Source organism: Coregonus lavaretus, assembly GCF_964263955.1.
Source record: "Coregonus lavaretus genome assembly, chromosome: 2".
Classification (NCBI taxonomy): domain Eukaryota; kingdom Metazoa; phylum Chordata; class Actinopteri; order Salmoniformes; family Salmonidae; genus Coregonus; species Coregonus lavaretus.
The window spans coordinates 43961933-44034021 of record NC_139989.1 but is presented as its reverse complement, the minus strand read 5'-3'; the positions used below and the strand labels follow the sequence as shown (position 1 = coordinate 44034021).

General features: G+C 45.8%; 3 protein-coding genes across 4 annotated transcripts in view; 2 read left to right on the top strand and 1 right to left on the bottom strand.

The window, feature by feature from the left end:
* Positions 1-40509: 40509 nt before the first annotated feature.
* Positions 40510-41392, top strand: LOC311146121 (gamma-crystallin M3-like; the record flags this gene model as incomplete). Its single annotated transcript, XM_084182595.1, has 3 exons — positions 40510-40536; positions 40723-40962; positions 41117-41392. The coding sequence occupies 3 exons, from the start codon at positions 40510-40512 to the stop codon at positions 41390-41392; spliced, it is 543 nt and encodes a 180-aa protein (XP_084038721.1).
* An 857-nt stretch (positions 41393-42249) lies between these two features.
* Positions 42250-46659, bottom strand: LOC311145974 (E3 SUMO-protein ligase ZBED1-like). The gene is made up of 3 exons (XM_084182381.1): positions 46570-46659; positions 45451-45795; positions 42250-45332 (listed from the first exon to the last, which is right to left on the bottom strand). The coding sequence occupies exons 2-3, from the start codon at positions 45785-45787 to the stop codon at positions 43720-43722; spliced, it is 1950 nt and encodes a 649-aa protein (XP_084038507.1). The 5' UTR covers positions 45788-45795; positions 46570-46659; the 3' UTR covers positions 42250-43719.
* An 18703-nt stretch (positions 46660-65362) lies between these two features.
* The window catches only part of LOC311145927 (serine/threonine-protein kinase WNK4-like), a gene marked incomplete at its 5' end in the record, with an annotated part of 87487 nt that continues 80760 nt past the window's right edge, over positions 65363-72089 (top strand). Inside the window, one exon of one of the 2 annotated variants that reach the window (XM_084182317.1) lies at positions 65363-66091. In XM_084182317.1, the coding sequence (XP_084038443.1) occupies positions 65363-66091 (729 nt within the window). The remainder of the gene's footprint in view (positions 66092-72089) is intronic. The other variant, XM_084182318.1, reaches the window with a different exon arrangement.

Sequence of the window (72089 nt, the reverse complement as noted above, 5' to 3'; positions counted from 1 at the left end):
TAATCTATGCATCTGTTGGTCACAGATACCTATAGAAAAAATGGGCCTCACAATTGGCCTCAGGATCTCGTCACGGTATCTCTGTGCATTAAAATTGCCACATTTTAGTGTGGCCTTTTATTGTCCCCAGCACAAGGTGCAACTTCATGGTGTAATGATCATGCTGTTTAATCAGCTTCTTGATATGCCACACCTGTCAGGTGGATGGATTATCTTGCCAAATGAGAAATGCTCACTAACAGGGATGTAAACATATTTGTGCACAACATTTGAGAAAAATAAGCTTTTTGTGCGTATGAAATTGTTTATTTCAGCTCATGAAACATGGGACCAACACTTTACATGTTGTGTTTATATTTTTGTTCAGTGTAGTTGGTTCACAGTTGGTTTTGGTATTTTAACCTGCGTATCATGATCGCATCTGGTGGGGATAGAAAAAATCTGCACGCGCGCCGGTGTAGCCATGGTGTAAGTAAGACTCTCTCTCCCTGACTTAATGACCCTGACCTTAGAGAGAGGGAGAAGCCTTTTAGAGTAGCCTACCAGCCAGGAAGATCTCAACAAAAGAAGATCACCTGGCAGAGCATTGCACTAATAGCTGCTGCAGAGTGAGCCATTAAGAACAAGGAACAAAGGACAGGGAGAGCTCAGTTGCAGTAGAAGGCACATCTAGCTATTTTCTTTCAATGGTCTGAGGTTTGTTTTAGGAAGTGGAAAAGCAGATAAGAGTTCATATTAGTGTGGCAAGAATAACATGAATGACGCAAGTTAGTTTTAAGTATTTGTGCAACTTCATTTTGATTGCATGGCTGCCTGTATCACATCCACAGTGTAAACTGACTTGTTCATGGAGGTGGCCAATCCCTTTTCCACTCCCACATCTATAATGACCTGAGCTTCTGGCTGATGGAGAGGAGAGCTTTGGCAGAGTAGGCTGTGGAGCTCCTGCGTTGGAGGTGCTTCAGTGTCTCTGTGTTCCGCTGCAACCCAGGGCGAAACGCAGCCTACTCCCCCTCCCTCCATCGTGCACTCTTCTCCTCCTCCTCCTCTATCGCTTCTCTCTTCCTCTACCTCTCTTCCCACTCCCACGCTGAGCATTGGATGCTGGACCAGAGGGGCGGAGGGGTATTTTTAGCCAGCACCGTGTGCTGAAACAGTGGAGAGCCCTGTGCCCTAGCAAGGACAAAATCCACCATCCGGAAGAGGGAGAGAGAGAGATTCAAAAGAAAAGGATATTTCTGTAGCCCCTGAGGAAAGGGGCTTTAAAGAGGGGAGCCGGTGTCACGTCGAGACACCGATGAAGATGAAGATACATTTATCGTTAACATTCTGTCCAGGATGCTGTTTAACTGCAATGTTCTAAGAGGAAAATGTAGGCCTACTCCAATTTATATTTATGCCTCCAAAATGGCACACATAAATTGCATCATCTGCCTATGCCTTGATTCTAATGTTTAAACCATTCTGAGAAGAGCCATGAAGTCTGAAATATCTTATGCTAACATGTCTATAAATAAATGGCCTATGAGAGCGCAGACCTGCGCATCAGCAAGAGTGAAAACTGCAATATCAGTCTCCAGCAACCCATTTTCTATATTTGAGTGCATGTCTGTTCAAACACTCATATTTATTTGGACAGTGAAGCTAAAACTTTGAATTTGGCTCTATACTCCATTTCGGATTTGAGATCAAATGTTTCATATGAGGGGACAGTACAGAATGTCACCTTTTATTTTAGAGTATTTTCATACATATCTGTTTTACCATTTATAAATGAAAGCACTGGATGCATCCAGTCCCCCCATTTGAAGGTGTCATAAGTATTTTGACAAATTCACTTATATGTGTATTAAAGTAGTCAAAGGTTTAGTATTTGGGCCCAACATGCAATGTCTACATCAAGCTTGTGACTCTACAAACTTGGATTTATTTGATGTATGTTCATTTTGGAGTCACTTTTTTTGTGAACAGAATATGTTTCTGAACACTTAATGTGGATGCTATAATCATGAATGAATCCTGAATAATGATGAGTGAGAAAGTTAGAGGCACAAACATGATACCCCCAAGACATGCTAACCTCTCACCATTACCAATAACAGGGGAGGTTAGCATTTTTTTTGTTGGGGGGGGGGGGTGATATTTCTAAAAACAGATATACATGAAAATACCCTCACATAAAAGGTGACATTCTGTACTGTAGCCTCATATGAAACATTTGATCTCAAATCCAAAATGCTGGAGTACAGAGCCACATTAAACGTTTTAGCTACACTGTCCAAATAAATACGTAGGGGAGTGTATGTGTTAAGGTAAACAGCCTTCATTGATTGAGCTTATAGCTGAAACGAGGCGTGCCACCAATGTGTGTCAGTGCGCTAATCTCTGCATACAAGAGGAGAGTAGGGATGATAGGATCACGCCCCTAAGCCTTCTTAGCCGGTGCCCAACGCTAGTGGCTGAGGGAACAAAGCAACAGTAATACTAATCTAATACTAGCCTATGTTCCAAAACAGGACAAAACCATTTTTATATATCAAATGGAAATAGGCCTAGATATTACGTATGGCCAGAGAATATCATCAGGGCCCTCTTTGTGTCTGCCTGGTTGGAAGGCTCCATCCATCTGCCTTCATAACAGAGAATTTGTCCTCCTGTCTCATTTCATATTTTGACTAGAAGTCAAACCAAGCTCTAAAATCCCTTGGGTATAATGCTGAACAATGCCTCACTCGTGCTCAGAGAACAATGGCCAAGAAAATGGAGGGATGTAGCCTAAAGCGAGTAACAACCAAACGAAAAAGCCCTGGCCTCACGTTAGCCTGTCGATTCCCCTGACCAGAACCCAAGCCAGAGCTTCTTAACAGCCACTGTTTTGAGAGAGAGACACTGTTTTGTCGTACCAGTAATACACATGATGCACAGCTACGAAAAAGACTAGGCCTAATTCACACAACAACAAAAAAAACACATAACAAAAACAAATGTACCCCCATAACGCACATAAGCCTAAGAGTGTTCGCACTGTATAAGAAAATGTTGTGCCTACAACAGAAAGCCATCAAAGATTCCTAGTGACAGCTTGCAGTAGCGCCCTCCATTTCTGTTATAGCTATGATAAATGCATACTCTCAAAATTAATTTATCGTCATATCAAAGAGGTCCAATGCGGTCTGGCAAGACAGATAAACGCTAATACGTCTTCGTATCAGAGATTGGTCAGCTGTTTGACTACGGTGTTGATGAAGTGAGCACGCTGCAGAATCAGCAAATTCACAGAGGTTTGAAACAGCCAGCACCATAAAGCAGAGATTAAATAAATAGGGAGATAAATTACAGTACAGGCTGCAGCGGCTCAATGCTAGTGCCTTCCAGGTGTCTTCTGGCTGTTTCCCAAGTGATTCCAGTCCAGGCAGAAGGAACAGCCCATGACCGGCGGTGTCCGGCGACGAGTCTCATCGCCTATCCTCTGTCTACCTCTCCTTCTCCTCTCTAATCTTCATTTAATCCCCATCGCTCTGTTTGGAGGTGGTTTTAAACCGGACTGACTGCCTCTCTCCATCACTGTCAGGCCACAAGGAGGAGGAGGAGGGGAGGATGGTGAGGCAATGAGAGGAGGGTAGAGGAGGTAAAGAGAGACAGGGAGCGGCAGGGAGAAGGTTGTTTTATAAACAGATTCCAGGAAACAGACATGGCTAGGAACATTAGAATTTCTCTCACTGTGGACTGCGGGGGCATGGTTTGGCCCATGTTATTAATTTACTTATCAGGCAGTGCTTCCTGCACTTATGTAGACAATACACAGTCCTACATTCACACACACCCACACAAAATCCACTGTATGACTCATCCTACAGGTCTGCGCATGGTATCTATAGGGCTTAAGCGCCTGAGAGGGCTTTGCCTTCCAAGACACCCTTTAGAAACTGCAAATACAGACCTGAAAAACCACAGACAAATGTTCCCATCTAAACTGCTTTCAGTCTGCTTTATGTGAGTAATTCTATTATTCCAAACTTTGTGGACAAATTTAATAGTGAGGGTGACAATGATAGAAAATAGGCCTAGTTGATTGAAACTCCCATTGAAAGTAAACATAATGAACAGTAATCAAGACGACAGTGAGCAAGAAGAGTGATGAATGTGATAAAGCCCTCTGATTAACGTTGCAGTGAGCTCTGTAAGTATATCACAGCAAATGTAGCAGAAACAACGAAGGAAGGATGTGCTCCAATATATTTCCCACTGTAATCTCTAGGGTCTGATCACAGCCAATAAAGAAAGAGCATTATGCATGATGTCATATACCACATCCTTATTATGCATGTCAAGACACTTGGGGCAACCCAGTTTCAGATGCCTCAAAAGAGTATTGTTCTTGCTTCATCCAAAACAATAACATGCAGCCTGTTTCAGCTGAATTGACCATACCTCATTAACATAATAGTTTCACGTCTTGGGAAAATATCCCTTCCAACTGTAGTTCTGATGCTGCTGACCTACATCTTAAGCTCAGCCTCAGGCCTCCATGACTAGGATCTGATAAACACCAGCAGGATATTCTTTGGCGGTATCTTTCATCACAACAGTAGTGGCCATATTGATCCAGAAGAGAAGGTAATGCACCAGTGGCGCTCTGCAGCCCAGAGCTACAAAACCTGGTGATTCAGAGCTGATTGGGCCGACCAGTTGATTGAGAAATTATCAAAAACCACCCTAGAGTTGAATGAAGGTTGATTGCGAGATGATTAAAAGGGTGATTCAGGGCTGATTCCTAAAGCCATTGCCATCATCCCGCCAGGCTGAGAGACAAGAATCAGAGCTGATGAGGCAAGTTGAAGAAGAGGAGCTCTCATCGTGGTCGTGCACTACACTGCTGCTGTAGCTCTTTCTGGATTGGGCCGAACCTGCTAGCGTTTCAGATCTGCCAGGCAGCAGCCTCCATCCATCCGAGCTGCAGTACCAGTTGACATCCCTGACTGTGATAACCGATACGGCCGCAGCTGCAGAGGAACTCTTCTCTCCAGATGTGAGCCTCCCTCAGACTAACAGTGATGTCATGATGATCCACTATCTAGCTTCCTTACGTCCCATTGAAATGGCAGGCCTATCTCTACATTCTATACCAGGGGTCGGCGACAGGCGGCCGTGGACCAAACTGTCCTGTGAATGATTTTTTTTGGCCCAACAAAAGGTTTAGTAAAAAAATATATATAAATCGCAACGTAATCAAGGTAAGAAATGATTGTTATTTTCAAATACAAACCTCTTTTTGGACTTAGTTGTGGTCAATTTGCAGTGTACAAATTATTATAATTATGTTCCGACCATCCACGCCAACAAAAACCGGCCCGTGGTTTAATCTAGTTGCATACCCCTGGTCTATACTGTAGTTCCACAGCCTGTAGGCCCATCTCTACAGTCTATACTGTAGTTCCACAGCCTGTAGGCCCATCTCTACAGTCTATACTGTAGTTCCACAGCCTGTAGGCCCATCTCTACAGTCTATACTGTAGTTCCACAGCCTGTAGGCCCATCTCTACAGTCTATACTGTAGTTCCACAGCCTGTAGGCCCATCTCTACAGTCTATACTGTAGTTCCACAGCCTGTAGGCCTATCTCTACAGTCTATACTGTAGTACTGTTTATATTCATATGATGGTAGTATGGTACATGATGTTTACTTGAAAATCTGTTTGATTTCTTTCCAAGTAGGCTATAGGCTATTGCAGGGAATAAATTATATAAATTACTGATAAAGCAGCAGCTCTTACGTAAACCGTATAAGGACAACATAGGTCTCTTTGTACAGTGCACCAGAAGCCGGTTTTAGGAACAGGTAGAGTAAACAGAGGGCATAGCCTCCATCTGTATATTCTCCTACTGTAGGAGGGCCACACCTTAAAGCAGAAACAGGTGACACACACAGAATGCGTCTTCTTATATAAACACCTGGTGAATACGTTAAGATAGTGTTCCGCCTATGGGGCTGGCTGTGGTCAGACCTGCCTGCATTCTATGGAGGAGTCGTCTCCACTGTTTAAAGAACTATGTAGTGTAGGCCAATTGCAACTCAACCCATTAACCTCAATTACAGCACTAAGCTCTCCATCTCCAGCACCATGTTTTTGGGACTGTTTTCTTTTTACCCCCTCTCTCTAGCTTGCTCCTTTTTGTTGCATCTTCCTCCTTCCCTCTTAACCCCTCTCCCATTATTTTCAGTCCATATTCACCAGTCTTCTCTCTGTCCCTCTCTGTTCTGTCTCTCTGTCTGGGAATTGTATGTTGGCCCCCTCCCTGTCCCTGCCCTTTCTCTGCTACAATCTCATTAATGATACAGCAGAGTGCAGGAATCCACCGGCCCCACAGCGGGAGGTCACTGCTCCACTTCACCAGTAGGAGATACAGAACTGGCTGGCTTTCCTTCGTTCATATAGACACACAGTGGAGACGCTACGTACGTTAGCTATAGCGGTTATATAGCCTAGATTAAAATCATCACTCTTCTGTAATCTAGTGTTAGGCATAGATGGCATGAAGAGAGAAATGCAGCAATGAAAAACAAAGGCTTCTGAAAGAGCCCAGATCCTCCCTCTACTCTGTGCTTTCTCCGAGTCAGTCTGTGCTGTGAATTTCAGTATCCAGCGGAAGCGACAGAATGGGGACGTGGTGGAGCTCACCCCCCCTATAAACCTGCATAATAAACAGGCCCGTGCTGATCACATGGACTCATTGGGGGTAGTTCAAAGTCAATGATCACTGGAGGCTTATGGAAGGCTTGGTGGGAGTGAGCTGATGAGAAACGTATGGAAGGCTGTGTGCTCAGAGGACAGAGGCTGATGCTTTTACCTCTGTAATGAGGGGAGGGAATGAGGCGCAGTGGTCACTGCGGATTGCCAGTGTATATGGACACAATCTGAGGTAGCGATAGCCTAACGCATAACAAAAGGCCTTCTCATTTACATTTACATTTACGTCATTTAGCAGAAGCTCTTATCCAGAGCGACTTACAGATTGGTGCATTCACCTTATAGTCAGTGGGATAACCACTTTACAATATGTTTCTTTTCTTTTTTTTGGGGGGGGGGGGGGTAAGGGGGAGGGTAGAAGGATTACTTTATCCTATCCCAGGTATTCCTTAAAGAGGTGGGGTTTCAAGTGTCTCCGGGAAGGTGGTGAGTGACTCCGCTGTCCTAGCGTCGTGAGGGAGCTTGTTCCACCATTGGGGTGCCAGAGCAGCGAACAGTTTTGACTGGGCTGAGCGGGAACTGTGCTTCCACAGAGGTAGTGGGGCCAGCAGGCCAGATGTGGATGAACGCAATGCCCTCGTTTGGGTGTAGGGACTGATCAGAGCCTGAAGGTACGGAGGTGCCGTTCCCCTCACAGCTCCGTAGGCAAGCACCATGGTCTTGTAGCAGATGCGAGCTTCAACTGGAAGCCAGTGGAGTGTGCGGAGGAGCGGGGTGACGTGAGAGAACTTGGGAAGGTTGAACACCAGACGGGCTGCGGCGTTCTGGATGAGTTGTAGGGGTTTAATGGCACAGGCAGGGAGCCCAGCCAACAGCGAGTTGCAGTAATCCATGTGGGAGATGACAAGTGCCTGGATTAGGACCTGTTTGCTTCTCCTAGCACCATGCACAAATGGTCACATTATATAGATGTGGGAGAAAAGATAGGAGGCAAAAATCATCCGTTTTATGCAGGGGAATGGGCTAAAAGTGGTGACCGCTTTCGCAAGGACGCCGTATAATGCAATTAGGTTCTATGCCAATGTGAGGCATTAAACCTTAAAAACGGGATGGCTCAGTGGCGCATCCACTCACTGAATCAGATTTGAAGACGTTTTATCTCTATCCAGTCTTCAGTACTATGATATGGTTTTCCTCCATGGAACAGACAAGAATCCCATGTGTGCACTGTGTCTAGTATAGTGCAGCGTATTCCGTAATATAGAGATGTATTGTCCAGCCCTGCTCTTTACGACTCAATCCTGCAGGGGACCACTAAAGATGATACCGGGACGGTGCTACCAAAAACTGTAACAGCTGTCTGTTTGGGGATCATGTCAGTCTCTGATTATCTGCAAAGGAAACAGATGTCTGGTGGTAAAATGCTCATCCTATATAACTACTGCTGTACACACCTTTTCTACTCATATACTGTCTATACACACCATTATATAGATATACACTGAGTGTACAAAACATTAGGAACACCTTCCTAATATTGAGTTGCACCCCCTTTTGCCCTCAGAACAGCCTCAATTCGTCAGGGCATGGACTCAACAAGGTGTCGAAAGCGTTCCACACTGGCCATGTTGACTAATGTTTCCCACAGTTGTGTGAAGTTGGCTGGATGTCCATTGGGTGGTGGACCATTCTTGATACGCACAGGAAACTGTTGAGTGTGAAAAACCCAGCAGCGTTGCAGTTTTTGACACATTCAAACCGGTGTGCCTGGCACCTACTACCATACCCCGTTCAAAGGCACTTCAATATTTTGTCTTGCCCATTCAATGGGACATATACACAATCCATGTCTCAATTGTCTCAAGGCCTCCAAATCCTTCTTTAACCTGTCTCCTCCTCTTAATCTGGAGTAAGTGTATGGGTGGTCCTCTGTAGCTCAGCTGGTAGAGCACGGCGCTTGTAACGCCAAGGTAGTGGGTTCGATCCCCGGGACCACCCATACACAAAAATGTATGCACGCACGACTGTAAGTCGCTTTGGATAAAAGCGTCTGCTAAATGGCATATTATTATTATTATTATTATTAATCTACACTGATTGAAGTGGATTTAACAGGTGACATCAATAAGGGATCATTGCTTTCACCTGGTCAGTCTGTCATGGAAATACTATATTTCTATTCCGGACAGTTTTTTGAGACGGTGTGTATTGTTTTGTATTGTTAGGTATTACTGCACTGCTGGAGCTAGAAACATAAGCATTTCGCTGCACCTGCAAAATATGTGTACGCGACCACAGAAATTCAGGGTCTGCTCTATAAAACTGGAGGGGAAAATAGATCATGGCCATCTTGAGGAGTTTTTATTTTATTTTGTTACTTCAGAAGGTTGAAGGGGATGTAAAGTCAGGTGAAGGTTGAAAAGCTCAGATTTCGAAGACCGCAAACACCAACAAACATGGGCTAAATGCTTGCAGTTTAGGCCTATCCATCAGAGAGAATTAGAGAGGTGCAGATGAAATAATCATTACATGAGCTCATAATTACCCATTTGGAGAACATATTTACAAATTGAGATATTAGAGAGGTTGAAACTTACACCCAGAAGAGAAATATACTATTGGATTAGATGCTTCTCTAGAACAGCATTCAAAACTGATTGTGTTCTCATACTGAGTATGACCAAATCTTCACAGATAGGTGTAGCGTCCAGATGCACCACAGATAGCCTTCCACATAAATACACTTGCATTGTGAAAGATTGTTCTTGAATGGTCCGTCTTGATTGGTTATACCAGGAAGCTGAGCGTTTGAGTAGCTTCTTCAAAAAAAAAAAAAACATACAAAAGCACACACATAAGTTGTACGCACACACAGCCTTACCTGGTGCATGATGGTCTGAAATCAATAACAGATTATCTATAAATCAGCTTTTCAAATGGAAGTAATTCAGAGCCATGGAGAGGCTGTCTTTTCAAGTGCAGGGGGAAAGGAAGGCACTCAAGTGTTTCAGTTCAAAAGTAGGCTAGGCCAATATACATCTAGACGCAAATTCTATGCACTCTAGTAAAACATTTAAAAAATATAAAGAATCCAACATAGCCTATCTGGTCAAGCGACATATTTTAATATGGCAATACCAACCACCATGCAAAGCACAATCTGTTACCCCCTCGGGCAAAGGGGTCAGAGGTGACAGCAATATGTCTGGTAAAAAAAAAAAATGGAGGGTACTGTCCAATGTAACAATTTAGAAAGACTGATGAGGACAATTTAAGACCGAGAGACAACTGTCCCTTTTGTTCTTCCTTCAGACTCCTTTGTATTGAGTTCAGAGGGTGGATCTGCAGGATCATTTCTATAGAAACAGTGGCTGCAATTGAGCTAAGAAACAGTACCCTCAGTCTTTCTGTACTCAAAAGCAGGAGGCCATATTAGCTAGAGACATGTTTCTGGTGTGAGAAAAAATGCAAGACTTGAGCTAGGATATCATTCTCTGATGAAATAAAGAATTCAGAGAGGAAGTAGTCATGTTGATACAGAGCTTCAAGTTCCTCAGTGTCCACATCACTAAGGATCTATCATGGTCCAAACACACCAACACAGTCATGAAGAGGGCACGACAACACCTCTTAACCCTCAGGAGGCTGAAAAGATTTGGCATGGGCCCTTAGATCTTCAAAAAGTTATACAGCTGCACCGTTGAGAGCATCTTGACTGGCTGCATCACCGCTTGGTATGGCAACTGATCGGCATCCAACCGCAAGGCGCTACAGGGGGTAGTTCGTACGGCCCAGTACATCACTGGGGCCGAGCTCCATCTAATCCTGGACCTTTATACCAGGCGCTGTCAGAGGAAGGCCCTAAAAATTGTCACAGTCTGTTCTCTCTGCTACCGCAGGGCAAGTGGTACCGGAGCGCCAAATCTGGGACCAAAATGCTCCTCAACCACTTCTACCCCAAAGCCTACATGTACATGTACAGTATTTCAATTGACCGATTTCCTTATATGAACTGTAACTCAGTAAAATCATTGAAATTGTTGAATGTTGCAATTATATTTTTGTTCAGTATATGAATGAGGTCTCTGAAGACGAGGTGGCACCATGGCATGGATGGCGGGAACGAGGTGACGGCCTCTGAGAGAGGGGAATAGAAGAGGGAGGAATGGGGTCAAAACAGCCATCAGATCTGATCAGAAGGCCCTGGTGGCACGCTCCATTGGAGACGACATGGACTGGGAGCCAGTCTGTACTGCAGTGGAGTCCTGGAAGTCTGAGCTAGAGACTGAATAAACCTGGGGGTGAGGTTGCCAGAAAGGATCTGTAAGATACTCCTCTCCAGTCTACCTCCAGTGCTAGGTGCAACATATGCCAGATGACACTACAGTTTATTTTTGTTCTAATCCTGAGCTTGAGCGTCGGCTTCATTTTAACATGCAAAAAAGACAAGAGGAGAATCATTATGGCTTCGTTAATGAGGAGACTTGGATGAAATGGGTCTCAAAAAGTAGAATATAATCAAATGGATCATTTGTGAAACTGAAAGAAGTGAATGTTTGAGCTGGGTGAGCTGATGTAAATTAGGCTAATTCCATGATGAAGCCGGCAGTCTTGTCACCTTGACATGTTTGAATCACACTGGCCTCCTGATGATGAGCGGTGACAAGGTCTGCTTCCTGGAGTGACTGCAGTCATCCCTCACTGATAACATTTATGAGAATGTACTAATCTATTCCATTAGGCAAACGCTGAGGTCCAGTGAAAACGGCTGCATTCACAGCTGTTTTTCCCCTCTGCATAGCAGGTGACACATTGCTTGCTGTAGTGTAGACAGTATTGTTCAGTGGTCCATTTAAATTAAACTGCTGTGCAACAGAAAAATAAATAGTGGGATGTATTTCTTTAACTCTTGCTAAAAACAAATTGTACTGCACCAGAGAATTGGTTGTCTGACGCTAGCTGAATTATTTTTCCCCATCGTTGAGCTGAGCTCTTATGGTGCAAGTCAACACTTCTCCAAATCAAGTTGTTTTGATATTGCTTACTGAGGAAGGAGAGGATACAATAGAACCATTTATATGTCAACATGCAAGGTAAGTCAGCATTCTCTTGAAGTCCACAACATGACCCCCAAGTAAAATGTGTGCATACAATGGGATTATCAATTAGCAGGGTTGATGATTGATGAGAAATGCCATCTTGACTGTGTGGCAACACAAAAATCTTTGGTGATTGAAATAACAAACCGAGTTTGGTTGACTAGGCCCGTTTCTATCATATTATTATAAGGGAGGGGTATTGGTCTGTGCTTTAGTAACCCCAAATAATCCAAACCTTCTCTCTCACTCAGGATGGCGAATCTGGATTCGATATCAGGAAACAACACGGCATTGTAAACAAAAATATTGTCTGTTGGTATCTTGGGACCAGATCAACGTTGGCCGACATAGAAGAAACAACAAACGGAAGACATGCACACACATAGTACACACACACACACACATAGTACACACACACAAAAAGACACACACATAGTACACACACACAAAAAGAGACACACACATAGTACACACACATACCACCGAGCCAAAGCAAACAAAGCATTACCGACCCTGATGTGTGGTCTCACCAGGAACTTTTAGCCTCCTCGTTAGTCTCCTTTATATTATTAGCACTAGTTGAGTGGCACTGACAATTAAATCAAGCCCACAGGAATGAATGCTGCATAGCCCTAGATGAGAGAGTAAAAAAAAGTGCCAGATGCCAAAAACCTCCCCCCTCCTCACCCCCTTCCACTCTGTCTATGGGGCCAGCTGAATTGTATCCTGTAGGAAGTGAAATTGGGCATGTTGGCTCCCTCTGGGCATGGAGATAAGAGCCAGGCGACGGCAGAGAGAGCCCACCTGTAGGAGGTTGTGGGTAATTGAGAGTCAGGGGGTCAGGCTGTCTCACAAGTTGGCCTGGATTCAACCACAAAAAACTGTCACTTGCAACAACTTTTCTGCTTTTTGAACTTGAAGGACCTCTTTAGTTTATGTTGATGGTTACAGTTGGTTACAATCCATTTATTGTGATTCCACACAAAAAAATTTAAGGAGAGATGTCAATTGTCTTTCCATAGTTTGGATGCATAGGCACCCAATTCTGTAAATACATGCTGTAATAATTCACATAAATGGGAAAACATCTGAGAAAGACTGTCCTATAACAGCATTCAGCCAAACATATTGAAAGCCCATTTCGGAAGAGTAGGACAAGCCAAACCTGCTGCTCGAACATACAGTCAGTCATACTGCGCTGAGCACAGCAATATGCCATCTCCAAATGTGACTCAAGAGGAAAATCTACTTGCATGTCAGATTCTCAACCATTTTATCGCTGCAGCAAACACCAAAAGGTGAAACAGCTGTGACCATTGATAATCTCATCCCGATCAAGGCAAAGAGAGAAAGGTGTGTTTGTGTGTGTTTGTGCGTGAGTCTGACAGGCAGCCAGTAAGATAAACGTGAGGTGGGAGGCTGGGGGGCAAAGGGATGAATTGAGATGGTGTTAATGAATACAGCTTCACTTCATGGCATGGCCTTTAATGACCCTGCAGTAAAGGCATGGCAGCGGATCAGGTTTTCCTCTAAGCACTGGGGGTGTGGCAGTTATGGGGATTTACTACATGGGAGCGTCACAGCAGTACGCCAGGCACGCAGCACAGACTTTCATTTACATATCGGACTGCAGACAGACAACACTGTGTTTAATAATCAAGGTTCCCGAAACGAAGAGTAGCAGCCGTGACAAATCCATAACCTTGCCCCCCTATATAACGTTGTGCAAAGAAGCCATGTATCAATCAAATACTCTACTAGACTATATGATTGGGCTGCATCTGAGGTATTAAAATAAAAAAATTATTACATTGTTTCATAACATTCTACTGGAAAATGGCTTCAGACAAACTCCTTGAAAGCAGGCTTTAGCTGGAGGGGCAACAGTTGATCCTTACAGTATACATTTTTAAAAGGATGCATTAAATTGCATGTAACAGCTGGCACAACTGTCTTAGTTGTTGTTGACTTTATTTTCCCATCATAGCGGTACATCTTGGTAGCAGCCAGGTGTTAGTAGTAGTGCACTCTTGGCAGGAGAGAGGTGCTTCCTGAGACTGCATTCTCTTCAGACATTTAAGGAAAACCCATTTAACCTCAGTCAGAAGAGCTTATTAGAGCAATAAGCTTAGAATTATTATTATTTTTTTCTGTATATTCAACATAACTAAGGCAACTTTGTAAACGTGTAAGTATACAAGTAGGCCTATGGCATCAAGACTAGCAACTTGGAGAAATTACACTGCTCAGGACTGCTGAAAGTAGGCTACTTGCCAAAGACACATTTATTCTACATCAGATCTAATTGGCTTCCCTCAGCTGCCTGTAAATTCAAAGTTTTCCCCTAAATCTTTTCACTCATTGCATGTGAAAAGGTAGAATTAATAAAAGTAAGTCAATGTCATAAAATCTTTAACTTGGTCTAGTGGGGTCCCACTTCACTGTTGTTTTGCTAATGCCCTGCCATACTCATTGATCATAAAGATCCAACCAGCCACTCCAGCCGGTAAATCAATTGGCTGAACTTAATTATGATTTTGTTATTTCCTCAACAGACACCCCAATCTGGTACGATTTCATCATTGCTGCTGTCTGCTGCGACAGCTGGGGCTATTTCTGTGAAGTACCTTGCTAAAGCCCCCAACCCTAGATCGCACAACCATTTCCCTAATCATTTTCCACAGCTGCCCTGCGGCGCGTAAATAAAAGTTAAAGAAATTGCTACATGTCAGTCATAAAAATCTCACCCTGGAGGCACTGGCCAACTGTGATTATTTAATCTGGGTTGTGTTTTACTTAAACTAGCCAGTAAGCCGTCGGACAGTATTTGATTCATGGCCCAACAATGTTTATAAGTAGGAGAATTGGGGCTTTAGATGTTTAGCGGGATGGTTCACCCAAAATACAAATTCACCTCATCTTATTGATTTTAGGCTACCTCATTTCATGGCTTCACCTTGAGGCAATTTGAGCATGCTGTTTGGAAACTGCCAACAGGGGTCCTACATCTCCCATGGATTAGCAAAATAAGTCTACAAACCCAAATATTGGGTCCCTGTGTCAGTGTCCATAGACTACTCTACTGTAGGCAGCCTATCCATAACATGAGGAATTTATCATTTGAGTGAACGGTCACTTCAAGAAAGATGAGTGAATGAGGAAAAGTTTTGGGAATAAAGAGGTCGCAGAGAGGCGTTCAAGTGAATAATTGATCACTGAACGTCAAAGAATGATTGTACAGTAGCATTCTCAGGTGCTAGGTCTATGCACACGGTCAATCCATCAAGAATGTGCGCAGGTGAATTCACTGTTGAGCGCCCATTCAACCTGTCAATCATTTGAACCTCTCAGTCACCTGCAAGCATAGACATTAAAACCAGTAGATAGTGACAGCACTGACATCATCCGCGTATTGCTATGCAAAACTCCCGATGGCGCATTAAGTATTTGAATTTGAAGTGCGCCATATTGCTGAATTGGTCTGAATGGCACAAAAAAAAACCTGCTAAGGATCATGGTGAAAGTGGCCATAACTAGCAAAGGATCATGGTCGATGTAGTCGTTTTCATCCTGCCTGAGCGAGTCAACCCAACGCTGCTGGGTGCACGTGCAAAGAGAGTGCACGAGGGCGCCTGCCAGTCCATGATAGTTCTGTGTCAGCACATGGTCCTGTGTGACAACAAATGTAGTGGTCATGTAATATCTCGATTTGTAGCGAACTTTAAAATAATTCACCGTGGGGATCGAACTTGATCATAATAAACTAATTTTTGCGCCCAAAACAGCCATAATAAAAAAATTATGTTTGGCTGTTCTGACGATCGTAATTTACATAGGGTTTCTAGGGCAGACCATGGCCCGGTTTTCCAATAGCGATGGAACTTAGGCTTACGAGTGTTAACGATGCATCATAACAATAACGTCCGAAGATGTCACACCAATGCTAAAACACCACACAGTGCACTCGTTACAAAGTGAAACTTAACTGTGTCGTTACAGTAGTTGTGCCGTGCTGAAAATGATTCCAGAATATAGGCTAAAGAGCTCATTGTAGCTCTTAAAATGATTTATGGCTATTCAGTCATCTTTTTTACACAATAGAGTTTTCCCATCAAGAGAAGAAATGTTCTGTAGCCTATTATGTATTTAAGTGTTTGTATTATATGTTTGCCATGAGTTATGTATTCTATATGTTTTCTCATGCTATTTTGTATGCAATGTTTGATCATGTAAATTCTTCATTACTTGTGTAAACTGTGAGCAAGAATAAATAAAGCCAAAGTGGCTCGTTCCCTCATTCGCTATAGAAAATATCAACGTGACCTGCAAATTGGATATGATGACAATGGTTTTCCTAATTGCTCAACAAATCATTGTAGCCTAATGGCAGGCAGGAATTGATCTTCAAGTAGGCCTACAGATATTCTACAATTAAACAATTTAAATAATGAACCATGAAGTAGCAAGTTAAGCGACGTTGCCATAGACCTGATATGTTGACCTTTAGATTATTGGTTAGGCTACAGTGAAATGCGTGAGCTTTTAGATAATAGTAGCCTAATAGATATGGACATTGAAGCAGCTCAGAAGTAGCTTAACGGCTTAATATTAGGTAGGTCTATCGATCGCACATACATGAAAGTCATGATATCAATATTTAGCCTAATAATCGAGCAAATTTTTTTAATGTCCTTGCTTCGCTTGTTTATAACATAGCAAACTTTATAGCCTATTTATATTTACATTTACATTTTAGTCATTTAGCAGACGCTCTTAACCAGAGCAACTTACAGTTAGTGAGTGCATACATTATTTTATTTCTCATACTGGCCCCCCGTGGGAATCGAACCCACAACCCTGGTGTTGCAAACTCCATGCTCTACCAACTGAGCTACATCCCTGCCGGCCATTCCCTCCCCTACCCTGAACGACGCTGGGCCAATTGTGCGCCGCCCCATGGGTCTCCCGGTCGCGGCCGGCTACGACAGAGCCTGGATTCGAACCAGGATCTCTAGTGGCACAGCTATATATTAAACTATAAAGTTTGCGGCGGTCACAAAGAGACAGATAAACATCTTAATTCTATGTTTAGCTGAGATTTTCTGTGTGTAAAGTGACGCCGGAGGGCAAACGGTGATCTAACGACGCACTTAGCTTTTCTATGAGATGCTTTTACAAAGGTTCTAAAGATGAACTTAGCCTTCAGATGCTTTTGGGAAACCGGGCTCAGGGCTTTTGGCACCGCTAGGTTGCTACACAGTAGCTGAACAGCAGAGCTCGTGACTTCACGCTCCAGAACAGACACTGGGGGCCTGCCTGCAAGATGATTGACCCATTGGCCTTGAAAAAATCCAACTAAAAGTACAGGGCTCAGTTTCCAATACTGACGACGGATCCGCTCCTAGAGAGATTTACCACCTACGGCTGCACATACTGAGGCGGCTTATTCTAATGCTTACCCAATACAAATGCACAAAATCACCCATTTAGCACATCATTGCGCACGTTACACTACACATCATTAAATATATTGAGACAAATTACAGACAGCCTACAAGTAAAAAAATTGAACTCAATGTATTGAACATTAAATATTTCAATATGTGACCGACCGCCTCGATCTTATGAAGGAAAAATAGAAATTGTGTTTTTTTACATTGGATAAAAGTAGAGACTCAGAGCTACAAAATGGTATATCATACACTGCAGTTGAGGAACAATGGGAAAGTAATAATCCTAACCCATAAAGAAAAAAAAAAGAAAAAAGAAAAATATATATAATAATAATAATCCTAATTAATCTAAGATAACTCAAGAAATCTGTCCCTAATTTTGACATTTTTGCAGAGGAGATCTTAGTCGCGCAATTTTACATCTAACTAAGATGTTTGGTGCAGTATTTCTCAAAATGTGCATGAAAATGAGTCGTCTCTCGTTGAATGACAACAAAGACTATTGAAGAATCCCTACTGTTGACCAATCACAGACAAAGGGGTGTAAACTTCGGCTTCGAACTTCGGCTTGCCTCCAGAGAAAATGGTGTGCCCGAACAGCCCAACATTTTTTCGCCGAAGTCCAAAACGAATCAAAAACGTCACAAAATGTTGTCATAATATATGCACTAACTCTTCCACACTATTTTGGCTGGGAAGCATGCGGATGCCTTTAGCCCCACCCATCTCTGTAAGGATTAACATGTGAGGCCATGTGCTAAACAGAGTGAGTAGGGTAGTGTAGTAAACAACCAAAGATTTCAAGACTAAAAGTTGTAATAAGGAAAAACTCCAGGGAGAAATACACTTTATCTAGTCCTTGGCCTACATCCTAATCTGACTTTGGTGCAGGTCATGTTGTTCTTTACATTACCATCTCTGGTAAACACACACTATATCATATAAAATCTAAATGTTATTTGTCACGTGTAACAGTGTTGCTTCCGTCCCTCTCCTTGCCTCTATCTGGGCTTGAACCAGGAACTCTCAGCACACATCGACAACAGTCACCCTCGAAGCACCATTACCTGTCGCTCCACAAAAGCCGCGGCCCTTGCAGAGCAAGGGAAACAACTACTTCAAGGTCTCAGAGCGAATGACATCACGTATTGAAACGCCACTAGCGCGCACCGCTAACTAGCTAGCCATTTCACACTGGTTACACTCACTCACATTTGACCTCCTCCTTTTCCGCAGCAACCAGTGATCAGGGTCACAGCACCAATGTAACAGTGTTGCTTCCGTCCCTCTCCTCGCCCCTACGCGGCCCTTGCAGAGCAAGGGAAACAACTACTTCAAGGTCTCAGAGCGAGTGACATCACTGCTTGAAACGCTGCTAGCGCGCACCGCTAACTGGCTAGCCAATGGTTACTTGCATATTTGCATAGTAGCAATATCAAAAATATAAAGTGTCCTGATAAAAATATTGTATAAATATTAGATGACCCAGACACACTTGTCTAAATTAATGGGTAATGTGAAAGAAATGCTTTAACCATCCCCCCAGCCACATCTAGCTAAGTGAATGGGTCACTATTGTCTAGATATGTACACATGTTCATGAAATACAATAGATGGCCGTAATCAACCCCAGACACACCTGGCTAACTTGATGGGTCATGTAATCATCTGGCGAAGTGGTGTCTTTTGTTTAGACATGTAGCTAGCTAAACAATGAGCCACAAACCCACACATAGCTACAGTACAAACGGATTGTCATAGCTAGCCACTATGCATGAAATGCTGTAGTATGAATCTGCAGGTAGCTAAAGCTAACCAACTAGGTTCAGTGTTAGGCTATAACTAGCAACGCAAATGGCAATAGCGCCTGCTAAATTCAGGGCAGCAATGTTGTTGAGAGCAGTAGCAACACTTTTGCAGTTCTCCATGGCTAATGTTATATCTTTCAAAAAACCTGTGGTAGCAAGGATTATCTACACATACTGAGCAGCTCATGTTATAGACAGAAGTGCGCTACATGGCAGACCAAGCCGAACTCATCTCTCGTCATGTCCAGCCCATCCATTATCTCAGCCAATCATGGCAAGCGGGAAGGTTCCTGTCGTTTTCAGTGGCTAAACCAACTAGGCTCGTAATTTAAATATTTTATTCGTATTTACAGATGGCATACAAGTTTGTTATTAAGGCACATGAAAGTTCACATGTTCCAGAAGGCATTTCTGCACAATTGTTTTTTTTTTTATAAATAAATAAAGATTATGTTCAAATGCCTCTCCTGTGAAGTAGTGACTTGAGACATATGCCTAGCTTCTTGAAACGGGCACATATGATTGAAATAAGCCTATAGCCTACTGTACTTATATTATATTTTAATGCAGTCATCTCGGTTTTCATTTGAAGCATATTTTTATACGTCGCTTGTTTGTATAAATTGCAAAGACATTGGCAACTTTGTATTTGTAGTCAACTTTGTTCTAAAGTTATCAGTGGTTACAGACGGATAAACCATGTGATTCTACATTTAGCAGAGATCTGTGTATAAAGTGACGCGGGAGAGCAAAACACATTAATGATGCACTTAGCTGTTCTACAAGTGGTCTGAAGCAGGCGTTAGATTACGAGCGTTTTCAAGTGCAATGTTAATAAAGATGGTTTTGGGAAACCGCTCAGAGATTTTACTATGCTCCTAAAAAGGTTCTAACGTTGAATTTAGCCTTAAAGGGACATTTCTAAATTTCTCAACTTCATATTCATCATCTCCAGCACCACCCCATCAACAAAACATAGAAACGCGCCATTTTCACATATGTTGATGTTGAAGTGGTGCTGGAGATGATGAATATGCTTGACATTTTTTTAAATGTCTCTTTAAGATGCTTTTGGGAAACCAGGCCCAGTTCTGTCACCACTGGAAATGTAAGAAAAACACACAACCCATCATGTAGTAATGCATTCACAACCCCCATGCATTTTAAAGTAAACACTGGTGCTAGAAAATTGAATGCACAAAGATGAACATGTACACATTTGGTTTACAAAGCCATTCAGCAAATGTCATGGTATAATTCACGAAGGGTATAATGACTCTTAATACACATCTTCTATATTTAGCTAACGTTAGCCAGGGGGTAGCTGTCATTCTAAATTCAAAGATATCCAACAAGCCAGTTTGAGGTGTATGGCGAGGGGCAATTCGTCAATAAAAAAACACACAAAAGGGGGTTATTTGTGTAACTGAATGGCCACATTGTTCACTGTGTGGCTTTAGGTTGTCCAGCTAAATATAACTATAGTAAAAACCATGTTCGAAAATAACAAGGTTGGCAAATAGTGAATGCTAACTATGTTAGTTTGCTAGCTACCTGCAATACAATAGATGCTTGGAACACTTCAATGCAGATATATCGCAAGCGCTAGCTAGCTAAAACAGTGCTGCACAGCAGACACTGAACGCTAAAGAACATCACATTATTTGACCAAGACTATTCAGCCAGCTCATTCGAATTCCGTGTTACAAATGTAACGTTACCTTGTAATTGTCATTCGCTGCTCACGTACCTTGATTTTTTTCACCTTCTCCACTGTCAAATAAGCCGAGGCAAGAACGTCCCACTGACAATTAAACCCGTGTCAGTTCGTAGGTAAACGTCAGCGCAATGGCTAGCTAACGTTTCAGCGAGGTTTCCAGCAAGCACAACACAGCCTTCGCGAGCGTGCGTAAAGATTCGACGTGTTCGATCATTCCCTCTTCTCCGTCCTCCTCCCACTGAGGTACCTCCTCCTCCAGGTTTTGAGGGAGGAAAAAATCCCGGAATTGCGCTTAATTTGCCTCCAATAATAACCACCCAGTGAAGAAGAACGAGACACTATTCATTTCGCGACCGTATGAGAAAGACCAAACATAGCTACAAAGACGTTTGTAGTATGAGGCGCGGAGGGCTGCTGAATTATTCATGAGGGTGCTCAGATTCTGCGTTCAAGTACAAGTGGGAAGATGGTATTTACGAGAAGGGTGCAATTGTAGCCCGCAATTCGGGGCGTTCCTGCATGTGAGCATTCCTGAATCTGTAGGAACTCCTCTCTATACTTTTATTGGTCCATTTTTTAGTTAGGACAGACGGTAGGCGGGGGTGCTCCAATACAGTAGGTGGCGTTAATGCACAATAACGTTGGATGCCAGCTGCCGATAAATCCCACAGAAGAAGGGGCAGGGGGAAACAACGGTAGCTAGCTAGCCGTCCACCAGTGGTAGACATTTACATTTACATTTTAGTCATTTAGCAGACGCTCTTATCCAGAGCGACTTACAGTTAGTGAGTGCATACATTATCTTTTTATTTTTCATACTGGCCCCCCATGGGAATCGAACCCACAACCCTGGTGTTGCAAACACCATGCTCTACCAACTGAGCTACATCCCTGCCGGCCATTCCCTCCCCTACCCTGGACGACGCTGGGCCAATTGTGCGCCGCCCCATGGGTCTCCTGGTCGCGGCTGGCTACGACAGAGCCTGGATTCAAACCAGGATCTCTAGTGGCACAGCTAGCACTGCGATGCAGTGCCTTAGACCACTGTGCCACTCGGGAGGTCAGTGTCCTTTGCCCCCGCCTGTCGAGCACTGTTTTCCCGCAGTTCTGTTAACGACAGTGAGGGCAGGTGTTCGGCAGGCAGATGCGAAGGACACCGTGTGCTAGCTTAGCCAGGTTGTCCTAAGGAGGACTCCGGGGGGTGTTCATGAAGGAACCAATGGGATGCTCGAGGGGGGCGTTCCTGCAGATGCAGGAATGCCCACATGCAGGAACGGCCCAAATTGCGGGCTGCAGTTGCACACTATTGGTATTTACCAAATACTGACTGGGAAAAATCCACTTGAACAACCCTCCAACTCTATCATCCCTGAGCTCCGACTTCTCCCACATGCTGACCTCTCACGTCACCTACTAAGAAAATTAGGCTACCTCGATAACAGCATTTTCGGCAGTTAAATGCAACAACAAAATATTATTTATAAAAAGCAATCTATTAATATGGTTTTTGAACATTATAATTTATTTGCAAGCATGATACTTTTAGTTTATGCTTGACACAGCTTGTTGGCCATTAGCCAATCAACGTTTCTCAATGAGTTCAAAGCATGTGCATGCATCCAACTAGTATTTCTGACTTCACAACTGGTAATTTCCACTTTCCCACTTGGTTATGAATGCAGCACTGTCCAAGCAGCCTACTGTAAAATACAAGGTCATGTCAATCAAATGTACATTATTTATGGAATAACTCTGTAGTAACAACTTTGTAGGTACATAGGACCTGCTATGTAATCGCAATAGAGGTTATTTACACAAGTGGAGGGAGGTCTGGTGGGTTACTATGGAATCATGGTGTACATCGCCAGTGTCTCGAATCTCGGAATGGGTCATGCTGGCTTCGTCTGACACACACACACTGCTGCAATCTCAGAGTTTTGTTTTGTCTAGGAAAGCTAACTCTTGATAAATACAGGCATTAATTTAACTTCTGGTTCATCCTTGCTTTGACTTGTCATGGGGAGTTTTCTCATAGCGAAGATGATGATATCTGTCTGAGATCCACATACCTTGCCTACTCCTGCTTTAGATGTGTGTAATCTCTGTGAATCTTAGTGTGGGAAATACTATAATACTCACATATCGCAATACACATACTGTAGAGATGGAACACTACAAATGTACAATCTAACAAATGAACATCCTCTCACCCATTGGTAGTCACAAGTTGGAACATACAGTTTTATAATGATGAATAAGCTAACTATTTCCTTTTTCTTTTGATTCAACTACCTCTTACCTATTATATATTACCAGAATGAATGTGATAAGAGAATGAGGGTAGAGAAATTATTCTTGCTCTGCTGCCAAGTGTAGCCTACAGATCTAAAAGACAGAAATCAAATGATTTACATTTTGGAAAGAATGTAAACATCTGGATCAGTCCTAGGGGCTGATCAAACAACAGCGGTTTCTGAAGGCCTGCACCCGGAGGTAAGGTGAAGAGAGACAGGCAGATGAGGCTGGGATGCATTTCTGTGCTATCTTCTCATCATAATGTATGATTCCCTTATCACAAACCAGACATAGGAATGCCATTTCTCTTGGTCTCTGGATTATGTTTGAGAGATGCCTATCGTTCATGGAAATATATCTGGGGTTGGACATTAATTTCCCTAACAATGGCCTATTCCCTCTCAGTGGACTCAAACAGACAACAAAAGACAGTTCTGTTCTAGAATAGTTTTATTCTATTTTTGTAAGTCCTCCAAGGACCACACACATGCCATGCTGCCCCAAAAATAGACACTATAGCTTACTGAAGCCATTTTTGCAAACCCACTGAGCCAGTTCTTCAGCACACAAATGAACCGTCGACAATACCGTGGCCTACCTACATACTTACTCTTTATGTAAATCAAGTGAATCACGTGACAACATGTCTGGTCAAAGTATCCACACACGTCCTTTTATCTGTGGTTTACATGCGTACACAGACTAACAAAGAAAGACACATTCCTTTTGAAATGCAGTGTTGAATTGAGTCAAAAGACTGTGCCAGGCCAAAGTAATGGACAAAGTAAGAAAAAAAGCCTAACGCTAAATAGATTAGATTCCCAGTTGTTCAGTGACAATGCTCAATTGAATAAAACAGCGGTGATTGATAAGTCTTCCGGATGGGTTTGCTGGCTGAGGCTTTGAGGAGGCATACAATGCAATGGCCTGAAAGAATGGATGGGATTTTAATGCTTTACCACAGTGTTTCCAAACCATTTCCTTCTTAAGACTGATGACCAGTTCCTCTTTGCGAAAGTCCCAAACCGGCTCTTAGCACCTTCAAATTGTGTTTATGATTACCAAGTGGTGCTGTTTGTTAGCTGCCTACATTTCTATACACCCAAAACACTGTATTGAATGAGTCAAATTCTGTTTATTACGATGTCAATGCATCATTTGCATCTCTGCTCTATAACCTGGAGTATAGCCAAGTACAGAGAGAGGTTATAGAAAAGTTGAACGCATTCAATGTGATTGTAATGTGATAATGGAGCCAGGCAGGCAGATAACTACAATAAATAAATAAAAACACCCATAACATGGTAGTGACTTAAATAGAGAGAACAGGGAATGAACTGTGCTTACTTAAATATTATTTGTTGGATATGTTAAACATTGTGTATTTCCCTGTAGATTTGAATAGATTGTTCTCCATTTTATTGTATAAGGTCCACAATTCAACCTTTCTTGATTTGAAATTGATACTGGATTTCCCAGAGTCCAACTCCGCTCAGCAGACAATGGCTGCCAGCATGCAGTAGGCAGCCGTTCCATCAACGTCAGTCGGTTGACATTGACATACCGTTTTAAGTTGCTTCTCTTAATAAAAGTAATACCAGAGAAGGTCACGATGTTATGTGGGCAGCTTGTCTCTCCCTTTTCTGTTTCCCTTCCTCCTTGTTTTGTCCCCTCTTTTTCTGTTGTATGTGTGTTTGTCCCCTTTATGTGGGTGTGTCTGGAGTGGAGCAGGGGGCGTGCTCAGGATCTGCCTCTCCTGTGCAGCTGCGGGTTGTTTCCAGTGATTCCTGCCTACGCAGCTGCATCCTATTCTCTCATCAACCTGCACTACTTATTCCTGGGCATGGCTCTCCACCGGCGCCAGATCGTTGTTCTTACCAGAGCGGTAACTTGGCTCACCAGTAAAGTTATTTTGTCTTTGTCTTCAGCCTGGCTCTCCACTCTCCTTAACCTGTCGTTTGTTTTGTCTTCAGTTCGGACATACCTCCCAACCTGCCTGCCTTCCTGCCTGTCGGTCTGCCTGCCTGCCTGCCTGCCTGCCTCAGCCTCTCCTTCCTCCGGAGCCGACTAGCCCACTCTGTTCCTTTACTTCAGTTGTTTTTGGACTAAGACAATTTGAACTTTTATTAAAATATTTTTGTTTCTTCCACTCCCTTTGTCGTGTTGGTTTCTCTGAGTGCTGGGTTGAACCATAGCCATAACAGAACGATCTGGCCATGGACCCAACAGAGAAACAGCACGGGGCAAACAAAGACAGCTTCCAACAAGCTATCCAGGCTCAAGGAACGTTGCTAGGACAGCATGACCAGTTGATTCGGACTCTTGTGGAAGATAATCATCAACTGCTGAACCAGGTGACTCAGTTAACTACACACGTCTCTAAATTGTCTGTTATCAGTTCTCCATCTCTCTCTGACCCCCAGTTTGATGCACCCCAAGTTGTTTCCTCGGACACTAGGCAGGCTTCGTTCCGTCGGGAACCCCCTGTCACGTCGCCTGAACCGTTCAATGGTGAATTGGACAAGTGCCGGGGATTTTTGCTTCAGTGTGACTTGATTTTTCGGCAGAGACCACTGTCGTTTTCTACTGATTCATCTAAGGTACATTATGTTCTGGGGCTGTTAAGAGGGAAAGCTCTGGTTTGGGCTGAGGCTGTGTGCTCAGATCAAACTTTGACTGGATTGACTTTTGCTGATTTCTCTGCTAAATTGAAGACTGTTTTTGACCATCCTGACCATGTGGGTAATTCCTCCAAGATACTTTTTAATTTGAGGCAGGGTTCTAACAGTGTGGCAGAGTACTCTATTGAGTTCTGGACGTTGGCAGCGGACTCCAAGTGGAACAATGTGGCACTTCAAGGAGCATTTCTAAACGGTTTGAATGAAGCCATTAAGGATGAACTGGCTGCTCGTGATGAGCCACATGATTTACATTCTCTCGTTTCCCTGTCCATCAAGCTAGACAATCGGTTGCGGGAGAGGCGTCGGGAGAGAGGCGATCGGCCACATCTAGGAGGACGAGTTCCCCAGCCTTCAACCACTCGAGTCTCGCCTCTCCGGAGTCGGCAGCTTCTTGTTCCTGATTCCATCCCGAGCACAGAGGAGGAACCTATGCAAGTGGGTCGAGCTCGACTACCTCCAGCTGAGCGGCAACGGCGCCTCCAGGCGGGTGAGTGCCTGTACTGTGGAGACGCCACACACATTCTGGCTACATGCCCTAAGCGGCCAAAAGACAAGGCTCGCTCGTAACGGTGGGTCTACTTGCGAGCCCAGAGTTAGATCCTGAACCCATCATTCCCCGATTACAAGTACCTGTAACCTTACGTTTCCAGAGTCATTCCCTGCCACTCTCAGCTCTCATAGACTCAGGTGCAGAAGATAACTTTATTAGCCACCAGTTCGTTACACAAGCTCGTATCCCCATGGAGCCACTACCTACCCCCATCCGGGTCACAGCCCTTGATGGGCGCCTCCTCGCGGAGATAACTCATCAAACCACCCCCGTTTCCCTAGTGATTTCTGGCAATCATTGTGAAAGCATTCAGCTAAGAGTTATGTCTGGCTCAGCTACCTCCCTAATCCTTGGCTTCCCCTGGTTGGCTCTTCACAACCCACAAATTGATTGGACACGTCACACCATTCTCAGTTGGAGCACTAACTGCCATTCCGAGTGCCTGAGGTCAGCGGTTCCCCCCACTAAGTGTAACCCAACTCCTCCCTCAGCTCCTCTTGATCTGTCATCTGTCCCCAAAGAATACCATGACTTAGCGGAGGTTTTCAGTAAGGACAAGGCTCTGTCTCTACCACCACATAGGCCTTATGATTGCCCTATTGAACTGCTTCCTGGTGCTCCCTTGCCCTCTAGTCGGTTATACAATCTGTCCCGACCGGAAAGAGAGGCAATGGAGCAGTACATTGGTGATTCTCTGGTCTCGGGCATAATCCGTCCCTCGTCGTCTCCTTTGGGTGCAGGTTTCTTTTTCGTGGAAAAGAAGGACAAGTCGTTACGCCCCTGTATCGATTTCAGGGGTTTAAACAACATAACTGTTAAAAACAAGTATCCCCTTCCACTCATCAACTCAGCTTTTGAACCTCTGCATGGCGCCACAGTGTTTTCCAAGCTCGACCTCAGGAATGCTTATCACCTTGTCCGAATCCGAAAGGGAGATGAGTGGAAAACCGCTTTCAACACTCCACTGGGACATTTTGAGTATTTGGTCATGCCCTTTGGGCTTTCAAATGCCCCTGCGGTTTTCCAAGCCATGGTGAACGATGTTCTTAGGGATTTTTTGAACCGTTTTGTCTTTGTATACCTGGATGATATTCTTGTTTTTTCCAAGTCACCCGAGGAGCATGAGTCACACGTCCGTCAAGTCCTTCAACGGCTCTTGGAGAACAAGCTGTACGTCAAAGCAGAGAAGTGTGAGTTCCACAAACAGTCTACATCGTTCCTTGGATTCATAATTGAGAGCGGGCAGGTGAAGGCGGACCCCGAGAAGATCCGGGCAGTGACGGAATGGCCCACACCCACCACCCGTAAGCAACTTCAACGATTTTTGGGCTTTGCTAACTTCTACCGTAGATTCATTAAGGGTTTTAGTAGAGTGGTGGCACCCCTTACAAGACTCACATCTCCTAAAGTCCCTTTTCGGTGGTCCCCTGAGGCGGAGCAGGCGGTAGGGGTTTTGAAGGAACTGTTTTCCACCTCCCCCGTGTTGATACACCCCAATACCTCTCTGCAGTTTGTTGTGGAGGTGGACGCGTCGGACTCAGGTGTGGGAGCAGTCCTCTCCCAGCGCTCCCCCACTGACCAAAGGCTTCACCCCTGTGCTTTTTTCTCCAAGAAATTGTCACCCACAGAACGGAATTACGACGTTGGAAACCGGGAACTGCTGGCGGTCAAGCTTGCACTGGAAGAATGGCGGCACTGGCTGGATGGAGCTGAATTGCCGTTTGTGGTCTGGACTGACCACAAAAACTTGGCTTACATCCAAGCCACTAAGAGACTCAACTCACGCCAAGCCAGATGGGCCCTGTTTTTTAGTAGGTTTAACTTTATTCTTACATACAGACCGGGGTCAAGAAATGTTAAACCAGATGCTTTGTCCCGCCAGTTTGCTGACCCTTCGGAGACCAGCGAGCCTGAGGCAGTCCTGCCTTCCTCATGCGTCGTGGCGGCTGTTCAGTGGGAGATCGAGTCTCTTGTGAAGACTGCACTTGCCACGGACCCGGGACCGGGTGATGGACCTCCCAACCTACTCTTTGTTCCCGAGACGGTCCGGTCTCAGGTGTTGCAGTGGATTCACACCTCCCGTTTTGCTGGTCACCCTGGGATGAGACGCACGTTGACGCTGCTTAGGAGACATTTTTGGTGGCCTTCAATGGAAACTGACGTTCGGGCATTTGTGGCAGCCTGTTCAACCTGTGCTCGGGGCAAAGCCTCCCATCAGTCCCCTTCGGGGCTGCTGCTACCCCTCCCAGTTCCCAGCCGTCCCTGGTCCCACATTGCCATGGATTTTGTCACCGGCCTACCCAAGTCTGAAGGTAATGATACTATACTTACCATTGTGGACAGATTCTCTAAATCTGTCCACTATATAGCATTACCAAAATTACCGTCTGCCAGTGAGACAGCGGACCTCCTAGTCCAACATGTATTCCGTCCCCATGGAATACCTGTGGACATCGTATCTGATAGAGGCCCACAGTTTACTTCCCGTGTTTGGAAGGGTTTCTGTTCTGCTTTGGGTGCTTCCGTTAGTCTGTCCTCAGGGTTTCATCCCCAGACCAACGGTCAAACAGAAAGAGCCAATCAAAACCTCGAAGCAACCCTTCGTTGTGTGGCTGCTCAACATCCATCATCCTGGGCTAAACATCTGCCCTGGATAGAGTACGCCCACAACTCCCTCACCGCCTCTGCCACCGGTCTTTCACCCTTCGAGGTTACCATGGGTTATCAACCCCCTCTGTTTCCTGCTCAGGAGAAGGAATTGGCTGTTCCTTCGGTTCAGGAGAACCTCCGCCGCTGCCAGAGAGTGTGGAGCGACGCTCGGGAAGCATTGCTTCGGACCACCGACAGGAACAAGACAACAGCGGATAGGAGCAGGACTCCCGCACCTGTGTTTCATCCTGGTCAAGAGGTTTGGCTGTCATCTAAGAACGTACCTCTTCGTACCAAATCACGCAAGCTGTCTCCTCGGTACCTGGGTCCGTTTGTGGTGGAATCCATCATTAACCCCGCTGCGGTTCGTTTGAAGTTGCCTTCAGCCATGAAGATACACCCTACCTTCCACGTCTCCCAACTGAAACCTGTGTCCTCCAGCCTTTTGTGTCCGCCGGCTGATCCACCTCCACCTGTTCGCCTCATTGACGACCATCCGGCCTACACCGTCAGTAGGCTCCTGGACTCTCGGAGGCGGGGTAGGGGTCTCCAATACCTAGTCGATTGGGAAGGTTATGGACCAGAGGAGAGGTCTTGGGTCCCTAAGCGTTTTGTGTTGGATCCTCAGCTGATCACGGACTTCCATCACGACAACCCTGACAGGCCTGGTGGGTCGCCAGGTGGCGACCATTGAGGGGGGGGTACTGTTATGTGGGCAGCTTGTCTCTCCCTTTTCTGTTTCCCTTCCTCCTTGTTTTGTCCCCTCTTTTTCTGTTGTATGTGTGTTTGTCCCCTTTATGTGGGTGTGTCTGGAGTGGAGCAGGGGGCGTGCTCAGGATCTGCCTCTCCTGTGCAGCTGCGGGTTGTTTCCAGTGATTCCTGCCTACGCAGCTGCATCCTATTCTCTCATCAACCTGCACTACTTATTCCTGGGCATGGCTCTCCACCGGCGCCAGATCGTTGTTCTTACCAGAGCGGTAACTTGGCTCACCAGTAAAGTTATTTTGTCTTTGTCTTCAGCCTGGCTCTCCACTCTCCTTAACCTGTCGTTTGTTTTGTCTTCAGTTCGGACATACCTCCCAACCTGCCTGCCTTCCTGCCTGTCGGTCTGCCTGCCTGCCTGCCTGCCTGCCTCAGCCTCTCCTTCCTCCGGAGCCGACTAGCCCACTCTGTTCCTTTACTTCAGTTGTTTTTGGACTAAGACAATTTGAACTTTTATTAAAATATTTTTGTTTCTTCCACTCCCTTTGTCGTGTTGGTTTCTCTGAGTGCTGGGTTGAACCATAGCCATAACACACGAGCCCCATATATCTAGTTAAGGGCAGCCCTAACAAAGTGTCACTTCCCACCTGCGTGGGATGAAAAGCAAACCCTGATGAAAAATTGAATGGGCTGTTTAAGTAATCCTCCCACATCAATACAACCTGAGGCCAAATTGAATTACATGTAAATCTCCTCACCCTCACACATATACACAACACATGCACACGCACACGCACGCACGCACGCACGCAGGCACGCAGGCACGCACGCACGCACACGCACACACACACACACACACACACACACACACTGTAGGCCTCTCCATTCCTCTGAGACACATCTGCACCAAACACAATGATGAAGCTGTTTACGTTTGTTGGTTCCTTTGATCACAGGATAGATTACACATGCTCCAGACCCCCAGTCCCATTACACACACGTTATTAAGGTCTATGATTTTTTTCTGCATTTCAATTTTGAGCGCCATTAGGTCCCACAGGTGGGTATCGGGGACTGCTGCAATAATCTAAATTGGATTTCCTTTCCGCAAGGCTGCACGTTTCATCCCCTTCTCCGAGTCAGATCTCCCTGGCTGTCTGACTATCTATTAATCTAGCCCGCCCAGTTCATTTATTTTACCCTGGTCCCTGGAGAGGAGGCCCTGCCAGCCCTCCCTGGATGGATTCAACAAAGCAACATGGCAGAGCAGGTTGCTGCTGTTTACTTCCTGTCCCTGTTGAACATCTCCTGAGTCCATGAGTAAACAGGACAGTAGCTTAGTAATAGTCTCAGAATATAAACAAACCTTAAGGCTCACTCAAGCACAGTTGGATTTATTATTTGTCAATGATTTGTCATGTGTCTAACATCATCTGTCATGTTTCTATCATTCTATGTCAGATTTGAGGGCTATGAAAATACATCTTAAAACAATGATATAAACATTCCCATAAACTATTGATCTTATGCCAATATCTAGTTAGGGGATTTAAGGCATGTCTATCAGATGAGTAGAGGAACAAGAGGTATCATAGCTTCTTGGAGTTAGTTAGTAAATGCTTATGATTACTTTTGCTCCCTGTATTGAGGCTGTGTGCACTTAATCAGGAAAAATAAATCAGGTCAATTCAATCAGGTTGACTCTTCATGACAACATTGCCCTTCATGTTGAACTGAGTAGGTTATACAACAGTTTCGGATGTTGCTTATCCTGTTTTCATTCTCTTTCTTCCTTGGAAGAACCAAACTCAGGGGTGGTTGAGATGCCATTGGTGGAGCCCCCCTTTGTGGGTGCTGGAGAAAGAAGGCTTATTTTGAGCTCCAGGCAGCATCCTTCCTATTGGTCCATGACAGCTAAGCACCATTAGAGACCGAGCACATGCCAATTAATCCTGCTAATTGTTTTATCCCACTCTGGTATATCTGTTTTGGAGGAATTTGGGCCAGCCATCAGTGTCAAATCAAAAGTTTTGATTGAAATGGGTATAACTGCTAAATTATCTCTCTTCAGCAGGAACTGTCTTGTTATTTCTTTAAATCTTGACATTCAATTCATCTTCATTGGTATGATATGCACTATGTAGCCTGTGTATGCATGTGACTTTGCTGTTGTGAAGGTCATTGTGAATGCAGTTATTGACTATATGATTTATTTACCACTATATTATTTATTTATTTACTACGGTTGTCAAGGTAGATGTAGGTGGGTGTGGTGGTGGAATCAGGCGCAGGACGCAGTACGTTAGTCCAAAAGACTTTAGTAGAGCACAACAAAATAATCACGAATAAATGCCCTGAGGCAAAACTCCGCACGTAGGCGAATAACAACGGGCGCACAAACAGGTGCGCAAAACACTCCAAACAATTGGAGAAAATGCTCAACCGAGCAAACAGTGGAAAATACAGCCTACCGGCACGACAGTCAAACAATCACACACAACACTAGACAAAACACAACGAGAACTTATAGGAAACTAATTACACTAAACGATAACAGGTGTAACAACAATCAGACAAAAGCAAACGAACATAGAAACATGCAACGGTGGCAGCTAGTATTCCGGAGACGACGAACGCCGAAGCCTGCCCGAGCAAGGAAGAGAGGCAGCCTCGGCCGAAACCGTGACAGTACCCCCCCCTTGACGCGCGGCTCCAGACGTGCGCCGACTCCGGCCTCGGGGACGACCAGGAGGACGCGGAGCAGGGCGCGTCGGGTGCCCACGATGGAATTCCGTCAGGAGAGACGGGTCTAAAATGTCTCTCCTCGGCACCCAGCACCGTTCCTCCGGGCCGTACCCCTCCCACTCCACTAGATACTGGAGACCCCCCATCCGACGTCTCGAATCCAAGATGGACCGCACGGAGTACGCCGGTGCCCCCTCGATGTCCAATGGGGGCGGAGGAGTCTCCAAGATCTCACTTTCTTGGAGTGGTCCAGCTACCACCGGCCTGAGAAGAGACACATGGAACGAGGGGTTAATACTTTTATACTCAACAGGCAGTTGTAATTTGTAACACACCTCGTTCAATCTTCTCAGGACTTTAAATGGCCCTACAAACCGCCGACCCAGTTTCCGGCAGGGCAGGCGGAGGGGCAGGTTTCTGGTAGAGAGCCAGACTCGATCACCAGGTGCGTACACCGGTCCCTCACTGCGGTGGAGATCGGCGCTCGCCTTATGACGACGGAGGGCCCGCTGCAGGTGGACGTGTGCAGCGTTCCATGTCTCCTCCGAGCGCCGCACCCACTCATCCACCGCAGGAGCCTCGATCTGGCTCTGCTGCCAAGGTGCCAGAACCGGCTGGTAACCTAACACACATTGGAAAGGGGTTAGGTTAGTGGAGGAATGGCGTAGGGAATTCTGGGCCATTTCGGCCCAGGGAACGTACCTTGCCCACTCCTCCGGCCGGTCCTGGCAGTATGTTCTGAGAAACCTACCCACATCCTGGTTTACACGTTCCACCTGCCCATTACTCTCCGGGTGGTAACCCGAGGTGAGGCTCACCGAGACCCCCAACCGCTCCATAAACGCTCTCCAGACTCTGGAGGTAAATTGGGGACCTCGATCAGACACGATATCCTCGGGTACCCCGTAGTGCCGGAACACATGGGTGAATAGTGCTTCGGCAGTTTGCAGGGCAGTAGGAAGGCCCGGCATAGGGAGCAAACGACAGGCCTTAGAAAACCGGTCCACAACGACCAGTATAGTGGTATTCCCCTGTGAAGGAGGAAGGTCAGTGAGGAAATCCACAGAGAGGTGAGACCATGGTCGTTGTGGAACGGGCAGGGGTAGTAACTTACCCCTAGGCAGATGTCTAGGCGCCTTACACTGGGCGCACACCGAGCAGGAGGAAACATAAACCCTCACATCCCTTGCCAACGTGGGCCACCAGTACTTGGCACTAAGACAGTGCACTGTCCGGCCGATACCAGGGTGTCCAGAGGAGGGTGACGTGTGAGCCCAATAGATCAATCGATCCCGAACCTCGAGCGGAACGTACTTCCGACCCTCTGGGCATTGAGGTGGACTAGGGTCGGTGCGTAACGCCCGCTCGAGTTCAGCATCGACCTCCCACACTACCGGTGCCACCAGACACGACTCCGGCAGTATGGGCGTGGGCTCCACGGACCTCTCCTCCGTGTCATACCGCCGAGACAGTGCATCTGCCTTACCGTTCTGTGACCCAGGGATGTACGTGATCTTAAATGTGAACCGGGTCAAAAACATATTCCACCTCGCCTGACGAGGGTTTAGTCTCCTCGCTGCCCGGATGTACTCCAGGTTACGGTGGTCCGTCAAAATGAGGAAAGGGTGTTGAGCCCCCTCAAGCCAGTGCCTCCACACCTTTAGGGCCTGTACCACGGCTAACAGCTCCCTGTCCCCCACGTCATAGTTTCGCTCCGCCGCACTGAGCTTCTTGGAATAAAAGGCACAGGGGCGGAGCTTAGGTGGCGCGCCGGACCGTTGTGACAGCACGGCTCCTATACCGGCCTCTGACGCGTCCACCTCTACCTGAAATGGCAAAGAGGGATCCGGATGCGCCAGCACCGGAGCCGAGGTAAACAGGTCCTTCAGCCTCCCAAACGCCCTGTCCGCCTCGGCTGACCACTGCAGACGCACCGGACCCCCCTTCAAAAGAGACGTTATGGGAGCTGCCACCTGTCCAAAACCCCGGATAAACCTCCTGTAATAATTCGCAAACCCCAAAAACTGCTGCACCTCCTTCACAGTAGTTGGCGTTTGCCAATTACGCACGGCTGACACCCGGTCTACCTCCATCTTCACCCCTGACGCAGACAACTGATAACCCAAAAAGGAGACCGACTCCTGGAAGAACAGACACTTCTCTGCCTTGACATACAGGTCGTGCTCCAACAGTCTCCGCAACACTCGGCGCACCAGGGCCACATGCTCGACTCGGGTAGGCGAGTACACGAGAATGTCATCGATGTACACGACCACCCCCTGCCCCTGCATGTCCCTGAAGATCTCATCCACGAATGATTGGAAAACTGAAGGAGCGTTCATCAACCCGTATGGCATGACAAGATACTCGTAATGGCCCGAGGTGGTACTAAAGGCTGTCTTCCATTCATCGCCCTCCCTAATGCGCACCAAGTTGTACGCGCTCCTGAGATCTAATTTAGTGAAGAAACGCGCCCCGTGCAATGACTCCGTCATGGTCGCAATCAGCGGGAGTGGATAACTGTACTTCACCGTGATCTGATTGAGACCACGGTAATCAATGCACGGGCGTAATCCTCCATCCTTTTTCTTCACAAAAAAGAAACTCGAGGACGCGGGGGAAGTGGAAGGCCGTATGTATCCTTGTCTCAGAGATTCGTCTATGTACGTCTCCATAGCTCTCTTCTCCTCCTGAGACAGAGGATACACATGGCTCCGTGGGAGCGCAGCTCCTGCCTGGAGGTCTATCGCACAATCTCCCTGCCTATGGGGAGGCAACTGCGTCGCCCTCGACTTACTGAACACAATAGCCAAATCCCCATACTCAGGGGGAACGTGCAATGCGGGCACCTGGTTTGGACTCTCCACCGAGGTAGCCCCTACGGAAACGCCTAAACATCGACCCACACACTGGGCAGACCACTCCATCAGAGCCCTCTCCTGCCACGAAATAGATGGGTTATGGGTACTCAACCAGGGCATGCCCAGCACCACCGGATACGCAGGCGAGTCTATCAGAAACAGCTGGAACATCTCCTGATGACCCCCCTGCGCACACATCCTAAGTGGCGCAGTGACCTCCCTGATCAAGCCCGCACCCAACGGACGGCTATCTAGGGCATGAACGGGGAAGGGAACGTCAACGGGTAGAAGGGGAATCCCTAAGGCTAAACAAAACTTCTTATCAACAAAATTCCCAGCCGCGCCTGAATCTACCAGCGCCTTATGCTGGGAATGAGGTGCTACCTGTGGAAAACGCACAGGTATACAGAAGTGTGCAACAGAGAGCTCTGGGTGAGTGGGGCGCCTACTCACCTGGAAGGGCTCCCCACTGCGGGACCTGTCGTCCTCTCCCCTAGGAGGCCATCCCCAGCACCTAGCCGCGGTGTGTCCTCCCCGACCACAGTTGGTGCAGGAGATGGACCCCCTCGTAAGCCGACCCCTCCTCTCTCTAGCGCCAGCGCCCCCGAGCTCCATGGGGCACGGCTCGGAGACGCTGGAGGGTGCAATGGACGGACCCCCCTCGGGACGTCCGCGGGTAGCTAGCAGGTTATCCAGCCTGATGGACATGTCGAACAACTGGTCGAACGAGAGGCTGGTGTCCCTACAGGCCAGCTCCCTACGGACGTCCTCGCGTAGACTACATCTGTAGTGATCGATGAGAGCCCGCTCATTCCACCCTGCATCCGCCGCTAGAGTACGGAATTCCAAGGCGAACTCCTGGGCACTCCTCTTCCCCTGCCGGAGGCAGACCAGACGCTCTCCCGCCGCTTTCCCCTCCGGGGGATGGTCAAACACCGCCCTGAAGCGGCGGGAGAACTCGTCGTAGGTGATGGTGTTAGCGTCGATTCTCCTCCACTCCGCGTTGGCCCATTCCAACGCCTTCCCGGAAAGGCAGGAGATCAGGGCGGACACGCTCTCGTGTCCCGAGGGCGCCGGGTGCACGGTGGCCAGGTAAAGCTCCACCTGGAGAAGGAATCCCTGACACCCGGCCGCGGTCCCATCGTAGGCCCTCGGGAGCGAGAGTCGAACTCCTCTGGGTTCCGGTGTGGGAATGGGCTGACTAGCCGATGGTGCGGGCAGGGAGGATGGCGGTGGAGGAGTCCCTCGAGTCTCCCAGCCTCGGATGGTGGTGATCACCTCCTGCAGTGCGGACCCCATCCGCTGGATCTGGTCATCTTGTTCGCGGACCCTGTCCTCCAACGTCGCCTGTGCTTGCTGCGGCTCCTGCTGACTCCATCGAGAATGGTGTGTGATTCTGTCAAGGTAGATGTAGGTGGGTGTGGTGGTGGAATCAGGCGCAGGACGCAGTACGTTAGTCCAAAAGACTTTAGTAGAGCACAACAAAATAATCACGAATAAATGCCCTGAGGCAAAACTCCGCACGTAGGCGAATAACAACGGGCGCACAAACAGGTGCGCAAAACACTCCAAACAATTGGAGAAAATGCTCAACCGAGCAAACAGTGGAAAATACAGCCTACCGGCACGACAGTCAAACAATCACACACAACACTAGACAAAACACAACGAGAACTTATAGGAAACTAATTACACTAAACGATAACAGGTGTAACAACAATCAGACAAAAGCAAACGAACATAGAAACATGCAACGGTGGCAGCTAGTATTCCGGAGACGACGAACGCCGAAGCCTGCCCGAGCAAGGAAGAGAGGCAGCCTCGGCCGAAACCGTGACAACGGTTTTCATCATGACAACCTTGTGTCATTTCACAGTGTGAGTGGAGAGGAGGCTAGATTTCTCCACAAATCGTCCAATAAAGCAAGCAAAAATTATTTAATTTGAAGAGTGTCAGGTGAGGTCATACTGTACGCTGGTCCATAAGTCTCTGACAGTCACTTTGTGTCTTCTCAACTTGATCAGTGTAACTTTTGTTGCTGTCTTGCTACTGTGACACAAGAATAAAGAGGGGCAAGGTGTCTTTGACATGGCATTCTCTCTGAATGATATGCAATAGTGACGGTGTGTGTGCTCAGTGTGTGTGTGATTCTGTGTGTTGGAGAGGTGATCATCACCACCAACTGTAAAAAAAAACACGGCACTCTCCGCATGGCAATGGAGCAGCATAGCAACCGGTTGCTAGGGACTGGGGCTAAGGCGAGCCCCCCCGTGGAGCTGACTTACATCTCTGGCAAGCGAACCGTTAAAAGGAGGAATTCCCCTGTGACAGTGGGCTATCGCATGCCACTACCCCATTGCCATGGTGACCAGCATGTGGAGGTTGATGGTATAGACGACAGGGACCATTAGCTTCAGTGGAAGAGGGTCCTGGAGGGGGGCAGGAAGTGGGCGTCTGTCTCATTGAAGGGCAAGATGCCAACACACACAAGTGAGGGTGTGGTAATTGTGACACCCTTTCTAGGTACCACCCAGTCTCCATTGGCACGGCTGACTTGACACTGATAACAATTACTGTGAAAATGTCAGGACAGCAGCCAGGTGGATATGGGTTTATTTTTGGATCAACACTGAGAATAGTGAATTATCTACAGGGCTGTCCTTTCTGAATGCTTGGTGTTTTCCCTCTACACACAGATGTAGTGTCTGTGTATATGGATCTATTAGACAGGTTCAAACCACTGATTGTTTGGTGGAACAGTACATTTACCATTGAAGTCTTGTCTAAGTTTCGACTTCAGTCAGTGGTAGGAAGGTAAGAGGACAATTGTCATCACTATATCAGGACAGGAGGAGAGAAGTGGTGACCCTTTGCTGACCTCCACTGGCATGAAGAGGAACAGGTGCCGAAAACCTCCACCAAATTCAATCTACTGTCTGTGAGTTAGTCAGGTACATGAAAATACTCTTGTAAAAGCCTATCTGGACATCAAGCTCCACATCCAAATATGGGGTTCTATTTGAGAGGGAAAATCATGGATGGAGCTATTTTTTTTATTGTGCATTGTGTAGGGAGATCATAAAACTAAAGAAAACAAAAAATAAACAACGATTACCTTACCGGGGAAGAATGTTGCTTTTGGCCGGCGAGCAGGTAATTCATTTAGTTGTGAACCAGCTGCCTCTTAAGAGGAAGAAGGACTGCATGTGGCCTCTATCAGCACAGCAGAGTGATGACCTGACCTGGCATAACAAAACAATAGGCCCTACATTTAGCTCCACACCACACCTCTAAATATCTGTCTACATACTATATCTCTGCCTGGATCGGTGCCTAGCACCGGGTGTCTTTACATAAGAACCTTCCCAGCTGGTAACCCAGTCTCCGTGGTACAATGCAACGCGCCTGGTGCTCCAAAGTATCTTAGGAATGTGCGCTGTTAAAAATAGGTGGTACTTGATGCAAAGCAGAACATTTCCATTCTATAAAAAGCCGCCACAGAGAATATGTGAAAGATGCAGGCAATGGCAGATAGCCCTTCTAGCATGCTTTTCTCTATCATCAGAATGTGTGTGTGGGATATCTAAGAAGGGAGTGATTAATAGAGAGATGGATTAGTAGAGAGATGTGTGCCTGTCTGTGTGTGTGTGTGTGTGTGTGTGTGTGTGTGTGTGTTTAACTATGCTTGTGGGTACCAGAAGTCCCCACAAGAATAATAAACCTAGATATTTTGACCAACTGGGCACATTTTGTTGGTCCCCACAAGGTCAAATGCTATTTCTAGGGGGTTTATGGTTAAGGTTAGAATTAGTGTTAGGGTTAGAATTAGGTTTAGGGTTAGGGTTAGGAGATAGGGTTAGTTTTATGTTTAGGGTTAGGGTTAGGGTTAGGGTTAGGGTTAGGGTTAGGGTTAGGGTTAAGTTTAGGGTTAGGGTTAAGGTTAGGTTTTTGGGTTAAGGTTAGGGTTAGGGTTAGGGTTAGGGTAAGGGCTAGGGCTAGTGTTAGGTTTGGGGTTAGGGGTTAGGGAAAATAGTATTTTGAATGGGATTGAATTGTATGTCCCCACAAGGTTAGCTGTGCAAGACTGTGTGTGTGTGTGTGTGTGTGTGTGTGTGTGTGTGTGTGTGTGTGTGTGTGTGTGTGTGTGTGTGTGTGTGTGTGTGTGTGTGTGTACGTGTGTGTGTGTGTGTGTGTGTGTATGTGTGCGTGCGAGTATGATTGCTTTGGCTAAATGAGCCCAGACTGTTTCATCACATTGTTTGCTGTAAATCAGGGGAAAATATTATGTTTTCATAACCTCAATATTGTAAAAACTATCCTAATATGGACTTTTGTGGGCAGGGAGTAAAAAAGGTGGACTTAGAATTGTCACTCAAGTTAAATGTGAGTGAATTAACTACTTTACAATAAAGTCTATAAAGTATTATAACAGTCTAGAAAGTATTATGAACCCTTATTAACTATTTACAGACCCTTTATAAACTCTTTATAATAAAGGGTTCTTTATAATAAGTGTTAACTCTATTATTTGTTATTTTTGTAACTCAAGAGGAATTAACTAATTGATGGATTATTGATGTATTTGAAATATTTTTTTAATACTATTTAAAGTTTTGTAACAATTTCTGTAGTATCATGTTATGAACCACAAAAGTTAGTTAAGTAACAACTCACTTTTGATGATGTATTCGCTGGTTAGGAATGTCAGTCTATGTGAAGTCCACTGAGGTTTAAGAACAGTCAGCACACTGAACAAAAGATGCGTAATAATACATAGTTTAACCTAACAGGTTAACCCCAGGTTTTCACTCTTTATTCAATATGTGTGATTTCTGCCAAATGTCTTAAATTAAATGAGCTTACAATATAACATTGAGCCATGCATTACCAATATTTAATAAAATGTATGTTTCAAATAAGATCACAAAACTTAGGAAGGTATTGTGCGATGTACTGTATGGAGAACATTCCATTTCAAGGCTGTTGCTAGCTGTTGTAAACTCTCAAAAGGCTTTATGTTACTTTGTTTGAGAAACAGACAATTGAGAAACTGCTTTTCTAAAGACACTGAGGGATCCAGTCACTGGAAATGTGGACGTAACCTCAGTGGCCTCTGTAGGCTTCTATAGCATGTTGCTGGGTCAGGGGTTTGAACAATGGAGCTAGGAATTCTTTAGGTTTGGTCAGGTATAAAAGAAAGGGTTAAACGAGGTAGGAATCAGTTCAGGAGCAGCAACCAGCAGCACAGCGAGCAAACATGTCCACCAGCATGAACATGGGCAGGGTAAGTTTAAAACCAAAATATATACTTTAATTTTCATATATTGTTATACAAAAGGGCTCTAGTGCTCTAGCACAACCAACTACAACATTAAAGTTGAAGTGTGACTGAATAGCATTGCACATTTCTCTAAAATGTTAGTTTCATAAAATTGTTTAATTAATAGAAATGTTCCCTTTTTATTTTCAGATTGTCTTCTATGAGGACAGGAACTTCCAGGGTCGTTCCTATGAGTGCAGCAGCGACTGCGCTGACATGTCCTCCTACCTGAGCAGGTGCCACTCCTGTAGGGTTCAGAGCGGCTGCTTCATGGTCTACGACCGCAACAACTACATGGGAAACCAGTACTTCATGAGGAGGGGCGAGTACTCTGACTTCCAGAGTATGATGGGAATGACCGATATCCGGTCCTGCCGCACGATCCCCATGGTAGGCCATAGGATATTTAGTCTGCTGTTAACAGCCCCACTAGAAGTAGCTGTGTGAAGTCCATTATCACACAAATTATATTGACTCTGTGAGCTTTTCAACAGTCTGATGTATTCAGTAATTCATTCAACATATTATTATTTCCTCCTAACAGCACAGAGGATCCTACAGAATGAGGATCTACGAGAGAGATAACTTCGGAGGTCAGATGCACGAGATGATGGATGACTGTGACTCCATCATGGACCGCTACCGTATGTCCGACTGCCAGTCCTGCAACGTGATGGATGGCCACTGGCTGATGTACGAGCAGCCCCACTTCAGAGGCAGGATGATGTACATGAGGCCCGGAGAGTACAGGAACTTCAGGGATATGGGCATGAGTGGCATGAGGTTCATGAGCATGAGGCGTATCACTGATATGTGCTAGATATATTATGTTGATCAAATAAAAGTGATTGGTAATCCGTAACAATTGAGTGTGCTACATCATTTCAATATTTTGTTTTTTTTAGTTTACATCTGTAGGTATGATATAATATAGGCCTATTATATAATATATTTGACACCTGTCATTCGATAACTGATGTTAAGGGGGCATTCATCATCATCATTCAGACACTTCTATTTCCCAATAGTTGCTTTCATTTTTACCAGAAAGATATGCGTAACATTTAACTTGTACCCTATACCAGGGTATCCCAAACTCGGACCTTGGGCCCCCCCTGGGTGCATGTTTAGTTTTTTGCCCTAGCACTACTCAGTTGATTCAAATAACCAACTCATTATCAAGCTTTGATTATTTGAATCAGCTGTGTATTGTTGGGGGGGGGGGGGTCCGAGTTTGGGAAACCCTGCCCTATATCATAAAGCCAATAAAATCCACTTATAGGCATTATGTAGTTACTGTCAAAAAGCATTTAAATTAATGTCCTTTAGATGATAAAGAGGGATTTTGATGTTAAAACTATTGTATTAGTCAACTTGTAGAGCTAACAAACTTAGCTAATCATACACGTTGCGCTACTCCACAAACACTACTCTACTACATTGGTCTCCAACATCAAGCAAGTGTACAATAAACGCTAATACATACTGATACAATTTACGAAAGCTTTTCTCGCTACATCATTAACTCAAATTATGATGGTGCCAAGGTAATTGTCAATAAACAGAGTAAAAAAGTGTATGGTAATTGCATATAAAAGTAAAGCCAATCATCAGTGAAAAATACAGTAAAATCAAGACAAAATAAATACATGTAAATGAAGAAACAAAAAACTAATAGAGACTTCAGTTTGCCTTTATTTGTGGTTGCACTACACGTTTCATATTTTTTATTTTCACATTTCATGAAGACTTTCAAAAGCTCTCATTGGCAATTGAATTATTTGTGTTCACATACAAACATAAGGACATGCTCCATTAGTTGAAATCACCACCGTGCAACTGACTGTAATCTACTCATTGTTGGTCCAAAGCAGCAATATGCTGATGTTTAATGGCCTTGCCTCATTGGAAAACTGTGTACTTCTTCTCAGTCGAAGTAAAAAAGCCTTCAATAAATTTAGCTCAAAATAGAGCTAATTTCAATACACAAAAACTTGGTGTTAGGTAGATAACCTAAAAATGGGCAGAATAACAAGCTTTTGCTGCATCGATATCAGGCACACCATTGGCAAAAACTAAACAAGCCAAGAAGCATCTCTGATAAGACTGAAAGGCAGAAGCTCTACAGGATTCAGAGCAGTCTTCCATGATTTTTTTCATAGTAAAAATGTAATCACCCCAACCAAAATGCTATTGTCACTGACAAATATCAAGTATTCTTGTACACATTTTACAATGGCCTTCCCATTTAGCTTACATATTACAGTAAAGGTCTGTGGAAGATGTATCGTTTTAAGAGTCAATTGAAAATGCAGTATTAATGTGTGCTCTTTACTTTTTAATGACTGACTCACCAACTGTTGTTCTCACTTCAAAAGGACTCCTTGGCAACCACTTCATTTATTCACCTTTTGCTATTTCAAACTGGGGAATGCCTCCGAGCAATTTCTCCCCATAATTTTCAAACATTAACCTATTCAAACGCACATTGCCCTTTATAAGTCATAAACATTGAAAAGGTGTAAAATGGCAATTGTAAGTCGTATACCAGCTACAGACTTCCTTGTCTGACTTGTATACATCACTATGGTACCTCCAATGTAAATGCCATTCAGCATCATCACCACCTGAATCAATATGGATTGGATAAACCATCAGAAGTGAAATAATATTATCTTTACTTTATTTTTGACCAATCAAAAAGCATCCAGAGGGAACTCCATAAGTGGTGATATGAATGTGAAATAACATCAATTGCACAACAACCATCACGATTACATGACAATGTAAAATAGTATTCAGTGATTTGTAAGTTTTAAAATATATATTTTGTAACACTTATAGTAGTGTATAGGCAATGTTGAATTCAGTCCACCCAGTAATAAATAAAATGTTCTTGATAGCCATAAATATACACCCGTGTGCCAGGTTCAGTTAGGCAGTGCAGCACTGCCCTCTAGTGGGTAATGTCCTCCAGACAAATGTTCAAAATGTATTAGACCCCTTCTCTTTTCATAAGCCTATTTTAACATACTGTATACACAAACAAGGAAAAATACATTACAATTCACTTTGTACATTTAACAGTCCTATGTTACATACAGCCCAAAAAGCATGAGAAGCACTGTGGGTAGTATGCTGCTTGTGCTATACTAGACCTTTATTCAACAGCATTATCTGCTCAGCAGCCTTCATACTGAGGCAACTCCTCTTTTTATTGAACACATCTCCAGCTTTGGTGAATATGCGCTCGCATGGCACAGATGAGGCGGGAACGCTGAGGTATTTCCGAGCCAGCTGGAACAGGTGCGGGTACACCTTGGAGTGCTTCTCCCAGTAGTGCATGGGATTCTCCACTCGGTTCAGGTACGGGTCACTGAGGTAGTGTTGTACCTCCACCGCTGCGTCCGCCGTGCTGCTCTGAACGCTCTGTGTCTCGCCCACTTTACTGTCAAACATCTCCCACAGACCCCCATCGTGGGACTTAGACAGAGATGTTGCCATGGAGACGGAGGCGGTTTCCATTGCCCGGGAGGTGGTGTGGGGTGATGTCGGGGAGGGCGTTGTCGACCCGGTGGTGGACGGCGGCAGAGTGTCGTCCTTGTCCGGATTTATCCGGATTAACGATGCGCACTCGGAGGTGAGGAGCTTCACCGCCTCCTGAGCGTAGCCTTGGTTCCCGAAGGCCAACATTTTGAAGCGCGGGTCTAGGAGAGCAGAGAGAGCCAAGATTGGCTCGGTCTCCACCATGCTGCAGCTCGTCTGAAGCTCCCTCTGTAGGTTAGACACCAGCTGTGTAGCCGTAGGGTGTATGATGGCACTGTGCTTCTTCTCAAGGGTTATCTTTAGCATCCGGACAAGAGGAATGACCTTGGAGGCCGAGACACGTTTCTCTGAGGCGAGCTCGGCTGTGGCCTGGTTGAAGGAACCCAGCACTCCGAGACACTGATGGATGACCTCGTAATCAGCAGATCCCAGAGGGATGATGTCCGTGTCCAGGGTGCTGAGAGCAGCCGCCACAGACTCCCTCTGGTCAAAGACACGTTCCAGCATAGAAAAGCTACTGTTCCACCTCGAGTCCACCTCCTGGATCAGCTTCTGCTCTGGCCTGCCTAGCTGGCCCTGCACCTCGGCTAACCTCATCTCTGCGTTCTGATTGGACTTGAAGAAAGCCACGATAGCCCGCGCTTGGGAGCGGATGTCCTGCAGCTCCAAAGTAGCCTCCATGGACCTCTTAATCACAAGGTTCAGGACGTGTGCAAAAGAGGGCAACTGGAGGATTCCTAGTTTCTGAACAGTGGCTACCATGTTGTCGCTGGTCTCTGTGACAAATGCGGCGACCCTGCTGTGGAGGCCCCAGCTCGCCACCAGTTGGTTTTTGGCCTCCTCAATGTGGATCACTTTGTGGTTTTCAGGCAGCTTAGAAATCCCAAGGAGGAAAGTGGATAACTGGGCATTTTCTGCTACCAAATGCCCTGTCACTGAAATGTAACTGTGCTTGTCTATAGATGTCCACATGTCCGAAGTCAGGCTGACAAAGTCAGAAATTACCATCTGAGATACAACATTATCATTGATGAATTCACACCGTGACCCCACCATTTTCTTCAGTGCTTGCTTGTTTGGAAGATTGTAGCTTGGGTCAAGCTTTTGGACAAAAGCAGCGAATCCCTCTTCCTCGACTACTGAAAATGGCTGGGTGTCTTTAACCAACATGTTGACTAGGGCATCATCCAGGTCCTCTTGTCTGGTGGTCCTGACTGTGAAATAAAACAGTATAATCAATTCAAATTGAATTAGATGTACAATTAAAGCTAATCTAAATATAATAATTTATTTAAACTGGATGGACAACCATCTATTCCAAAGGAAACATACCTTGGATGTGGTGTCCAGCAGCAGCACTGTTTGTAAATATTGAGTTTAGTCCTGCAGTACCAGAGAACGATGAGTGGACTCCAGCACTACTAATTATTGAGTTAGAGAACGTTGAGTGGACTCCAGATGTTGAGTTGCTTGTGCTTGAGTGGGCACCAGATGTTGAGTTGCTGTACCAAGCCTCGCTTGGGTGCCTTGATCGTAGGTGCCTTAACATGGCTGAGGTGTTTTTGTTGAAGCTCAGCCGTTGTGAACAGAGGGAGCACTGGACCTTATTGGGTGTCACTAGAGTAAAATGGTCCCACACCAGTGAGAAGGCTCTCTTGAACTCAGTCATCGTCTGACCTGCAAAATAAAAAAAGAAACTAACTTTATCAATCATCTTACCAAAGCAATGTAGTAAACAGATCGAAATGATTTTGGTTGCTGATGGGAAACAACTGTTACTTTGTGCAAATGATTAGGCTTGTGTGAGCTAACTGTACTAGAATCTGGTCCTTTGTAGCTCAATTGGTAGATCATGGCGCTTGTAACGCCAGGGTAGTGGGTTCGATCGCCGGGACCACCCATACGTAAAAATATATGCACACATGACTGTAAGTCGCTTTGGATAAAAGCGTCTGCTAAATGGCATATTATATATTTATTAGAAAAATGTGTGGTGGGCATGATTTACAACACAAATAAAAACCAGAGGAAATTGATTGACTAGTTCTCTAGCTACATTTCTAGGAATCTGAACAGCGGTTGAGTATAGCTACCTAGTTAAATAATCCTCAAACAGGGCAGAAAGTGAAATCAAAAGGGTCAGGATTGGAAGTCACATAACGTTACACACAGACCCTCAGCTGACATGATGGGGTTCACACGTTAATTTACAACTCAGTGGGTTCACAACACGAAGCTAGGTCTGTACTAGCCATAGAGATCCATTCTAATGCCTAATTCCAAGATGCAAATAACTAGCTAACGTTAGCTAGCTGTGTGGGGTTTGTTGAGCAAGGCTAGGGTCTGCTGGACAAGGTAAATCTCGGACAAACAGCTAGGTTAGTGTCTGTGTTAGGCATCGTCATTCTATTTTAAGACAACAGCAGTGCATGGCTGCAAATATTAACTTACCTTCTTTGATTATTCGTAATCTAAAGTACACTATATAGTCATTGAAAACTGTGCGCTTCTGACCGCGCGATTTTACGATGTAGGTCGCAGAATCACGTCACTTCCGATTTTTGAAACGCTTGCAGCCAGTTGTGCTTGCCAGCTGTTTTGACCAGCTTGAGTAGAATGAGTGGGTGCGTTCGAGCGGATCACTTATGTCAAGTCACCGCTTTTCAAAGTGGATAGGCTATATACAAATTAATGTGATATTTGAGTCTCTCTCTCTCAGTAATTGATTGTACAATGAACACACGTATGATTTCAGTTTGTGAGTGTATGATATGGGGGTTGGAGCCATGTTTATTTCTACATTATAAAGAAACACTTTATTTATCGACACTACCATGTTTATCTGAGCCTTGCTGTTGGAAAACCACATTAGTGTCCAACTTTCGGCTGTCACAGATGCACCTCCCCAGACTTCACTCCTTGACTTTTGTCTACAATCGGTTGCGTTCGGTTGCTTTCGCCTTACTACTCAAACGCGCACAGTGTCTTTCTTACATTAGCAAATGTTGCTTCAAATCTTAGTTTCAAATGTATTTGTTTTCATTCATCTATTGACAGTCTGTATAGTAAACTTTTGTTGCGGTCAGTCTTTGTGGTGGGACCGCTCAACCCAGACCCTATAGGCTGGGCAATTCCACGATAATGGAATTAGGCTTTGACTCAGATTTCTCACTTTAAAAATTTTTCCTAAACAAAAACCGTTGATTTCAAAGTTTAACAAACCATACAATTCTATGCACAAGGACTACTTTGAACAATTTATACAGAACATTTCACAAAAACACATTCACTGGAAGTACTTTGCTGTTGCAAAGTTTGGTAACAGAATTATAGTAAAATCTCCCAGTTTTTTTTGCGACCATGTGTAAAAATAACAAATATCTGCTCCAAATTCAAATTCAAAGATGTCTGCAGAAAGAATGGGGTGTCAGCTATGACATGACACCTTGAGTTTGAACACATCTATTTTGATTATTAAACTACAGTAGGTGAAGTGGATTTACATCCGGTAACATAATTACGGTAACATAATTACATCTTGGGTCCCTGATCTGTACTATACAGAAATGCATAATTAGGGAAGGGAAATCATAACGCTACAGCATGCAATGACATTCTGGACGATTCTGTGCTTCCAACCTTGTGGCAACAGTCTGGGGAAGGCCCTTTCCTGTTTCAGCACGACAATGCCCTGTGCATAAAGCGAGGTCCATACAGATATTGTTTTTCAAGATCGGTGTGGAAGAACTTGACTGGCCTAACAGAGCCCTGATCTCAACCCCATCGAACACCTTTGGGATGAATTGGAACGCCGACTGCGAGCCAGGCCTAATCGCCCAACATCAGTGCCTGACCTCACTAATGCTCTTGAGGCTGAATGGAAACAAGTCCCCGCAGCAATGTTCGAACATCTAGTGGAAAGCCTTCCCAGAAGAGTGGAGGCTGTTATAGCAGCAAAGGGGGGACCAACTCCATATCTACCAGGCTGATCTAAAACACGGGGGCCACTCAGGGGTGCGTGCTTAGTCCCCTCCTGTACTCTCTGTTCACCCACGACTGCGTGGCCAAGCACGACTCCAACACGATCATTAAGTTTGCTTATGACACAACTGTGGTAGGCCTGATCACCGACAATGATGAGACCGCCTATAGGGAGGAGGTCAGAGACCTGGCAGTGTGGTGCCAGGACAACAACCTCTCCCTCAACGTGAGCAAGACAAAGGAGCTTATCGTGGACTACAGGAAAAGGAGGGCCGAACACGCCCCCATTCACATCGATGGGGCTGTAGTGGAGCGGGTTGAGAGTTTCAAGTTCCTTAGTGTCCACATCACCAACAAACTATCATGGTCCAAACACACCAAGACAGTCGTGAAGAGGGCACGACAACACCTTTACCCCTCAGGACACTGAAAAGATTTGGCATGGGTTCCCAGATCCTCAAAAAGTTATACAGCTGCAACATCGAGAGCATCCTGAACGGTTGAATCAGCGCCTGGTATGGCAACTGCTCGGCATCCGACTGTAAGGCGCTACAGGGGGTAGTGCGTACGGCCCAATACATCACTGGGGCCAAGCTTCCTGCCATCCAGGACCTATATACTAGGCGGTGTCAGAAGTAGGCCCAAAAAATTGTCAAAGACTCCAGTCACCCAAGTCATAGACTGTTCTCTCTGCTACCATGTCTAGGTCCAAAAGGCTCCTTAACAGCTTCTACCCCCAAGCCATAAGACTGCTGAACAATTAATCAAATGCCCCCCCCCCCCCCCCCCCCCCCTTCTGTTTTTACACTGCTGCTACTCGCTGTTTATTATCTATGCATAGTCACTTTACCCCTACCTTCAGTGGGGGAAAAAAGTATTTAGTCAGCCACCAATTGTGCAAGTTCTCCCACTTAAAAAGATGAGAGAGGCCCACTTAAAAAGATGAGAGAGGCCTGTAATTTTCATCATAGGTACACGTCAACTATGACAGACAAATTGAGAAAAAAAAATCCAGAAAATCACATTGTAGGATTTTTAATGAATTTATTTGCAAATTATGGTGGAAAATAAGTATTTGGGCACCTACAAACAAGTAAGATTTCTGGCCCCCACAGACCTGTAACTTCTTCTTTAAGAGGCTCCTCTGTCCTCCACTCGTTACCTGTATTAATGGCACCTGTTTGAACTTGTTATCAGTATAAAAGACACCTGTCCACAACCTCAAACAGTCACACTCCAAACTCCACTATGGCCAAGATCAAAGAACTGTCAAAGGACACCAGAAACAAAATTGTAGACCTGCACCAGGCTGGGAAGACTGAATCTGCAATAGGTAAGCAGCTTGGTTTGAATAAATCAACTGTGGGAGCATTTATTAGGAAATGGAAGACATACAAGACCACTGATAATCTCCCTCGATCTGGGGCTCCACGCAAGATCTCACCCCGTGGGGTCAAAATGATCACAAGAACGGTGAGCAAAAATCCCAGAACCACACGGGGGGACCTAGTGAATGACCTGCAGAGAGCTGGGACCAAAGTAACAAAGCCTACCATCAGTAACACACTACGCCGCCAGGGACTCAAATCCTGCAGTGCCAGACATGTCCCCCTGCTTAAGCCAGTACATGTCCAGGCCCGTCTGAAGTTTGCTAGAGTGCATTTGGATGATCCAGAAGAGGATTGGGAGAATGTCATATGGTCAGATGAAACCAAAATATAACTTTTTGGTAAAAACTCAACTCGTCGTGTTTGGAGGACAAATAATGCTGAGTTGCATCCAAAGAACACCATACCTACTGTGAAGCATGGGGGAGGAAACATCATGTTTTGGGGCTGTATTTCTGCAAAGGGACCAGGACGACTGATCCGTGTAAAGGAAAGAATGAATGGGGCCATGTATCCTGAGATTTTGAGTGAAAACCTCCTTCCATCAGCAAGGGCATTGAAGATGAAACGTGGCTGGGTCTTTCAGCATGACAATGATCCCAAATACACCGCCCGGGCAACGAAGGAGTGGCTTCGTAAGAAGCATTTCAAGGTCCTGGAGTGGCCTAGCCAGTCTCCAGATCTCAACCCCATAGAAAATCTTTGGCGGGAGTTGAAAGTCTGTGTTGCCCAGCGACAGCCCCAAAACATCACTGCTCTAGAGGAGATCTGCATGGAGGAATGGGCCAAAATACCAGCAACAGTGTGTGAAAACCTTGTGAAGACTTACAGAAAACGTTTGACCTGTGTCATTGCCAACAAAGGGTATATAACAAAGTATTGAGAAACTTTTGTTATTGACCAAATACTTATTTTCCACCATAATTTGCAAATAAATTCATTAGAAATCCTACAATGAACCCGATCGAACATCTCTGGAGAGACCTGAAAATAGCTGTGCAGCGACGTTCGCCATTCAACCTGACAGCGCTTGAGAGGATCTGCAGAGAATAATGGGAGAAACTCCCCTAATACAGGTGTGCCAAGCTTGTAGCGTCATACCCAAAAATACTTGAGACTGTAATTGCTGGCAAAGGTGCTTCAACAAAGTACTGAGTAAAGGGTCTGAATACTTATGTAAATGTAATATTTCCGTTTTTTATTTGTAATAAATGTGCTAACATTTCTAAAAACCTGGTTTTGCTTTGTCATTATGGGGTATTGTGTGTAGATTGATGAGTGGAAAAAACGATTTAATCAATTTTAGAATAAGGCTGTAACGTAACAAAATGTGGAAAAATGCAAGGGGTCTGAATACTTTCCGAACACACTGTATATTTGTTGTCTTTATCTGTTGTGGTCTAGTGCTGTCTTTTTGCTAGCTAGGGCCATCTACTTTACGTACTGCCTGTCTTCCCAGTGGCCTACTTGGTGTGTGAACTGCTGACTGCTCATAATTTGCAGATAGTTGTTGACACATCAACCAGGATCAAGGGGCAGGGCAATTTGTGACTTGTTTTGTTAATCAGTGGCTGTATTGGAGGGGGAGTGGTTTCATCTCTTTTCTGAGTGTATATAACCATCTCAGTGTGCTTCATTCTATTGCTAGTTATTTACATATGATGTAATTTTCCTCTTTTGTAGCTTTGTCAACTATGTGTGTGTTGTCTATACCTGTCCGACGCTCCCCACCCCTTGGCTGCAACCCTTCTAATTTAGTGTACCCTGCGCACACAACCCATGTAAAATTCTGTTTGGAACTGCCGATCTGCGGTCAAGAACGGCGAGTTCATCTCAGCCTATGCTGCCCTTCAGTCCCTTGAATTTTTGGCCCTGACGGAGACATGGATCACCCCAGAGAACACTGCTACTCCAGCTGCTCTTTCTTCATCTGACTATGTTTTCTCTCAGAGCATCTGGTCGTCGCGGTGGTGGCACAGGTCTACTCATTTCTCCTAAGTGGAGATTTGATATTTTCTCCCTCTCTCATCTGTCCATCTCCTCATTTGAATTCCATGCTGTCACTGTCACTTGTCCACTCAAGCTTAACATTATTGTCAACTATTGCCCACCAGGTGCCCTTGGAGAGTTCCTCAATGAGCTTGACACCTTGATAAGCTCATTTCCTGATGATGGCTCACCGCTCTTCGTACTTGGCGACTTCAACCTCCCGACGTCTGCCTTTGATTAATTTCTTTCCAACTCTCTCTTTTTGCTCCTTGCCTCTTTTGACCTCACCCTTTCCCAATCCCCTCCAACTCACAAGGCAGGCAATACCCTTGACCTCATCTTTACTATAGGCTGCTCGCCTACTAATCTCACTGCAATCCCCCTCCAGGTCTCTGATCACTACTTTGTTCCTTTTCTGTCTCCTTTTCCTCCAACCCAAACCACACAGCCCCTACCCAGATGGTCAAGCGCCGTCACAATCTTCGCTCTCTCTCTCCCACTACTCTCTCCTCGTCTATCCTATCATCTCTCCCTTCTGCTAAATCCTTCTCCCTCCTGTCTCCTGATTCTGCCTCTTTGACCCTACTCTCCTGCCTTTCCGCATCCTATGACTCGCACTGTCCCCTTTCCTCCCGGCCGGCTCGGCCCTCCCCTCCTGCTCTGTAGCTGAGTGACTCATTGTGAGCTTACAGAACAGGGCTGCGGGCAGCTGAGCAAAAATGGAGGAAAACTAAACTTCCGGAGGACCTATCATCCTTTCACTCCGTCCTCTCTACCTTCTCTTTCTCTGTATCAGCTGCTAAAGCCACTTTCTACCACTCTAAATGTCAAGCTTCTGCCTCTAACTCTAGGAAACTATTTTCCACCTTCTCCTCCCTACTTAATCCTCCACCCACTCCCCCTCACTCTCTGTGGACGACTTTGACAACCACTTTGAAAAAAAGGTTGACGACATCCCCTACTCATTCACTCAGCCTATTGAGTCCACTGTCTCACTCACACAGAACTACCCTACGCCTTGACCTCATTCTCCCCTCTCTCTCCAGATGATATCCTGCGACCAGTGAGGTCTGGCGGCCCGACAACGTGCCCGCTCGGCCCTATCCCCTCCTCCCTTCTCCAGACCATCTCTGGAGACCTTCTCCCATTCCTCACTTCCCTCATCAACTCATCCCTGACCACTGGCTGCGTCCACTCTGACTTCAAAATGGCCCGAGTTGCTCCCCTCTTCAAGAAACCAACACTCGACCCAGGACAACACCCTGTCGTTCTCTGAAAACATCAAAGCAGTGACCTGCTCCTGCAGGTTCATGCTCTACAACATCCATAGAGTACGACCCTACCTCACACAGGAAGCGGCGCAGGTCCTAATCCAGGCACTTGTCCTCTCTGGACTACTGCAACTCGCTGTTGGCTGGGCTCCCCGCGTGTGCCATCAAACCACTGCAATTTATCCAGAATGCTGCAGCCCACCTGGTTTTCAACCTTCCCAAGTTCTCTCATGTCACCCCGCTCCTCTGCACACTCCACTGGCTTCCAGTCGAAGCTGGCATCCACTACAAGTCCATGGTGCTTACCTACGGAACAGCAAGAGGAACTGCCCCTCCCTACCTTCAGGCTATGCTCAAACCCTACACCCCAACCCGGGCACTCTTTTCTGCCACTTCAGGTCTCTTGGCCCTCCCACCCTTATGGGAGGGCACCCACCCTTATGGGAGGGCAGCTCCCGCTCAGCCCACTCCAAGCTCTTCTCTGTCCTGGCACCCCAATGGTGGAACCAGCTTTCCCCTGAAGCTAGGACAGCAGAGTCCCTGCCCATCTTCCGAAAACTCTGCATAATCTGCCCAGCGCTCCGGTTCTACCTCAGGGAGCGTTGAATGCCTCCAATCTACCTGTCCCCGGGCTATCACCCACATCTTCGGGAACCCTCGCCCTACCGGAGCGCTTTGACGGTAAAACTACTAAATGTAGAGGCTTCCTGCTACAGGTGTCACTTTATCTGGCGCGTCAGCCTGGGGCATATCCATCTGACCATGCCAGGATAGCGCTGGTGATTTCGCTTCTTAAGGGGAAGGCGCTGGATTGGGCCACGGCAGTCTGGGAAGGAGAGGAGACAGTGGCACTACCCTACCCCACCTTCCTCGCTCGGTTCAGGGCGGTGTTTGATCATCCCACAGAGGGAAAGGACGGGGGTGAGCGTCTCCTCCATCTACAACAGGGAGAGGGGCCCGCATCCGAGTACGCACTGAGCTTTTCAACGGTGGCGGCGTCTTCTGGCTGGAATGAGCGTGCTCTGCGCACGGCCTTCAGGAGAGGCTTACGGGAGGACATTAAGACGGAACTCGCATGTTGGGATGATGAGATGGACCTTGATACCCTTATCACCACGTCCATCCGTCTTGACGAAATGTTGCGAGAGAGACGGCGTTCCCAACACCTCCCGGAGCTTCGACGCTCACCCCATCTAAGCTATGGAAGCCGCCCTGATTCCGAGTCCTCACCCATGGAGGTGGGCGGCACCCCCTACACCACCAGGGCACACAGATCTCCTGGCGGCTCCCTATGTAGGCGGTATGACTCCCGTCGCCCCTCCGTGAGTCTGACGTCATCTCCTATCACAAAACCATTGTTTTTAGTTCCCATAACGGTGACTGGTTATTCCTTATCTTCCATTTCTACTGCAATAATAGATTCCGGATCAGCGGGGAACCTTATAGATAGGGAGCTGGTTTCTGAATGGGGGTTGCCCACCGTGCCACTGCCATCTCTGCTACACGTCACCTCATTGGACAATCAACCCCTTGGGTCAGGCACCATTACGCACATCACTCTCCCCATCACCATCACCATTCCCACACTACCGGAGCACCACAAGGAGCTGTCATTCCACATCGTCACGTCACCCCTTCAGCGGATCGTCTTGGGATTGCCCTGGCTCAGACTATACAACCCCACCATCAATTGGATCACCAAGAGGATCACAGCCTGGTCCACCTCATGCCGAAAGACCTGCCTGCCGGTGGTTTGTTGTTCCACGTCAGTGGAGAGTCCGGAGTCCGCCTTCCAGCCCAACATTCCACTTGAGTACGCAGATCTCTTCGATGTCTTCTCTTCATCTAAGGCTACGTGTCTCCCTCCTCACAGGCCCTGGGACTGCGCCATTGACCTGCTGGAGGGACAACACCCCCCGAAGAGTCGCATTTACCCCCTTTCCATGGCGGAGACTGAGGCCATGGAGAAGTATGTGGCGGAGGCCCTGACACAGGGGTTCATCAGACGCTCTACCTCTCCTGCCTCCGCCAGCTTCTTCTTCGTGGCCAAAAAAGACGGAGGACTGAGACCATGCATTGACTACAGGGGGCTGAACACAGTTACCACCAAGTACCGGTACCCCCTCCCTCTGGTTCCGTCGGCCATCGAGCAGCTACGAGGGGCCCGGTACTTTACCAAGTTGGACCTGAGGAGTGCCTACAACCTGATCCGAATCCGGGAAGGAGACGAGTGGAAGAAGGCATTCAGCACTACCTCAGGCCACTACGAATACTGCGTCATGCCCTACGGCCTCGCCAATGCACCATCTGTATTCCAGTCCTTCGTCAATGACGTGTTCCGGGACATGCTGGAGCACGTCAGGGACGTCCGAGCTGTCCTACTCCGGGAACACAGCCTGTTGGTGAAAGGGGAGAAATGCAAATTCCACCAACAGGCCATCTCCTTCCTAGGATACAGGATCAGTCCTCATGGGGTGTTCATGGAAGGAGTGAAGACGGACGCCGTCAGGTCATGGCCAGTTCCCACAACCATCAAGGGCCTACAGAGCTTCCTGGGCTTCGCCAATTTCTACCGGCGTTTCATCAGGTCCTTCAGCTCCATAGCCACCCTGCTCACCTCTCTCCTTAAGGGTGGGCCTCAGAAGCTGACCTGGAACCCTGAGGCTGACGATGCCTTCAAGAGGCTGAAGGAGAGGTTCACCACAGCGCCCATCCTAAAACACCCAGATCCCTCTCGTCCTTTCATCCTGGAGGTGGACGCATCGGAGGAGGGTGTGGGTGCGGTCGTCTCCTCCCGTTGCTCCCCTCCGGCGCTCTGATGCGCCGGTCTACTGAGCCACCGGTCTGAGCGCACCACCTCGGCAACACTTGAATGGAAACCCAACGCACCCTAATCACCTCCAGCGCACCTGCATCTCATCTCATCATCACCCCTATTTAGCCCTGGACTGTTCTGTAATATGTTGTGTGTGTGATTGTTTTTGCTTCGTGTCATGTACTCTCTCTTTGTTAATTCTCTTTGTCATTGTTTGAGTAAACCTTGACCTTGTTAATTCCTGCGTCTGCATCCTGCCTCTTCGTATCCTCAGTATTCTACACACTTCCCAAGAGATTCACACTAAAGAGTGCTTCATATAGGCTCAAAGCAGGCACTGACAGAAAATCACCAGTGAGACATGTGTTTAGTGTGTGTCTAACAATATTGCAATCAAATATAACTTGTTTGTCATGTTCGCATGTTAGCTGATTACCTTGTCAACATCAGGTTAGGCAAAAGTTAATCAGAATAACAAAACAGAATAACAATTTCCCTCTTTGAATGTGGCTTTGTTCAAGTCTCATTTGACAGGGAAACATTATCTTAAATATAGTCACAATCTGGATGGACTCATGTGTATTTCTGCCTCCCAAAAACGGACTTATTATTTTCACACATTTGATATCTTTCCCCTAGGAACATAAGTACACTTTTACTAATCTTAAACTCAGTGCTTAATTTGTATATTGGGAGGTGCCAGAACAAAAAGTGAGCCCGAGAGGGGGGTGACCTGGGGGGCTCTGAGTTACCGGAACGCATAAAAGGAAAAATCATTTTTATAATAAAGTATTGCATGCATTATCATTGCTTTTGCGTACTGGCATAGAGCAATAGAGTAGAGATAGGCGCTTGCAGAAGTTGCACACATGGGGAGATGTTTAGTGGCCTAGGGTCCGGGAAAAAATGTGCCTTTATAAACGCATTTCATACAATTCTACATCATTTTAGTTGACTGGAGACATTAGCAGAATCTTTTTTAATACTTCATAATGATCGAAATTATACTTTGACACTGACAAACTGAGAATCTGAGATCAATGAAACGACCTTGTCTTGAATCCATCAATAGCCCAGGCCTAGGTGAGTGGAGTGTCACGATCGTTATGAGAAGCGGACCAAGGCGCAGCGTGATAGGCGTACATACTTGAGACATAGATGAGACACCCTATAGGGAGGAGGTCAGAGATCTGGCCGTGTGGTGCCAGGACAACAACCTCTCCCTCAACGTGACCAAGACAAAGGAGATGATTGTGGACTACAGGAAAAAAAAGAGGACTGAGCACGCCCCCATTCTCATCGACGGGGCTGTAGTGGAACAGGTTGAGAGCTTCAAGTTCCTTGGTGTCCACATCACCAACGAACTATCATGGTCCAAACACACCAAGACAGTCGTGAAGAGGGCACGACAAAGCCTATTCCCCCTCAGGAGACTAAAAAGATTTGGCATGGGTCCTCAGATCCTCAAAAAATTCTACAGCTGCACCATCGAGAGCATCCTGACTGGTTGCATCACCGCCTGGTATGGCAACTGCTTGGCCTCCGACCGCAAGGCACTACAGAGGGTAGTGCGTACGGCCCAGTACATCACTGGGGCAAAGCTTCCTGCCATCCAGGACCTCTATACCAGGCGGTGTCAGAGGAAGGCCCTCAAAATTGTCAAAGACTCCAGCCACCCTAGTCATAGACTGTTCTCTCTGCTACCGCACGGCAAGCGGTACCGGAGTGCCAAGTCTAGGTCCAAAAGACTTCTCAACAGCTTCTACCCCCAAGCCATAAGACTCCTGAACAGCTAATCATGGCTACCCGGACTATTTGCACTGCCCCCCCACCCCATCCTTTTTACGCTGCTGCTACTCTGTTAAGTATTTATGCATAGTCACTTTAACTCTACCCACATGTACATATTACCTCAACTACCTCAACTAGCCGGTGCCCCCGCACATTGACTCTGCAACGGTACCCCCCTGTATATATAGCCTCCCTACTGTCACTTTATTTTACTTCTGCTCTTTTTTTTCTCAACACTTTTTTTGTTGTTGTTGTTTTATTTTTACTTTTTTGTTTAAAATAAGTAAGCATTTCACTGTAATGTCTGCACCTGTTGTATTCGGCGCATGTGACCAATACAATTTTATTTGATTTTATTTGATTTTATTAAGTGTACACAACACGAACAAAAACAACAAAACGATACGTGAAGTCCTAGGTAATACAACAAACCATACGGAACAAGATCCCACAAAACTAAAATGCCAAAAGGCTGCCTAAGTATGGTCCCCAATCAGAGACAACGAGCTACAACTGTCTCTGATTGGGAACCACCCTGGCCAACATAGAAATAAATGATCTAGAACAAAACCCATAGAAAACGTCCACACCCTGGCTCAACATTTAAGAGTCCCCAGAGCCAGGGCGTGACAGTACCCCCCCCCAAAGGCGCGGACTGCGACCGCGCCAACCAAACACAACAGGGGAGGGGCCGGGTGGGCATTCCGCCTCGGAGGCGGATCCGGCTCCGGGCGTGACCACCACTCTCCTTCTACCCCCCCGTAGCGCCCCTGGTCTGGTCTGGCCCCACTGGCCGGAGCTGGACTGGACACTGGTGGAGCGGATTGCTCTGGCTCCGGAGTGGAACAGGCACGGACCGTGCCGGACTGACGACGCGCACCACTGGCTTGGTGCGGGGAGCAGGAACGGACCGGACCGGGCTGGCGACGCGCACCACTGGCTTGGTGCGGGGAGCAGGTACGGGCCGGACCGGGTTGACAACGCGCACCACTGGCTTGGTGCGGGGAGCAGGAATGGGCCGGACCGGGCTGACGACGCGCACCACTGGCTTGGTGTGGGGAGCAGGAACGGGCCGGACCGGGCTGGCGACGCGCATCACAGGCTTGGTGTGAGGAACAGGAACAGGCCGGACCGGGCTGGCGACGCGCACCACAGGCTTGGTGCGAGGGACAGGAACAGGCCGGACCGGGCTGGCGACGCGCACCACAGGCTTGGTGCGGGGAGCAGGAACAGGCCGGACCGGGCTGACAACGCGCACCACAGGCTTGGTGCGAGGGACAGGAACAGGCCGGACCGGGCTGGCGACGCGCACCACAGGCTTGGTGCAGGGAGCAGGAACAGGCCGGACCGGGCTGGCGACGCGCACCACAGGCTTGTTGCGGGGAGCAGGAACAGGCCGGACCGGGCTGGCGACGCGCACCACAGGCTTGGTGCGGGGAGCAGGAACAGGCCGGACCGGGCTGGCGACGCGCACCACAGGCTTGGTGCGGGGAGCAGGAACAGGCCGGACTGGACTGTGGAGACGGACTGGAGGTCTGGAGCGGAGAGCTGACACAACCCGTCCTGGCTGAATGCCTATTTCCACACACTCTGTGTGAGGCATCAGCACAGGACGTACAGGGCTGTGCACTCGTACTGGCACTACAGCACGTGGCACTGGCGCAGGATATCCGGGACCGAGGAGGGGTACTGGAGGCCACGAGCGTTGAGCCGGCACACTCCGTCCTGGCTGCATGCCCACCTTAGCACGACACGTGCGTGGTGCTAGCACAGGACGTACAGGACTGTGCCGGAACACTCGCGGCACAGTACGTGGCTCCGCATACCAGGGAACCTGCCCAGTCTCACGCTGCCTAGCCTGAGTACGGGGAGTTGGCTCTGCTCTACCTCTAGGCTCCGCCAACCACCCTTCCAGCCCCCCAAACCTGGTGGCCTCCTCTCCTAGATCGCCGATGCGCCCTGTAGCTGCCTCCAGCCGCCCCGTCGTCCACGCCGTGTGCCCCCCCCAAAAAATTACTTGGGGTTGCCTCTCGCGTGTCCATCGTCGGCACGGTTGGCGCCGTTTCTCCTCTCCTGCCTGGGCATTTATTTTTGCCCATGGCCCTCTGCCCGCGAATATGTCCTCCCAAGACCACCATTCGCCCACCTGGGACATCGCCAACTTCTCCTGTTTGGCACGCTGCTTGGTCCTCTCTTGGTGGGATCTTCTGTCACGATCATTATGAGAAGCGGACCAAGGCGCAGCGTGATAGGCGTACATACTTTTATTAAGTGTACACAACACGAACAAAAACAATAAAACGATACGTGAAGTCCTAGGTAATACAACAAACCATACGGAACAAGATCCCACAAAACTAAAATGCCAAAAGGCTGCCTAAGTATGGTCCCCAATCAGAGACAACGAGCTACAGCTGTCTCTGATTGGGAACCACCCTGGCCAACATAGAAATAAACGATCTAGAACAAAACCCATAGAAAACTAAACATAACAAGTCCACACCCTGGCTCAACATTTAAGAGTCCCCAGAGCCAGGGCGTGACATGGAGACACATATTGTACAATACAAGGAGGAAATTATAGTCATAAAAAAGCTTTCGTTTCACTGACTCACTCAATGATGCGCAGCTCCTTTACCGGCGATGGACAAAAGCTTATCTCTCTCTTGTTTGACTTTATAAAACAATGCTGTTCGCTCCATAGGTCTATTTGGAAGTTGATAACTTGGTACCCTACAGACAGATTAGTCTTCTCTTTTCAGCAGGATTCAGCAGGATCTGTGTTGTCCCGCGATTGTATTTGAAATATCGCGTAAGGCCTGTTTTGGCTGACAGCAGTAATTCTATAACTTTGGCAAATGTATTTACATGTATCAGGGGTGATGCAATACCTCCAGCACCCTTCCCGCGGATATGATTCTATAAGGAAATAAATAATTAAGTGTAAAGTTGGAGAGAGGAGAGTTGCATGCTCATGTCTATCAGAGCAGGGAGAGAGATCATAGAAAGTGAATCACATTCTAGTTCTGTGAGAGATACAGGCGCACTTCTCTCTCTCACCACAGCAATGGCCACGCGTTGGTCTATATAGGCTACAATGTTGGGCAAACCATAAACCCAACACCAATCAATTCTTAGAATATCAGGCACTGTTTTCACATTACGTGTTTTAGAGGGAAGCCAGGAGAATTACAGAGGATTAACTTGAATTAACTCTGCTTGATTTTAATATATTTTTTACATTGCAAACAGTGAAAATAATGTTTCATGTCACGAGAGGTACCGGATCGTGGCAAATGGGTTCTGGAACGAAACTGTCCAAAACTGAGATGTGCGGGCTCAAATTAAGCACTGCTTAAACTCAGTATAAAACATTGGTTAATAGGGCTTAATGGTTAGTTCATACATCAGTGAAAGCAAACAGCAAAGCCACCTAGCCCTGTTGTTGTAGTTCCAGAGTTGACACACACTCCCACATGCTGATGTGTGACTTGTTGACTGTAAAGAGAAGAGTTGTAGATGTAACCCTACTCCATTTTTCATTTTGTTCTGAAAGAGCAGTGTAGGCAGAATTTGAGATGCAGCCTTACAACATGGGTCTGTGTTGTTCCATATAGACCCACTAGATGGCAACATCAATGCATTCCAAGTACAAGTGTAGTTCTACATTACAGTACTATGTAATTACATACTCTAGCAAGTAGGGAACATTATGTCCTTCAGTTACCACATGGTTAGGTTAGGTGGGGATTTCATAGTATTGCTGTCACACACTCAGTTTTATAGGAGCGTTGTGATTTAGGAGACGAGGCAAGGATAGGGAGCCATTTATGAGTATTGGGACACAGTGTTGGACACCTTAGGCTGCGTTTAGACAGGCAGCCCAATTCTGATATTTTGTTCACTAATTGGTCTTTTGACCAATCACATCAGATTTTTTCTCATCAGATATATATATATATATATATATATTTTTTTTATTTTTTTTTATTTTTTAGAGCTGATCTATTTATGAGTATTGGGACACAGTGTTGGACACATTTGGCTGCGTTTAGACAGGCAGCCCAATTCTGATATTTTTTCACTAATTCATCTTTTGACCAATCACATCAGATTTTTTCTCATCAGATATTTTTTTTTAGAGCTGATCTAATTGGTTGATTTAATTGGTCAAAAGACCAATTAGATCTGAAAAAGATCTGATGAGAAAAGATCTGATGTGATTGGTCAAAATACCAATTAGTGGAAAAAATATTAGAACTGGGCTGCCAGGCAGCCCGTAGACAGGGCATATATAGGGTATGTGTATAGTGATGGTCATTGGCATCCAAGGAAAGGAGGCCTCCCTAAAAAGCCCACTCATTCTGAATGTATTTATCCTTATTCTGTCTGAAAGAGCCATAGCTTTTACACTTGCATGCGGGCCCTGCTTGAGAAATTGTATGACTGACGTGCTACTTGTCCATGTCTATTGAGTATGTTAACAACCTGGCAATGTTCACGCAATGCCTTGTTTACATCTGGATTATTGTGGTATTACTAGTCTATGTATTATTCTCACACCTAAGTGCACACTTTGATATCCTGTTTTACAACAGTTCACATTGCTTTCCAAATGGTGAGCTTCCCTCTGTGTATGTTGGAATGCTTTCACAATGTAACAGCTGCCTGCTTCTTGTTGCACTTTCACAGTCTTATGGCAGGCATGTATGAATGTTGCTAAAGCCCTTGGAAAAGTTGCAAAAGCCACTAAGCTTTTATGTCACATCATATCAATTTCCTTGACCTTCTAAAAAATAGGACCTCTGTTTATTATTCCCCCGTCAAGGCCCAGCCTCCATCCCCCTGCCCCGTGTCAGCTAAAGCAGAAAAGAACAGCGTGTATCGCACTGCCTGCCTCATGACGGGGAGATAAACAAACCATACAGCAGCAGCAGAGAGCAGACAGAGAAGGGAGGACGACGCGCTGCTTTTTAGCTGGAATTGTGAAGAGCGCTGCGATTAGCACATCGTCTACCGTGTGACCCATTTCCATGCTGTTTAATGGGGATTTTGTGCTACGCTTCTTTTCTGGAAAGATGACTTGGCAGAACCGCTCATCAAACATGAGTGATTAGCACCTGTGGGTGGCCTGTCTGCTGCCATAGGAGCAATGTGTTCCTGCAGATAAGCTGCCCCTCTGACTGCTCCTCTCCCCTGCTTCCACACAGCCTCTCTGTGAAGCTCATGTGACAGGTGGGGGACGGCTAGTTTAAGTCTCCTGGCAGTGGTAGTAAGGGCTATATCAGGAGCTGGGACTTGAGCTATCTATCACCATGGTGCAAGCTCTTATGCAGACACACACACACACACACACACACACACACACACACACACACACACACAGGCATACACACACACTCATGTACATGCACACTGCCCTCTATGTTTACAGTAGGCTAGAGGGCGATACATACATTTAAATACATGTTGTATGTTACAGTGACAGGAGGGGATAAACAAAGATTCACTGGCCCTCTGTCTGTTTGTCTGTCTGTCTGTCGGTCTGTTTGTGTTTTACGGCGGTAGGCTGAGCACCTTCATCAGTGTCTGTGTCAGGGATTGTAAGCATATGGCAACACACACCGGTCTACCCAGGAATCAAAGCCGTAGCACATGCTCACACTGGCTGGGGAGACACTGACTGGACCTTCCCTGACTGGAATCCTTAGTATGAGGGGAATGGGGTCAGTATATCGCACAAGCCAACAGTAAGGTGTGTGTGGCACTAGGCTAATGTGACCTGCAATCACTTGGCCACACAATGCTAAGCCACTTCCTCCTCTTCGTCCCGGAACCCTGCTAAGATGAGGCCTCGTTCCGTGTCAGGCAGTTCACGTTAACCATGGAATGGCCTGACATGCTAAACCTAGAATGGAGGAAATGTGTGTGTCTGTGGTGGAGAGTGGGTGATGACGATAATGTACCTACTGGGGGTGTTTTACATATCTATTCTCAAGCTTTGAGTGATATGCTACTACTGTGTTATATCACAAGTAACTGATGAGAATTCATGAGATGTGTCAAACAGACATAAATAAACTCATTTTCCTATAACCACTATGCTATTACCCCTCCTAGACTAAATCTGTACACAACCCAACCCACTACCACCGAGTTCATCATCAGACAAAAAGGGAATAACTGACTGGTGAGGACACTGTTGTAAACCTATTTTATAAGACAGTGAAACCGCTTCCAGCTTATCTGTATTGTTTTTGTCTCTGTGATTTAATTTCCTATTGAAGAGATTAGGTAGGTATAGCCTACATTTAGATGGTCAGCTGTCTTTGTCCTTAGCTTAATCCAGACCTCTTGATGAAGCCTATTTCTACAGTGCCAGGATGTCTCCATTTGTATCCTACCCACTATTTCAAGTAGTTCACAGTGCAACATTATGTAATATTGCTAAAGATAATCATCACAGTCAACACCACAGATAAGTGGATAGCTCCTGTCCTGGGAGCAAGTACCTCAGTAAAGCAGTTAATATAAGTTTTGATGACTCTTGTCCTCTGTTATCGTAATAATTACCTTACAGTAGGTATACGGTATAGCACAATATACAGGATAGCCTACTGTAAGTCCAAATGTTTTATTTTTAATTTTTTTTGCAAATGTTAACTAGGAAAATATATACTTAACAAAAATATAAATGCAACATGCAACAATTTCAACGATTTTACCGAGTTACAGTTCATATGAGGAAATCAGCCAATTTAAATAAATAAATTAGACCCTAATCTATGGATTTCACAACTGGGAATACAGTTATGCATCTGTTGGTCACAGATACTTTTTAAAAAATGGCCTTTAAAATGGGCCTCAGGATCTCGTCACAGTATTTCTGTGCATTCAAATTGACATTGATCAAATGCTTTTGTGTTGTCCGTAGCTTATGCCTGCCCATAACATAACCCCACCGCCACCATGGGGCTCTCTGTTCACAACGTTGACATCAGCAAACTGCTCGCCCACATGACGCCATACACATGTTCTGCGGTTGTGAGGCCAGTAGGACGTACTGCCAAATTCTCTAAAACGATGTTGGAGGCGGCTCTGGTGGACATTCCTGCAGTCAGCATGCCAATAGCAAGCTCCCTCAAAACTTGAGACAACTGCACATTTTAGAGTGGCCTTTTATTGTCCACAGCACAAGGTGCACCTGTGTAATGATCATTCTGTTTAATCAGCTTGTTGATATGCCACACCTGTCAGGTGGTTAGATTATTTTAGCAAAGGAGAAATGCTCACTAACAGGGATGTAAACAAATGTATGTACAATATATGAGAGAAATAAGCTTTTTGTGGTATGGAAAATTTCTGGGATCTTTTATTTCAGCTCATGAAACATGGGACCAACACTTTACATGTTGTGTTTATATTTTTGTTAGTGTCACCACCTCCATAGTAGTCTATTGTTGCAAGCAAAGCACAGGATCCGAAATGTATTTTTGGAGGTGGAGCCCATTCAGCGTGCACGGTGCGCTCGAGCAGTCTACCCGTTCTGGATACTGTGACAAAACAGCGTTATTCCACATTGGGAGGGGACAGTTTGAAGACGTGCGACCAGAGACACGGTTTGAGGAATACTCGGATTGATATGTCATTTATTTTTCGTCTGTCTATGAGCAAGACTACGACCAAGTAAATTATATTTGACGGATTTAAACAAGCACTTTTTACTAGGGAGAACTCCATAACGACCTTCATTTCTTCATTCAGTTTGAGGTGAAGAGACTTGTCAGCACACTTGTTGATTGTTAAATATTTTGTAGTATTATTAGCCAATAGCCTATAGTTGAATTGAACAGAACAAATCTAATGTATAAGCCAAATATGTAGACACATTTTATCTGTAGCCTATACTTATTTCTGTCTCCTTTTTGTAGCTTTTTGACAGCTTATTTTTTTTCTTTTTCGACTTCATTCACATTCCTTGCAACCTACGATTTTCCCTTGTCCAGTTTATGTTTTGGAATAACCTTCATTCGGATTTGTACAATCCACTACTTGGGACACAATACCCACCTGTTGCATTTCGCAGCAAAACTCATAAAACAGACATGTCACAGGTAGAGGTCGACGTGGCCGGACTGGGTTTCTCCAAATTACCTGCTGGGTTCGACGCCAACTCCTGCTTCCCTGCCCGAATACCACCAAGGCGAAGGAGACACTCGGCAAACTCCAGGAGAAACTCGTACAGGTTGAGCAAAATAAATACATTGGATTTGGAGCCTCAAGTTTACGATGATGCCCCTCTCTCCAAAACTCACTCCTGGTCTGCTGATGATATTTTAGCAGAAACAGCGGCAGAGGAGAAAAAGGTGGACTCATCAGTGCCAGCCTCACCTGCCTCAAGCCCGGGAACGAGTACGTGCTCACCTTGTACCCAAGCGTCAGACCCCATACCACCTCTTGATACCTGGGACGCGCCACAGCCCAGCTCGCAAGCACAGGACACAAGTTCAGATTCTGAGGAAGAAATCACTGACAAAAAGGTCATTTTATCTCGAGCTCCATTTGAAAGCAAACGGGAACAAGAGGAAAAGGATGAAATTGAGACCAAAGCCGTGGCGACGTCACCTGATGGAAGGTTCCTCAAATTCAACATTGAAATTGGGAGAGGGTCGTTCAAGACAGTGTACAAAGGCCTGGATACGGAGACAACAGTAGAAGTGGCATGGTGTGAGCTACAGGTAAATAATTAATTTGTTATGTTTTGTGTACAGAGGGGAAAACTCAAGATGACACATCATTCCCTTAAAATCTTATTTAGGCCACCACAAAAAATAGTTTACAAAGGCTTTGGCTCAGCCAAGCAAAGTTCTCTCTATATTGTGGCGTGGGTAACAGGTGTGCTGTCTCGCTTATTTAGCTGGGTGCTCTACCATATGTGACAATGACTTCAAATGAAATCCAAAGTTCAAGAACATTGGTAAACGGCTGCACTCCAAAATGTTTAAAAAATGACAAAAAGATGTCAGCTCATTTCACCTTTTTATTGTCGGTCAGCAGGCTAATGTGTTTAGGCAGTTATGCCTTCATCAGAGCATCAAGAAGTGTGCCAAATCCATAGTTTTTTATGCAAGTATTTAGGTGATAATTACAATTGCCCACACCTCTCTACATTATCAGCAGCTCAGATAAGATGCCATACATGACTTCATTTATAAACTCTGTGCTATTTTGGTTTAGGCTATCAGTTTTTATCAGCAGTTATTCAGAACCTGTGTGGATCTACTGAATTTAAAGCTCTCAAAGTAATCATACAAATAGCCTTATAAAGGACGCCGCTTTTCCACACATGGGCGTCTTACATACAGTGGGTTTTGACCAGAGGCGCTTCCTCTTGAAAATACTTCTCTCCAATGCTTTGCTTCACTTCGCCTTAAATTTGCATAAAGTAGAAATTCTTAGGGGGGGTGGTACTTCTTTCCCAAAAACATATTAATGAGGGCAAATCTACAATCCGTAACTCATTGTCTGCATTGTGTAATGTATGAATATCTGTACGTCTCCAAACCGGCACCTATAACTCGGCTATGATATAGATAGTGGTAGGCTACGCGGAAGCGCGTCTTGTCTACCACAGCAGAGTTATCAAGTGCTTTGAAATGTGTCTTTCAAAGCACTTGATTGTTGATAATTGCAGACAGAATACCCACTGGGCACATACATCAATACATTTTTTATTCCACGTTGGTTCAATGTAATTTCATTGAAATTATGTGGAAACAACGTTGATTCAACCAGTGTGTGCCCAGTGGGTAGGAAACAGTTGCCCAACTTTGTTTTCAAATGCAGATCACCTGCAGCCAGACATATGTTCACAACATTTGCCTGCACAAGGAAGCTGCCATCAGTTGAGCCTTCAGGGGTTGTGTAGTAAGGAAATGTATGATGTCTGATAATCGAAAACAAACATTGATGTATGATTTTAGTTGCAGTTTAAACAGTTCTCCACAACTGAGTATCAACATTGAGGTTGAAGCAATTGAAAAATTGCTAAATCAGTTATAGGCCTATTTTCAACTGGGAAGCATATTATAGGTGTCTTTACTTACTTTAACCCCTTAATGAAGGGCACTGTGCTGTCACTGTTAATGCATATAAAGTCTATGGCAAGGGGTGATCGTTTTTTGCTAATAGTCACAATCCCCATGACAACTGGTATCCTAGCAGCTGTGCTATGACTAGGAAGTGTGGGAAATGGGGTAAAGTGGGAGGTTTGTGGGGGGAGGGGGGGGGGGGGGGGGGGTGCATTGCAACTCTTGACAAATACAGATGAAACATAGCAAAAATGAAAACAAAGTCTACCCTCAACAGAACAGACTTGGTTTGCTTCTATGAAATCCCCTCCTTCATGCTCCGCTTTCCATGGCCATATAAAATCCATATCTCTTGGATTTTTCCTCTGTCTTATTTCTGTGCACTGATTGAACTTCATGCTGTCTGTGCCTGTGTACGAGTAACTCAGTACATGATATAGAGAGGATATCTGGTTTACCTATCATGGCAAGGCTTGCTTGCATGTTAAAGCCTTCTCGAAATCAATCAAAACATTTAGACACTCATTAAAATGACACAGTTAAAGAAGACTAGATATTGCTTGGGAGATTGTTCTCAAGAACATACACGCATACAGCTGTGTTTCCTTTTTAAAAATGTCAAGATGTCAGTGGGAATCAGACCCATGCAGTACACATCAAGTTCATATTGAGTGACCTTTTACCATGGCCAATGATTCCTAGATACCGTTTCCACGTACTGTGTCAAGAGGAAAAGCCCTTTTCATGCTGAGAGTACCAGTACATTCTGTAATCCATCTATGTGTGACCTCATAGTGGGGAAGCTGAACCTTGTGGTGGTGCTTGGGACAGAGAGACAGTGGTAGTGTGACACTCAGGGCCTGACTGTCATCCTGCCTGGCCTGATCCCAGATCATTTTTGTTTTCATTGAGAACCACTGGCGCCAGCCAGCACTCAACCAGAGATGGTTCTCACACCCAAACTTGAGCAATACTAATTTAGAACAGATACACAACAAGCAACTTGTTATTACATACATTTTTATAATTTGCAACACAGTCATTCAGTCACGGAAATGTTTGTTACTGAGCCTGACGGCCTGGCTTCCTGTTTATCTTCTTGCGGCACCTGCCACTTGCACAGGATCAAGATAACTCACACCAAAGTGAGAATAATTAATGTTCAAGTCTTAATGTCACATGCACAAGTACAGTGAAATGCCTTTCTTGCAAACTCAAAACAAATATCAGCATAGCTGTGCCCAGGAGTTCCACCACCTTAGAAGACATATTTAATAGATTTATGTTACACTCACAAATTGTAATTTTAAAGCAATCAGTGTTCAGGACAGATCCACAATCTTTAAAATGCCTATAACTCATCTTAATCTCCCCAATGTCCCTCAGCAGAGCCTCCACTGACAGCTTGCAGAGGGTTGTTTATAGCAGCAGCAGGCCCCCTGGCCAGGCAGCAGCCATTGTAACAGGAGTCGCCCCCAACCCTCCAGGGGGCAGCTGGGAAGCTGGAGGGAATAGCAGGGACCAGGAGGCGTCATTCTAAAACGAGCCACATTATATATTACAGGGGGTGAAAGGTGGAAGAGACTGGTGTGTCTTTATGAAACAGGTTTTGTGGACTGAAAGACAAAGTTGGTTGTGTTGCACTGACCCATTGAGTGTCGAAGTTAGTTGGCTACAAGGTTTCCCAGCAGGATGAGCAGTGTGCAGGGAGTCAGTCAACTTGGTTGAACAACCTCCTCAGCAATCAATTACATTTCAATCAAATGCATTTTATAAAGCCTTTTTTACATCAGCAGTTGTCACATAGTGCTATACAGATACTCAGCCTAAAACCCCAAAGAGCAAGAAATGCAGATGTAGGAGGAAAAACTCCCTAGAAAGGCAGGAACCTAGGAAGAAACCTAAAAGGGAACCAGGCTCCTAGGAGTGGCCAGTCCTCTTCTGGCTGTGCCGGGTGGAGATTATAAGAGCACATGGAAATTAAGGCCAGATTGTTCTTCAAGATGTTCAAACGTTCATAGATGACCAGCAGGGTCAAATAATAACCACAGTCGTTATAGAGGGTGAAGCAGTTCAACACCTCAGGAGTAAATGTCAGTTGGCTTTTCATAGCCGAGCAAACAGTTCCTACCTCCAGAGTAACTAACTACATGAGTAAACCAGAACAACAACCTGCCCAGGCCCTGGATAGTTACTGTGTGTGTGTGTGTGTGTGTGTGTGTGTGTGTGTGTGTGTGTGTGTGTGTGTGTGTGTGTGTGTGTGTGTGTGTGTGTGTGTGTGTGTGTGTGTGTGTGTGTGTGTGTGGTGTCCTTCTTTACCTGTCCTGTGTTTGTTGGGCTTTTCTGTTTTCCTTTGTTTGCTGTACACTTCACTCACTGGGAGGTTAAATGAGAAGCCCTGCACTGTGGAATGTCACCACAAGATTGATTGTAGCAGCACCTGGGTGTCACTTTACCGATGTGGATGTGGTGGAGGAGTCAAGCGCAGGAAACAGAGGTTAGTCCAACAAGACTTTAATAGTCTAAATAACGAGTGAAAAACCCCGACCTCGAAAATACACGAAGTGGCGAGGGAAAATTACGCACACGCGTAAAACACTAAACATGAAACAAAACGGAAATACAAGCACGTAGCATCGACAAAGTGGCAACAAAATAACAACACACAAATACCCTAGAGCAAAACAAGGAACTTATAAGACACGTAATCAACACCCAAACAGACACAGGTGTGACAGACAGACAAAAGCAATCAAATACAGAAACATAGAGTGGTGGCAGCTAGTACTCCGGGGACGGCGAACGCCGAAGCCTGCCCGAACCAGGAGGAGGAGCAGCCTCGGCCGAAACCGTGACACTGGGTTAGGGTTAGGGTTTTGTTGTTGGGGGGTTAAAGCACACAAGGCCTGCCATGAATATGTTCTATGTTGTTGTGATGCAAATGGAAAACTGTGTCATTTGATTTGTCATAGCAGTTGTTTATGATTCCCAATGACATCTGATATCTAAGTATTAAGACAGCGCTGGCCTTCTGCCCGAGGCTTCAGGTCAAGTGTTGGCATAATGTCCCCTTATGCGATATGATTAAATAAGAAATAGACCAATGCTTATTTATGCAACACTACCTAAATACTGTATATAAAATCCATATAAAATCTGTATCTCTTGAATTTGTCCTTATCTCTGTGCACTGATTGAACTTCATGCTGTCTGTGCCTGTGTAAGAGTAACTCAGTGCATGATATAGAGAGGATATCTGGTTTACCTATCATGGCAAGGCTTGCTTGCATGTTAAAGCCTTCTCGAAATCAATCAAAACCTTTAGACACTCTTTAACACAGTTAAAGAAGACTAGATATTGCTTGGGAGATTGTTCTCAAGAACACACACGCATACAGCTGTTTCCTTTTTAAAATGTCAAGATGTCAGTGGGAATCAGACCCATGGGGAGAGAGAGAGACGTTGCTTCTACAAAGTATGAGCTGAAATAACTGAACCCTTCCTTCCCCCACCTCTACAAGAAAACAAGGAGGGTTTTCAGGCCAGAACTGACATTAGCTGTAAAAACAGGGTGATATAAATGTGTTTTCCTAATGCAAGCATTGTTTCACATTTGCCACATTTAAACATGAGACCAGGATTTACAGACCCCAGACTGAGACCAGGAGTCCATTGAAGTGTCTCTCAGTCCCTCCGTCACTTTCCCTCACTGAATAAGCTTATTCCTGTCGCACACTAGGTGACAAGATACTTGGTGACTAGTCTGGAACGTCCCTGGCTGGAAGCCCCTAATAATAAGCATCCTTTACCCCTATATATTTCCCAAACAAAGATTTATTTCACTCCAGTGGCGTTACTGTTCTCCAGGGGACACATTCTTCTGCTGCGCCAGCTGGAACCTTTTTTTTTCCATCAGCCTTTTCCACTTCAGAATGTCGCTCTTACCACCTGTGGAGTGTGATTGAGCTAATCCGACTTTCCCTCTTCATTTATTTTACCCACAATACCCAGTTTAATTAGCCCTGATAAATTGCTGGCGGTCACTACAAGGGCTACCATGGTGACGCTGGTCTGCTCTGACCCCCCACGACAATCCCCCACCCCATCCCTAAACGTGTAAGCGAGACAAACACTACCGTACTCATGGGCCTTCAGCGCAGCTGATGAGACGGCCCAAGGCTACCTCATGGGCCTTCAGCGCAGCTGATGAGACTGCCCAAGGCTACCTCATGGGCCTTCAGCGCAGCTGATGAGACTGCCCAAGGCTACCGGTAGTGATGCCACCGTGGCCACTGCTGACAACGTGGCTCTGATCAAGGATAACACAGACTGGCTGGCTGACTGACTCAGCCTCTCAGCAGGCTTGCCCCCACATCCCCTGTTCATTCATTACCATGTAGTTTAGGGCTCATAATGTTTCATTGCCTTCACTGAGTGTGAAAGAAAATGGAGGGGAGCACTAAACACTCAAGCAGCACTAAATCCATTTGGCTCTGGTTCATAAGCTGTGCTAACTGTGAAAAAAAGCAAACACCATTTAATTAAAACGGGCTATATTTAGGGGTCAACTGGTGTAATGGGAACGCTGGCCAACATGTCCAGATGACTAGGATGGAGCCTGCTAGCAGGAGAACCAATCATCTCT

Excerpts from the sequence above, each read along its gene's own strand:
- LOC311145974 (XM_084182381.1), bottom strand. The coding sequence starts at position 45,787 with ATGACTGAGTTCAAGAGAGCCTTCTCACTGGTGTGGGACCATTTTACT. Across the intron at positions 45,333-45,450 it reads TGCTGGACACCACATCCAAG|TCAGGACCACCAGACAAGAG; the intron begins GTATGTTTCCTT and ends TTTATTTCACAG.